We start from the raw sequence: 53,311 nt of genomic DNA, 5'->3' as shown, positions 1-53,311 counted from the left end.
GTTTGTCTCTGTGCCCACAAATGCTACGTTCAGTCTGAGAAAAATTGTTTGTACCTTCAAAAGGCTAAAAAAAGGTGAACTGCTACTATGTTAGAGTTGCCAATATTTCAGTGAGCCACGACCTTTAGCATCTGTTTGGGGTACCAACATTAACAAGTTTATCTCCCTACTTTAAACGCTCCAGCGGCTGTTTTGGGGGGCATTCCTAAACTGAGGTATATACTTCTAAATCCATGGATTTCAATAGACTTTGAAGGGGGTCACTCTGCTAGGATTGCGCCAAAATCCAGGAGATAAGAGTGAATGTGGGCAGGAATTTAGAAAATGCTCAATTTCCCATCCACATGGTATGGAAACGTTCATGTCAAACCAAGTTGGGGAAACATTACATCAAAGTGTGGCAAAATCCACAGAGTGATTGTCAAAACAAAACAAAAAGAGCACCGCGAAACTTCTGTTTGAATGCCAAACTAAACCTCCATATAGAAACAATCTGCAGGTAAGTGTTCAAAACAAAAGAGTGGATCAAGCTAGGTTTTTTTTCTTTATGCAGAAGATTTTTGAGAAAATTCATCTGCATATAGTGACGTTGTACATGCGTTGAAATATACCCCACACGAAATGGTGCCCGCACTTATTGGGCGGATTGTGGGTACCTTTCTAAAAAGCCCTTCTTTGGAAAGTGAGTGCTTTCTTAGTATGAAGAAACGTCAAAGCAGCCATGGCATGGACTTGCTACAAAAAACGGATTCCATTCCCCTTGCTCTCACGCTTGTAAATGTTATACATTGCCAGCTTGTGCAGGCTTCAACTCATCTCGATTTTTAACTGAGAATGGCTGTGTTTTGTTCAGGTTGCTGTCCAGCACAGTACATCATTGTACAACACTGTATGGTCACTGATGTACAATATCAGTTTCCTGTCACCTGAAACAAGGGTTATCACTACCTTGGTTTGTCTGGTGGGGGCTTTGTCCCTGCAACACCTGTTTGACAGTCAGAATTCAAACAAATGCCCCTCACAGTATCTCTCCATTGAGGAAAGCCTTGCTTAATGAATTTTGACCCATTAGGAAGTTGTTAAATGTACAATGTTTGTCAGGATAAAACTTTAAAGGAAGCAATCCAGGTGAATAGAAATTAAAGTTTATGCCCTTAGTTGTAGTAAACGATATTTGCCAATTTTTTAACCTGTTTCTGTTCTTTTGCTTTTGTGTAACTTTATATATCATGCTGTAAAAGGTTTCATTTCTTTTTAAATGTGTTTGTTTATTTGACTTCATTTATACCACACTGTTCTCTCCAGAGGGGATCCACAATGGCTTCCCTCCCTTTTGACCACAACAACCCTGTGAGGTAGGTCAGGCTGAGACTGTGTGACTGTTCCAAGGTCAACTAGCATATTTTCATGAGCAGATTGGAAATTAAAACCTGGGTCTCCTGGATCCTAGTCTGCCGCTGTAACTACTACACTACACTGCTGCTCCAACTGGTTTCTACATATTGAATTGCTTTGGCCTTTCCTGTTTCACTCCACCTCCTGAACTAATTCTGCCAAGATCTCTTTGAAGCTAATGTTGCCAATGAAGAGACTTACATCTGACATAATTGTTCCCTGTGTCCACCAAGGTAGTAACCGTTCACCCAAGGTTCTACCAATGTGTTTTTGATGACGATTTGAGACTGCAAAAAACAACAGGGAGGCTATTTGGCCAGAAGGTGTGGCGCTATGATCTACAATAGGCTGGATGAATCACCAAGAGAACTTTTCCTTTCCTTTCCTTTATAACAGAAGGCTGGAAAGGAAAGGGGCGTGTCTAGTTTCAACTCTAGAGGCATCACTAAAGTACCCCCAATGGATGCCCACTCAGCCTTTTCCTGTAGACGTGCCAACTGTTCACCTGGCCTCTTTAGCTGTCCTTTTGACAGTGGCTCCATGCACAGAAGTTAGTTGTTGATAATGCTTGTTTCCAATACTATGAAAAGCTTCATTTTGCTGATTTCTACCCATTAAGCTGTGGTTTAAGACAGCAGAGTGGGCCAATTTTCTTTTTAATGTTAGCGGGCAAAGTTCCAAAGATTTCCTGCAAAATTCCAAGGCAGGGGATTGTACAGCCTCCCTTGTAAGCCTGTGCCATTGCTATACAGCTATTCTAGTTAGAAAGGGTTTCTGTTCAACCATGTTTTCTTATAATTTTCAGACCAGTGGCTTATTCCCTTTGCCATAATTGCCGCCTAGCTGGATATCTGAAATATAAAAGGACAGCTTTGTGACTGTTCCAGCTTGAATAAAACTCAAACTATATATTCATCCTTGCTACCCCTTCAGTTGGCATTGGGCAACGCCTGGATGCTTCCCAAATATTAAAAAATCAATTTATGGCACATTTGAAACTGTCACAGAGTACAGACTCTTTCACTCTTGTGCTCGTTTCTATCACCAGTTGTCAATATGTCAAAACTGCTGCAGCTCATGAGTGTTGGTTCTCAGAATGGTGCATGTGCACAGGCAATTACTGTTATATTTACTTTTTCTGTAGGTCCAATCCGGAGCAAATAGACTCTATCCGAGATGGAGTGCGCAGATACCTTCAGCTCCCCTGTGAGCAGACTGTGCTGATACTCCATGCAAAAGTTGCTCAGAAATCATACGGCAATGAAAAAAGGTAGGAAATCACCCTGAGCTTACTATTTGAGCCAGAGAACCACAGAGTCCTCTGCAGTGCAGAGAGTGCATGTGTATGTGCAGACGCCGAGGGTGATCAATTGAGACCCTGATGCTGTGTCATCCTTCTCCTCTCAAGTCGGGTGATAACCTTACCGCACATTCCACAAAGAAGGGTACACCTGCCCATTAATCTCCAATTCTGATATATGTATTTGTATTTGAAGAAGAGTTGGGTTTTATGCCCTGGTTTTACACCCTCAAAGCGGCTTACAATTGCCACCATGTCACCATGTTAGTCTGATACAGTGAAAATAAAGGAGAGTTTGGTGGCACCATAAAGACCAGCAAAATATTATCCCTTCATAAGCTTCAAGGACTAGAACCCACTTCAGAGGCCATGAGCAAATCTGCACATTCATTTTATATAGGTGGTTATAAGAAAATATCAGGGTGAAGGAATCACAAAATGCAGCATATATAGGATAAAATATAATGATGTACAATTCAGACCTAATTGGGAAAAATGCACGAGATATGCTCAGCTAAATAACACCAGTCATCAGCGGGGAGACTCGATTTTGTTATAGCTTAATCCTCTCCTCACTCTGGGTCTGCTACAGCCTAGAACCCTCCTTTCCTTTTCCTTTTCTTGGATGCTTTAGGATGCTTAGGGCTGATCCTGTGTTGAGCAGGGGGTTGGACTAGATGGCCTGTATGGCCCCTTCCAACTCTATGATTCTATGATTCTTCCAGTTCTTCCCAGGCAGAAGAAGCTCTTTAAAGGTCTAAAATGGAAGTGATGCAGAGCTTGTTTGTTTGTTTATTGTATAGCCTGCTTTATTCTCCAATGGGAACCCAGAGCTGCTTACATCATTCACTTCTCCATTTTTATTCCCATGGCACCCTTGTGAAGTAAGTTAGGCTGAGAGGTTGTGACTGACTCAGCAGCCCCTAGCCGACTTCCATGGCAGAATGTCCCAGAAGCTAATCTAACCACTGCACCACCCTCACTGGCAGTCTTCAAGCAAAGGTTGGATACACACTTTTCTTGGCTGCTGTAGGATGCTTAGGGCTGATCCTGCATTGAGCAGGGGGTTGGACTAGACGGCCTGTATGGCCCCTTCCAACTCTATGATTCTATGACTCTCCAGCTTTGTCCTTTTGAAAAAGGAATTTAGCTTCATGTTGGAATTTAGCCTTATGTTGACTGCAGATGGAGTATCCAAATAGACACTCCACCAATAGCCAGCGCACAGTTAGTCCCTTGCACAGGATGAGATGAGGTTTTCCTTTGACTCGTCTCACAGTCAGTTCTATCGGAATAAAAATCCTGAATTCTGGTTCATTCCAAAGTGAGAGGCGGTGTAAATCCTGTTAAGGTAAGGTAAGGTATCCCCTGTGCAAGCACCGAGTCATGTCTGACCCTTGGGGTGACGCCCTCTAGCGTTTTCATGGCAGACTCAATACGGGGTGGTTTGCCAGTGCCTTCCCCAGTCATTACCGTTTACCCCCCAGCAAGCTGGGTACTCATTTTACCGACCTCGGAAGGATGGAAGGCTGAGTCAACTTTGAGCCGGCTGCTGGGATCGAACTCCCAGCCTCATGGGCAGAGCTTTCAGACTGCATGTCTGCTGCCTTACCACTCTGTGCCACAAGAGGCTCATTAAATCCTGTTAGGAAATCACAATTCAGCAATTTTATGTTGGAGTCCCCCTTTTCTTCTTCTCCTTTTGAAGAACTGTGACAAGAATTGTGTCAGAAGCTGAGCATCCTGGTCGCCTGAAATAGTCATTCAACTGCTGAAATGGCCTCTGGTCAAGGAAGCACAGGGTTAGTGATCTTAGTGCTAGTCAATCCCCCCCCCCACACACACACACAAAGCCCTTGGCCAACTTCACATAACCATCTATTTCCAAAGTGGACATGATATGAAGCATCTTGGGCTAATGCTTCTGTGACACAAAGTGTTCCAGAAAATGGAAACGCTGTGGATTTGGCAGGACAAAAAGAACTAGCTCTACACATTCCAGTTCAAACTTCAATAAGTCTCTGTGCTACTTCTTTTTCCTTGTGTATACGGAATCCAGGACCGTATATCATAATAAATGTGCTGAAAAATACTATTATTGCATGGGGCTATCACACCACCCATTCTAGTGTTTTGATTACTAACATTTTATGTGGTGTCAATGCGCCATGAATCTCAGCCATTCACGTGAGTTTAAAGATGGCGGAAACCCAAACAAAACACAGGAAAACATGTTTCCAAACCTCTGGGCCTCCGCTTATTTGTGTTGGTCTACAGATCTGGCTGTGAATGTCAACTCTGTGCTCAACCTGTTGGAACTTCCACATTCCTGGCTAGAAAAGTCACCATGACAAGTTCTTCCTCTGCTCCAGCAGGAAAGAAATGCAAGCTTATTTCCCTATATAATCGCCACCATCTTGCATTGGTCTGCTCAGCTTACAGAGCCTCTGATAGATGTGGCTGTTCCGTGCAGACTTCTGGAGCCGATGGGGAGGGGGTATCAAAGAAGTGGCAAGACTTAATCATGGGTGGTGGCAGTTGCAAGAAGAAACCCTGTAGGAGTTGCTTCAATGAAGTCTTTAGGAGAGCCAGCTTGGTGTAGTGGTTAGGAGTGCAGATTTCTAATCTGGAGAGCCAGGTTTGATTTCACACTCCCCCACATGCAGCCAGCTGGATGACCTTGGGCTCGCCACAGCACTGATAAAGCTGTTCTGATTGAGTAGTGATATCAGGGCTCTCTCAGCCTCATCTCCCTCACAGGGTGTCTGTTGTGGGGAGAGGAAAGGGAAGGTGATTGTAAGCCACTTTGAGACTCCTTCGGGTAGGGAAAAGCAGCATATAAGAACCAACTCTTCTTCTTCTTCTTCTTCTTCTTCTTCTTCTTCTTCTTCTTCTTCTTCTTCTTCTTCCTCTGTCTCTTTCGATACTGACATTCCTGTTTTCTGCCCCTTTACACTGACTAGTGAGGGGGCTGAGGGATGTGCTAGGAGGCCAAAGACTTAGGATATGATTCCACAACAAAGACTTTATGGACTGAGAGGCCAGGTGACAGACAGTACTAGTAGGGAGTGCTGGTTTTAAACTGAGTTTGAAGTTTCTCCTCACATTAGTTTGTTAGTCTCAGGTAAATTTATTGCTTGCTTCAGATGTGATAACAAACTGTAGTTCACTGTGTTACCTTCTCAAGTCTGCAAAGTGGGAAATAATTTGTCACTGGATACACTATGAAACTCATTGGATCAATTGAGTTGCAAGTGAGAAATCAAGCCCTGCAGTGTATACCTTCTCTTTTAAAGATTAGAACAGCACGGCCTTCATTGTCATAGCCCCTGTGCTCTGAAGTGCTCAGCCTAGTGAAGTGAGTCAATGCTCTTCTTTAGCCCTCCACAAGAGAAGGACAACTTTTAAAATTTCAGCTTCCATTCAGCTGATTTCTTTGATGTGGTCATTAGTTCCTTTGTTGCATTGCTGTATGATTTTACTGCTGTTTATCTACTGTCTCAGCTCAAAAATATTTATATTTTTGCATCAGCCTGGAAAAATGGCTGAGAAATGTTTTAAGCGAATAGACAAATAATGGTTAAGCAGTGATTTGAACATTTAGTCACAGCCCAGGGCTTCATCAAAAAGGTTATAACAATATCTGAAAATCTTGTGAGAGTCCGAGTATCATAGGGAACACATACCTGCTGTGGGACTCCATGGTCCTGGCCCCCTCTCTCTCTGACACATACACACTTCCCCCCTCCTCTCTTCTGCTTACCTCTAGTTCCTGGCCTCTCCCCCTCAATCCCTCCCTCCCCAGCACATGCAGTTTCCCCACCTGCTCCCTTCTTGCCTCTCCCACCTACCTCTCCTTCATGGTCCCTCCCCCTCCATCACCAGTGGCACACCAGAGATCCTAAGCCCACCCTGGTGTGGCGGCTACACGTCTCCCTGCTTCCCAAGCCTGCACCACTCTGCAGAGGGTGGGACCAGCCTGGGACACTTCCCAGGTACCACTGCCAGCAGAGCTCCAAGGCCCACCCTAAGGCAGGGCAACGGAAGTCACATCCGTTATCATTTCCATTTGAGGGAATGCTATAGTAGATGTGTTCCACATCAATAATTTTCATGCTTGAAATCAGAGGTTGTGATCTAGAGGGGGGCTATAAGGGGAATGGGGTAAGAGAGTTGCTAGCATGGTTCCATATATGTATATACAAAGCCTTCTGTGATCAACTTCATGAAATAGATTCCTGCAGTGGAACAGATTCTGTGAGTACACTTTTCTTTTTCCTGTTAATGATTTTTGCACCAGCCTTTGAATCTTTTATAAAATAGCATGCATAGATTTTGCATTAGAATGCTCCAGAGGAATAACAGAGAAACTTCCTTAGCTTAATATTTGCTTGGCAGACAAAATTATTTTATTTCTTATCAGGTTTTTCTGCCCACCACCTTGTGTTTATCTCACTGGACCAGGCTGGAAACTAAAGCAGGAAGAACTGAAAGGTAGGGCCGGTTGAATGCTGAAGTAATATAATGGATGGCCTGAATCCGGCATTTCTCAAACTTGTGGCTTTTCATTTGGAGGAAGAGGCATTTAATTAGGAGAAAGTATTGTTAACCTGGAGTAAAGTTGCCAAGAGACCCTGAGAATTTGTGCTATCTCCTTTTTGTTTCCAGCTCAAGATCGGACAGCACCCAGTTTCAAAATATGTGGGTACATGGGGCTAGACAGTGCGGGCAGCAGCCATGTGGAAACTCAGAAATTAAACTTTGAGGAACAGGCAGATTCCAAGGTAAGCTACATACTGTGCCTCTACTCATCATGGACATCAGTGGACCATGGGTATCAACAATGTACCTATCTCATAATGCATTTTTATGGTGGCTCTCAGTGCTCATCAGTTTGTTTGTGCCTACCAGAAACGATTGTATCCATTGTGTTAAAAACTACTGTTGTTGTTTTTTTTGGCTGTTTCTTGAAATTTTCTTTTCTTTTGTGGTATTAAATCCCATTGATTCCAATTAAAGTGTTAATCCAACTTGCTTGGTGGTCTCCCATCCACATACTGACCAGGGTCATTCATGCTTAGCTTACAAGATACGATGAGATCAGTCCAGCCTGGCCATCCAGGTCAGGGTAGAAGTTTCACATTGCATTGCTTGGTTGAAATGGCTGTTCTTGCAACTGGCACAGAAGCAAATCAAACTGAACGTAGCTCTGAGCTCAACCAGCAAAGAAACATACCGAACATTGTTTGAGTGGCAGTTCTGTTATAACTACTGAGACAAGGGGGAAAGACACAATGGGAATTGTTGGTGCCAAGCCACATTCCCCAATCCAACTGGTGAAGTTGTGCTCACAAGCTTACGTTGTGCTTGAAGTTGAAGGAGCAGACCCAAAAACACACTCCCCACATGTGTACGTTAGCAGGGGATCTGATGTAACCAGCCAATATACAGAATCACAGAATCATAGGGCCTTTTTGCACGGGGATCTTTGTTGCAAATTGTTTGCGGAATGAAAAATCGCCATTTAAAATAGTGGAATTCGTCGTTATGCATACCTGCCTTTGTAGTGGAATCAGTTGCGTTTTTTAGCGTTTCCCACAGGCTTCCGATCTCGGCAGAAATCGCTAGAAAGGAAGCGCTATTGCCAAGCTCGTCCCGCCCCTGGCTGTCAAGCAGCCAATGGGCAGCCGTTAGCATGCTCCCAAACAGCCCCTTTCCCTTTAAGGAAGGTTTTTTTAAAAAAAAAAAACCAGACCCATTGTAACGAATCTGGGTAGATTCGTTGCAACGGAGAGACCCATCCAGCTGCCTGGGGTGTTTGAGCTGTCGTTTGATCGGTTGATCGTTAACACGCTGCCTCAGAGTGAAAAAAAAAAATCCCCCCCCCCTCTCACGGGCCCGATTTTCGGCTGAATGGAATGTGTGAAATGTGTGTGTGAAATGTGTGTGTGAAATGTGTGTGCTTAGTGACTGAAGGGGAGGGACTGAAGCCGGGAAGCTTCTGTTTGAGCTGTCATTTGATCGTGGCCACGCTGCCTCGGAGTGGAAAAAAAAATCCCCCCCCCCCTCACGGGCGCGATTTTCAGCCGAAACAGTGTGAAAAATAAAGGGAAAATACATCAGCAAACGGGCTTCTGCGGGCTTCTTGTGACTGTAAACAGCTCTGAGGAGGGACTGCAGCCTGGGAAGCCTCACTGGCTAAACGGAGGCTCGCCGGTGCGTTGATCTCCACTCGCTCGGGGAAAAAAAAATGGCGATCACTTCGCCGGAAGTTTGGAGGACAGGCTCAGGAGGAGGGACTTTGAACAAACCGCAACAATCGGAACGCACAGGTCTTTTTCGCTACTGTTGCAGATTGGTTGCAGGAGTGTATCGCTTTCCGGAGGGTGAATCCACTTTTTGGGATTCCCCTAAAAGCGCCACAACGAAGCGCTTTTTGCTGATTGGTTTCAGAAGTGTTGCAGATTGTCTACGACGTCGTGCGTTAAGGCAAATTAGTAGCGTTTTCAATTAGCAACCATTGTGCTATTTTGAAGCCGTGCAAAAAGCCCCATAGAGTTGGAAGGGGCCGTACAGGCCATCTGGTCCAACCCCCTGCTCAACGCAGGATCAGCCCAAAGCATCCTAAAGCATCCAAGGAAAGTGTGTATCCAACCTTTGCTTGAAGACTGCCAGTGAGGGGGAGCTCACCACCTCCTTAGGCAGCCTATTCCACTGCTGAACTACTCTGACTGTGAAAATTTTTTTCCTGATATCTAGCCCATATCGTTGTACTTGTAGTTTAAACCCATTACTGCGTGTCCTCTCCTCTGCAGCCAACGGAAACAGCATCCTGCCCTCCTCCAAGTGACAACCTTTCAAATACTTAAAGAGGGCTATCATGTCCCCTCTCAACCTCCTTTTCTCCAGGCTGAACATTGCCAAGTCCCTCAACCAATACTTAGAGAATGGTAGAGACTGGCAGAGATCGGATAATACAGGCACCTTGCCATTCAGAAGGTCATATAACCCAACCAGAATGATCCTCTTACAGCACTGCATAGTGTAGATGAGGATCCCCTTTTGCTTTCCATTCATGCACTGTGGTCAGGAATAATATACTTATCAGCGGACTTATGGAGGAATCTTGGCAGGTTTACTTAGAAGAAAGTCCCACTGTATTCAGTGGGGTTACTCCTAAGTAAATGCCGATCACAGTATCATTTGTTGGTTGCAAACGGTGTGGGGTCAACATCATCAACAGTGTGATATTGCTGGAATGGCCCAGCAGAGATTTACAGCCATCCCTGCTCTGTGACACAACAGGACCACGGCCCAAACTTTGCCAAGGGACAGCTAAAGACCAGGGTTTGGTGTAGGGCAGGGATAGTCACCCTGTGGTCCTCCAGATGTCCATGGACTACAATTCCCATGAGCCCCTGCCAGCATTTGCTGGCAGGGGCTCATGTGAATTGTAGTCCATGGACATCTGAAGGAGCACAGGGTGACTACCCCTGGTGTAGGGAATGTAAGTCCCTGAGGAAATCAGCAAGTGCCTTGAAGAGGAAGGAAGAGGCAACTCCCATCTAACATTGTAAACTTCCAGTGGCTGGTTGGAAGGAAGATCCCTCATGGCCCAAGGCCACACTGCCCTGAAAGGACTTTGATCTCAGCCTTTCATTGCTTGAATGTCCTTTACATTAGAGTCATGGAAACTTAGAGGAAGCCTGTCCCCAGTCAGGCACTTTGCCCTTGGATGAAGTCTGGTCTAGCGTTAGGCTACAGGCTGGCAAATGTCACACAGACGAAGATGCCGGATGCAATAAAGCAGAGTGTGCGAAAGTTCCATGCGGGAGCCTCCCAGCAGCCGGAGGAGATGGCTGTTCCTTACCCACAGCGGCAGCCAACAGCTGAGTTCATTAGTCCATCTGCAGAGAGAGGAGCCCATAGCTTAGATTTTGGGGCCCCGCAAGAACATCGATAAAAGCCACTTTGGTCATGATCTTTGCCTCTCTATAGCCTGTGAGATGTCCCTGAGTCATTGGGCTGGATCCAGTGATCCACTGATTTAAGGATCGTGGATGTTTCCAGCCTTCCCTTATCCTCAGCAGCCTTTTCTAACCTTGAGGAAGTGTATTCATGGGCTTGCAGGACCACTGTGGACTAATAGCCTTGCAGGTTGGCTGGAAGCAGGTTGCAGCTACTCTCTTCTTCCTCTTCTGTTAGTGGACCTCTGTAAGAAAGGATGTCAGTTTTGCCCCATTTCTCTTCCCCAGTGCAGTCTTCCGACCAGCAGGATATTACTCCACCCAGCTCCTACAACCCCAGGAATAAACTTTCCCGGGTTCAGGAGTGGCTGCTGGGGGAGCAGAGCGTCCGAAAGATCCCCAGCCATCAGCTCCTTCTGCTGATGGACCATTGGACCTATATTGTCTGGTTGGAAAGAAGCCACCTGGTTCCCTGCACCAAACCTGGCAGCAATTGGGTTTTCAATGGGAGAAGTCACACAGATCTTTCCCCATTCCTCAAGAATGGCCAATCACACACAAGGGGTTTGGAGACCAAGATGTATGAGGAAAGGTTGGGGGAGCTTGGTCTGTTTAGCCTGGAGAGGACATGACTGAGATTAAAACGTTGGGTTAAATGACCATAAATAAAAATTGGTTGGACTAGGAACATGACTGAGAGAGGGCCTGATAGCCATCTTCAAGTATTTAAAAGGGGGATTGAGCAGAGTTGTTCTCTCTTGCCCCAGAGGGACAGACCAGAACAAATGGGATGAAATTAATTCAAAAGAAATTCTGTCTAAACATCAGGAAAAAGTTCCTAGCAGTTAGAGCGGTCTCTCAGTGGAACAGGCTTCCTCGGGAGGTGGTGGGTTCTCCATCTGGCAGGGGGTTGGACTAGATGACCCAGGAGGTCCCTTCCAACTCTATGATTCTAACTTCTCAGTGACCCCCTGCCATCCTCTTCAGCCTCCTCCTCACAAATCACCGTTTCCAGTTCTGCACCGTCACCTTGCAGAGCCTCACGGCAGCCAGGACAAGGCAGCATTCCAGGGTCTTCAAAGAAACCCGCCTGTCAGGGCTTTTGTCCATCCACCCTGGGCACTCTCTGCAGCTGGGGGTCTGCCAGGGATTACATGCTTTTAAAGCCATCGGCCCCTGCTGATGAACACTGATGCCGCTTGTTGCTGAGCAGATGTGCCGTCTTTCACGAGCAGATAAGTGGCGAAAGAAAACCCAGAGATCAAGAGCGGCAGAGATAACTTGGCACCTTCTTGTAGAGCAAAAATGTCTGCAGCATTATCTCCAGCCTCAGAAGAATGCGGGGACCAGCGGAGGGCCAGAAATGCTACAGAGAGGACTTTTGTGCTTGCGGCGCTGGCCTCCTTGTGAAAGCAAAGGCTATCGGAACAGAGGGAGCGCCAAGATGACTGGGAGCTGTAAACTTAGGAACTATCTTATGTTGTGCAGCGTAAATTGCACGTGAACTTTGGTTTCCATTTGGATTTCCCTGACCCCGAAGCAAACAAAGCCTTTGCTGTCACCGAATTCTTCATCCCACCTGTAATAACATCTCTAATCGCTTTCCCCTTTGCACGAACCTCAAAGCACTTTGAATGGGGAGCATTATGTGTTTCAGTGGGAGCTGTTCTGCCCCATATTTCATGCTGATTGGCTGTCAGCTGAGCCAATCAGTAGCAGTTCACACTGATCCCCCTGTGCAGGACAGTTTGTTTTCTTTCCTATGAAACGATGCCTTGCAATCTTCATTCCCCGGTAGAAGGAATCGATTTCCTCCCCTTGCTTGTTGTTGCTACCTTGTTCGGGGGCAGGAAGATGTATAACTGGGCCACGGTGTCAAGGCCAAGTGGTTTGCAATCTAACATAGTTAATTAAAGACACAGTTAAAAGAGATCTAGCATCACATGAGGCTGACTTATACTGAACCAGAGCATCCGCCCATCAGGGTCACTGTGGGCTACCCAGACTGGTAGCAGCTCTGCAGAGTCCTGTGGAGAGGTCTTTCACATCATCTCTCTCCTGGTCCTTTAACTGGAGATGCCAGGGGTTGGAGAAGATGCTCCACTAGGGCTACCAAGTCGCCCCTGACAATCAGCAGGGGATGGGGGTGTCAGGTGGCCAGATCCAGACTGGGAAACTCCCAGGGATTTGGAGATCGACCCTAGGGAGAATAGGTATGACAATGGGGGGCAGTGCCCTAGAGCAGGGGTAGTCAACCTGTGGTCCTCCAGATGTTCGTGGACTACAATTCCCATGAGCCCCTGCCAGCAAATGCCAGCAAATGAGTCCACCCTCCAAATCATCCACTTTCTACAGAGGAACTCGTCTCCATAGTCTGGAGGTGAGCTGGAATTCCAAGGGATCCCCACATTCCACCTGGAGGCTGGCATCCCTATCTCCTACTGAGCCATGACCTCTCAGCAAAATCCTCAGCAAAATCAGCAGGATAGTTTGTGCACAAGCACAACCTCCGCGGCGCACCTAAAATTAAACAGCGAGGAACAGCATGGTTTTGTTTCCATGTCTTCCGACTGTAACGCTTCAGTGTCATTTTGTCCTCACAGCGATTTTCCCTTGAATTCAGGAATTCAGCTGTGCCAAAGCTCTGTACATTTCGGACACTGACAAGAGGAAACACTTCCGGCTGGTGCTCAAGTTATTCTTCAGCAATGGCCAGGAGATTGGCACTTTCCACAGCAAGCTGATCAAAGTGATCTCCAAGCCCTCCCAGAAGAAACAGTCCTTGAAAAACACAGAGTGTGAGTGTTGCTGGGGTGGGGAGGCCAGGTGAACAGGGGTTGTTAAACCTTCTAAGCCACAGAGAAGATGGGAAGAGTGGCAGAATAAAAGAGGACTTCAATGGCAAAGACTAAGAGTTTATTCCCACATAAGCTTTTATGAGTCATAGAATCATAGAGTTGGAAGGGACCTCATGGGTCACCTAGTCCAACCCCCTGCACTATGCAGGACACTCACATCCCAATTGCTCATCCACTGTGACCTGCCACCCCCTTGAGCCTTCACAGAATCAGCCTCTCCGTCAGATGGCTATCTAGCCTTTGTTTAAAAATGTCCAAAGATGGAGAGTCAGAGCTCACTTCAACAGATGTCTGAGGCATATATCCATTAGGCCAGTTTATATACCAACCAGAAGGGAGGGTTGAAAAGAGAGGGTTCAAAACTAGGACCAGTCCAAGGAGTAATCAATTACCCGGGGAAGGCATAAGACTCCCCAACTACCATTTGCAGTGGCCTCCCCCACAGGGTTTTCAAGGCAAGAGACATTCCGAGTGGATTGCCATTTCCTGTCTCTGCATAGAGACCCTGGACTTCCTGGTGGTCTCCCATCCAATTACTAAGCAGGGCCAGTCCTGTGTGGCTTCCCAGATCTGGTGAGACCTAGCTAGCTGGGGACATGCAGGTCAGGCCCCAACTACTGGCAAAAATAAAGCCTCCAGCAGGAGGAAATGAAGCAAGCAGATACAACCGGAAGTTACTGAGATAGAGGCAAACTAATTAATGTCTAGGAAGGGTGGGCTATTCAAGGGTGAGTTAGGAATCCCAGATTCCTATTCGGCCCTGAAGGGTTACAGCAGGGAATTGCTGTGGGGTCAAACGAAGGGCAGAAAACCTGGGGCTGCAGGACGGGGGCTTCTGCCATGACTCCCTTGCATCTAAGAGCAAGACCTCATGTGAGGGTGGGGCTCTGTAAACAGATGCCTAAACATTCGCCTGCAAAACAGCAGCCAAAGACAGCTCATTATGGATTAAGGCTGAAGCATTGAGAAAGGAGGGATGAAACTTTTTTTTTTACTTCCCTGCACCAGTCACTCAATAAGCAATGCTGTCCACAATTCAGGCTGCTTTAGGCCAAGTTCATAAGGCTTCCAGGAGGCCTGGCATCTAGGCCTGATCCAGACTGGCTTAGCTCCAAGTATAAAGCTGATGCCTTCTGGCCATATATTGGGACCCTTCTTGCATCTGGGCAAATCACAATGTGAGCGACACTGTTGGGAGAAGTCACCAGCCTCTCCCCTCTGAAGGATTTGCTCTGCTTCAGCTCTCAAACAGCACTCAAGGGGAACACCTGCATTATGCCACCCTCTTCTCATTTGCCTTCCCTGGATTATCCCCTCTCCCCGCGCCTTTGCTCCAGTTTTGATATGATGTTTCCAAAAACTTTGGTGTCAAAGTGGATTAACCTGCATGTGGATGCAAAGATGTGGAGAGCCAGTTTGGTGTAGTGGTTAGGAGTGCGGACTTGTAATCTGGCATGCCAGGTTCGATTCTGCGCTCCCCCACATGCAACCAGCTGGGTGACCTTGGGCTCGCCACGGCACTGATAAAACTGTTCTGACTGGGCAGTGATATCAGTGCTCTCTCAGCCTCACCCACCCCACAGGGTGTCTGTTGTGGGGGGAGGAATGGGAAGGCGACTGTAAGCCGCTTTGAGCCTCCTTCGGGTAGGGAAAAGCGGCATATAAGAACCAACTCTTCTTCTTCTTCTTCTACATTCTCTACCCACATCTGATGTCTCTGTCTATTCCCACTCCCCCCTGCCATTCCTCTCCAGTGGCAGGAGGGATTTTTGCCGGTATAGCAATGTATCATCAGCTATATATATTTAAAAATGCTCAATGGGGCATCGATGGCACACATGAGGGGAGGCACCCCTGATTCATGCCAGGGGGGGGCTCCATTGCTGCTTCTGCATTTGCAGTGCCAGTAAGTTCACAAAAGGGGATCCCACTTGTGCGGATGCAGCCCAACTAATCTACCCTCTCCACATAACCATTTTGGTTCTGATGTTGCTAGGCCACCATAAGAAGCAACTGTGCAGAAGCAACAGCTTTTGCAATAGTTCAGTAACACGCGGCCAAAATATTATTAACGTGAAGCAGAAGGACTCCGATTTATATTCCTACCAATGTCAGTCTTATTGATGTGGAACATCTACTGACGCACTCCCTCCAACGGAAGTCTATGGACATGACATCCGTAGTCCCGCCCCCAGGGACTTCACCAGTAGGTGGACCACAGCAGCTGCAACAGAGCACTGAGATGCGCTCATTGCTCTGGCATTGTCACCACCGCTGCCAGTCTTCCAAGGCCACTCCTGCCCTCTGTAGAATGGGGGCAGCCTTGGGAGACTGGCAGGGATGGGGCCAGCCCAGTGTGACCCAGCGCTGTGCTTCGCTGTGCTTGCCCCACCCCCATCAGTCTCCCGAGGTTGCCCCTGCTCTCCAGACAGCAGGAGCGGCCTCAGAGGCATAGTGGAGGCGGCTGTGTCATGCGGGTTGGCCCTACCTCTGCCAGCAGACATGCCAGCAGGTAAGGAGAGGGTGGGGGGCAAGAATCCTTGTTGGTTGATTTTTTTCAATTTGCATTACAAACCAGTGGAAAACCCCTGAGGTTCCTCTTGGAGTGGCCTCACTAATGCCTCCTCCTTTTCTGTCGCCCCTCAGTATGTATCTCTTCTGGGTCCAAAGTCTCCCTCTTCAACCGGCTGCGCTCCCAAACAGTCAGCACCCGCTATCTTTCCGTGGAGGGTGGGGCCTTCACCGCCAGCGCCAGGCAGTGGGCAGCATTCACCCTTCATCTGGGTGAGGTTTGTTATATATCTGTTCCTTTCTACTCATTCATGCAGGACATTAAAGAGGCTTCCACTATCCAGGCAGTGACACCACTGAACCGAGGGAACTGTGCCCACGGGTGGGTGGCAGTCTCCAAAAAGAGAGCGTTTAATAACAGGATTCAGAGATGGTCAAATTAATAAAATTAACATTTTTACAAGGCCACCATTATAAGTTAAACATGTCAAATGGGCACCAGAGACTCATGGTGTCATGCAGCGCATTATAAAAATCAAATGCATTACGTTTTCTACAGGGGATGAATATAATATACCGCGATGGGGTAAACTCTGATTAATATTTAATCTGTCACTTCTTGGAAACGGCGTCAATTTGGGATTTATTTTTACTTATTTGGCCTCCTGGAGTTGTTCGTTTGGATACATGTCATCTTGTAATTGCTGTTTTCCTTGCTCATAAATGGGAATGGGTGGCAACACGGATCGAATGTGCCTTGTCATGTCTCCCCACAAAATAAAAACCCAACATGTTTGTGACCCTTGGACATTTCAAAGCACCGTATGCCAAACAAGGCAAGTGATCCAGATGGCTTGTTTTCCCTCAAGGGTCACATCACAGCCAAGCCCACTTCCTGCCCGCTGTGTTCAGCCTTTGCCCCTTTCTGTCTCCGCTGTCTTTAGCAGATGGGCATGGTGCCCAGTCCCAGAGCGAGTTCCCCCTCCGAGAAGGCTACGTTCGCTATGGAGCGACAGTCCATCTCATTTGCACAGCCACGGGTGTGGCGCTGCCCCCTTTGGTGAGTAAGGCATCAAAAGCTGCAAGCCTAAAAATGGATCGTACAGTTGTCTAGTTGGGTTGCTTATTCATATAAAACAAATATGGATATGCTGCCCTTTTTCCTGAGCCTCTCAGTATTCCATGTGGGTCCCTACGCTGTAGATTCTCAGTGTTTGTCTCCCCAGATTATTCGCAAGGTTGCCAAGCAATCTGTGCTGATGGATGTGGACGAGCCCATCTCCCAGCTGCACAAGTGTGCCTTCCAGCTTCACGGCAGTGATGGGATGTACCTGTGCCTCTCCACAGAGAAAGTGATCCAGTTCCAGGTAACAGGTTGTCCAGAGAAGAATCAGCCAACCAATGTCACTGAGCATCATCTTCCGTACTGGTGCCCAGGGGGAGTTTAAGACTGGTAAGAGGCCCCATTGGGTGGGCCTAGAGCAGGGGTCCTCAGCATTTCTGAGGCTGGGGGCACCTTAGGAATTCTGACACAGAGTGCTGGGAGCGGCCAAACCACTGGCACAAAAGGGCTCCCCAAAGGGCAGAGCCAGGCACCAAATGGCTGCAGCAGCTTAACTCCAATCACACACTGAAGATCTTTGTGTTGTGATGGCAGATGCAGCCAAAGCTATGTCTTTAAAGACCTCCACAGCAAATCAGCAGTCTTGAAGGGGAAAGCCCACCTGGCCCTGCTCACAGAATCATAGAGTTGGAAGGAGGTTCCAGGGTCATCTAGTCCAATCCCCTGAGGATTCCAGAAATTCACAACTACTTGCCCACCCACAGTGACCCCAATTCTATGCCCAGATGATGCCCCCCCCCAGAAAACCCAGATTCCCTAGCCAGTCTGGCCTGGAGGAAATTTGCCTCCTGATCCCAAAGTGGCAATTGGCATTTCCCTGGGCATTCCCTTCTCACCTCTCTTGGAGGGCACCAGGAAAGTTGTTGAGAGGAGCCATGGTGCCCACAAGCACTAGGTTGGGGACCTCTGACCCAGATGAGTGCCGGCAGGGGCGGGGCAAGAAGCACACTGGCGACCCTGAACAGCTTCTGCAACCCTAAGGAAGAGCTGGCTAGTTCAGCCAACATCAGACTCCTCACCTGTCCGACTTTCAGGACAGCATCTGGCCGTGGCTTCTTCTTGGTGTCATGGTTAACAGCGGCAGCCTCAAATCTGGAGAGATGGGTTTGATTCCCTGCTCCTCCACATGCAGCCAGCTGGGTGACCTTGGGCCAGTCACAGTCCTGCTAGAGCTATTCTCAGAGCAGTTCTATCAGAGCTCTCTCAGCCCCCATCTCCCTTACAAGGTGTCTGTTGTGGGAGAGGAAGGGAAGGCTCTATCCCCCGAATCTCCAAGAATTTCTGAACCTGGAGCTGGCAGCCCTAGCAGGATAGCCCTCATTCATAAAATCTGAAACCCAGTTCATAATTTGCCTAGACAGGAGCTGTTGCTGCTTCCCGCCCCCAACATTCCCCATGCTACTTGGGTTACATGAGAATTTAGAAAAACAAAGCACACCATGCAGACTGGCAGATCCTATGGAAGTTTCCAATCAGGGCCGCACCTCTTTGGGTTGCCAGCAGGACTGATGTGGAAACTGTCCCAGTTACCCACCCAGCGACCCTGACTATTTCTAGGAATCAGCCACCAGACTGTTCGGGCAGCAAAGGCCAGGGCTTAGCTCAAGTCCTCCACTTTTAACGCCCAGCCGTCTTGCTTGCAATTCAGGCCTCTCCCTGCCCCAGAGAAGCCAAACGTGAGTTGCTGAACGACAGCTCCTGCTGGACCATCATTGGGACAGAGACTGTGGAATACACTTTCAGTGACGGCCTGAGCTGCCTTCAGGGCCCTGTCAGCCCCACCCCTCTCATCACTGCTCTAGAGGTATGTCCCAAAAAAGAAAAAAGTGCCCATCCTCTTTCTGGTTGCTTTGTGAGAAACTTGAGCAAAAATGTTGGCCAACCCAGTTTCATTGTAAGCAAAAAACAAAGAACGGGAAGCTGAAATTCCACTTGGCATTCCTTATTCTCCTTCTGCCCCTAAGTTCTCAAGGCCATGACACATCACCCTGCCATAGACTGACTCAAACATTGGTCTACCATGGTTAGTATTGTCTTCTCTGACTGGCAGTGACTCTCCAGGGTTCTAGACAGAGAAGTCTTTCACATCACCTGTTTTACCTGCTACTTTTCCCTGGAGATACCAGGGATCGAATCTGGAACCTTCTGGATGCAAAGAAATCAGCTATCATTGAACTACAGTAGCCCCCCCCCCCCTGTACATGGGAATGGGTTGGATCCCTATGCCTTCACTCACAGAATTTGGGCATTTTAGTTTTGGGAGAATGTAAGTCTTTGCTAAAGCAAAACAGCCATTTTTTCCAGGGGGAACCAAACTCTATAATCCTGGTGATCAATTGCAATTCCAGGGTCTTTCCAGGCCTCACCTGGAGGCTGGCATCCTTATCCATTAGAACAATGGAATCCTACTTAGAATTGTAGTATGGATAAATGTCCAGTTCTGAGACCAAACTCCTTGCCTTTTCCATCACTCTAGAGCAGTGGGAACATTGCAGATTTCTACATTCCTTATGGAACCAATCAAACTCAGCACGGCCTTCATGAAACTGGCCTCAACTCTCCAAAGTCTCATTTGTTGGCTTTTCTAGACCTTTTTCTGAACCTTAAGATGGAACTGCCAGGGACTGAACCTGGAACTGTCAGTTTCAAAGCACTTTATGAGGGAAAGGTCCTTCTCAGGCCAGACTTAACTATCAGAAGGCCAAGAAGCTCTCCAGGAAAAGATGTCCCTATGCTTGTTTTAATGTCAGGAGATACAAGGCTAGGAGAGGGAAGAGGGAGTCGGGTCTGTGTTTTACTACTTGCACATGGTATTGTATGTAACCCTCCCCCTTGTGGTTCACTCCACTTCTCACAGCTGACGGGCGGAGGGGACGTGGCCATGCTAGAAGTGCAAGGCGAATACTTCCATGAAAACCTGAAGGTTTGGTTTGGAGATGTGGAAGCAGAAACTATGTACAGGTAAAGCACAGAGACAGTCTGCGGTGAACACAAGGGGGACTTCACAGCTGAAGTTCTTTTGCCATGCCATCACTTCTTGCATGATAACAGCTGGATGGCAGGAGAAATGAATGTGTAATGCTGTCAGGTGTTGTACCACATAAGAAAGGGAGCGGGAACAGGTGAGGCTGGTGATAAACTGCATCACCTGATGGGAAGCAGTAGGGTAGAGCAGGGGTAGTCGACCTGTGTTCCTCCAGATGTCCATGAACTACAATTCCCATGAGCCCCTGCCAGCATTTGCAGGCAGGGGCTCATGGGAATTGTAGTCCATGGACATCTGGAGGACCACAGGTTGACCATCCCTGGAGTATCTATTATTTATTGTATGGCAAGTGTGTAGTTTCACCAGGAGTTCTGAGAATTGTCAGGCAAGAGACATTAGAAGGTGGCTTGCCATTGCCTGCTTCATGACCCTTCGTGTTCCTTGGAGGTCTCCCATCCAAATACTAGCCAGGGTTGACGCTGCTTAGCTTCTGAAATCTGATGAGACTGGGCCAGCCTGGCCTATCCAGGTCAGGTAGAGTAGGGAAGCCACATTGGAGGCAAGTAGAAACACCGAATTGTGTTTTCTATGTGAATGCTGGTGTGGCAGATACCAGCTCAGTGTCATACCTGTTTAGCCTGGTGTAGTGGTTAAGAACAGCGGCTTCTAATCTGGAGAGCCGGGTTTGATTCCCTGCTCCTCCACAAGCAGCCAGCTGGGTGAGCCTCAGCAATCCTGTCAGAGCTCTCTCAGCCCCTTGTACGTCACAGAGTGTCTTTTGTGGGGAGAGGAAAGGAAGGCAATTGGAAGCCGCTTTGAGACCACTTCTGGTAGAGAAAAGCGTCATGTAAAAACCAGCTCTTCTTCGTCTACATGTGAACACTTGAAGCTGCCTTGTACAGGGTGAAGGTATTACTGTATCGTGGTCATTGTTGTCTGTTTTGACCAGTAGCTGCTCTCCAAGATGTCAAGCAGAGCTCCTTCTGATTAACTACTGCATCATCTTTTTGAGTTTAGGAGCCAGGAATTGAACTTGGGACATTCTGCCTGTAGAGCAGATGTTATACCACTGAGTACAGCCCCATCTCTACCTTGGAAATAAAGTCTCCAAAGGTGGTTTTACCTCATACTGTTGTTTTATATCTCGCTGAAGAGCCCAGATCAACATGCCAGGGAGGGTCCCATTTTGTCCCTCCCAACCGTCCTGAGGACTAGATTGAGCAATCCTGACTGGTCTAACTTATATTTATCCATTTAAAACATTTCTAAGCTGTCCCCAAGGCAGTGAACATCAAAACATTAAAACATTTCAGCATTAAAACAGCATTTAAGATACTATATTTTGAAATTAACCAATTAAATCAAACGTATGAACAGAAAGACGCCTAACACAACCGAGGAGGAAGGCCAATAACAGTCTGATCTAATTAAAACTCAGACATTTAACATTTTTGTCTGTTGTGCTTTCTCCCTGCAGAAATCCCAAATCCCTGGTCTGTGTGGTGCCTGACATTTCTGCATTTAGCCATGACTGGAGGTGGTTGAGATACCCCATCACTGTGCCCCTGTTGCTCCTAAGGAACGATGGCCTGATCTATTCAAGTCCTTTCAGCTTCACATACACACCAGAGCAGAATTTCTTCTCTGGACAAGCCATCTTGCAGGAGGTGACTCCAGATTCCGACAGCTTGCTCAGCACCATCCATCAGGAGTTCACCAAGTCCAACTTCCACCTCTTCATGCAAAACTAGAGCCAGAACTGGCCGTGATTTCCCTCCTCGGGGGATATTTAAAGCAGAGGTTGGATGATTATTTGTCAGGAGAGCTTTAGGTCACCCTGCAAGGTGCAGAGGGTTGGCTAAGGTGGTCGTTAGGATTCTGTGCTCTGGAGAAATGCCGAAAATTATAGTGGGCACAGGATTAAATCATTGGGCATCATTCCTTTTTGGGCATCATTCCTTCCCCCCCCCCCTAATAAAAAAAACGCCACATTTTCATGGCTGTGAAAATTTGGTTAAAAGGGGTGGTAGTCACATTAGCTGAAATCTCAGAAGTGAGAGAGGTACCTTAATGCAGGGGTGGTCAACCTGTGGTCCTCCAGATGTTCATGGACTGCAATTCCCATGAGCCCCTGCCAGCAAACGCTGGCAGGGGCTCATGGGAATTGTAGTCCATGAACATCTGGAGGACCACAGGTTGATTACCCCTGCCTTAATATACAGGGAGAGGGTTTCAGGGCCCTCCTGTGATTAGGCAAGTCGGGCTGTATTGTGTAAAATAACAAAACACACTGCAGGATATATGATGTATGATACAATAAATTGTGCCACTTTCTTCTGTTTGTACCAGGAGGCAGGATTCATCAAGGGCCAGATCATAAATCTCTGCTGTATGACAACATGCGAATCAGTCATTTTATTAAAGGGATCCCCACATTGAAGCGTTTCATTTGCTAAGTTCACAAACCCTTTTCGATCGTCCAGATTGGATGGTTATCTCATTTCATGGGTGCTGGTTTCATTTCTTTTTTACACACACAAACCAAATGCCCAAAATAAAACAAAACCATGTGATAACCTCAGGTCCTATATGAGAGATGATACCATCATGTCATGGTGATGTTCCAGCCAAAAAAAATTACACAAAACACCTCTACAAAGATCTATAAACCAGTAAGAGAAAAAGAATGGATAGATTGTTTTTTAAGGAGAAAAAGGAGAGCAGGGGGAGGGGAATGCATCTGTCTAAATTGGCTCAGACATTACATATTTTTGCATATTGACATATTTTTCATTGATTCTGTTTCTGGAAAATGGTTATTAATTTGAGATAGTATTTTGCTCACATGAAGAAGAAATTCCATGATATTTAGGCCATCTCTCCAAACCTTTGGAGGCTCACAGGTCATTCTGTGTATCTCTATGGAAATTTATGGAAGAAAAAGACACTATTCCTTTGGCTGAGGTCTTTTTTCTGGGGAGGAAGAGGGGTACGTTCCAGTCCTTTGATCCCTCTAGAGCAGGGGTAGTCAAACTGCGGCCCTCCAGATGTCCATGGACTACAATTCCCAGGAGCCCCCTGCCAGCGTTCGCTGGCAGGGGGCTCCTGGGAATTGTAGTCCATGGACATCTGGAGGGCCGCAGTTTGACTACCCCTGCTCTAGGGCTTAGCCCTGGACAGACATTTAACCGAGAACACAACTCGACCCATGGAGGGGCATCCAGAGCAGCCTTCGCTATGCCATCACATGTGCTGTGTCCTCCTATTTGCACAGGGACCTTTCCGTGCAGTGCTGCTGAATGAACGTAACTTCTCCACATGGGTTCTATTCCCTCAATTTGTGCAGGTTTGATTTCCTGCTCCTCCACAAGCAGCCGGCTGAGTGAGTCTGGGCCAGTCATAGTGCTATTAAAGCTGTTCTCATAGAGCAGTAGGCAATTGTAAGCCACTTTGAGATGCCTTTGGCCAGTGATAAGTGGGGCATAAAAAGACCAACTCTTCCTGTTCGTTATAGGGAGCTTATGGTTTGGATCCAGATCAGCATTTCCCCTGGCACAAGGATTTCTACCCACAGAACGTGATCCCCCCCCTCGCCCGGCAGCAACCCGAAACGCTCCCTGGAATCTGTCCTTGCATCTGCCAAAATGCTGCTCCAGATCCTAACCTGTGGGCTTTCATACACATGAGACTTTTGGGGAAATGGGGCAATAAAATGTTTGGAGGGTGGAGCTGGGACCAGTGAGTAAGAATCCTTCTCTGTGCATTCACTTATATGTTTGTTTGAACACCTGCGCCAAGCAATTGTTGAGCACTCCAACTTTTGACAGACTACTTGAGCTTCTAAAGTAATGGGAGGTCAGTGGAGTTCATAGGTGGTTGTCCTAGCAAGCTCAAACAAATTCATGTCAAACAAGCTTCATTTCAAGCGTCCTAGGCACATCCAGATCTATCTAGAAAGTAGACATTTGTCGTAGGGCATTAGACAATTTGGGCCTCAGGCAAAAAGTCCATTATGTATTTAATTCTTTTTCTCCAAAATGTTTATGTTGCCCATTGTTCTTGCTTCTCATTTTTTGACCATGCCTTGGGCAGCCACAGCCTCCATGGCCTTCCGCATGGCCTCTTCATAGGCTTTGTTAGTGTTGGGTTGTCATTCAGCTCATACACAATGGGAATCCCAGTTGGGAGGTTGAGCTCCATGACAGCTGCATCAGACATCCCTTCCAGGTGCTTGACACTCCCCTGAAGGCTGTTGCTGTTAGCACCAATAAGTATCTTCTTGCCAACTTTGATCTAGGACACAATCGCATCCTTCCAGAAGGTCAGAGCATGGGCAATGGTGTCTTTGATGCTCTCACAAGAGGGCATCTCCCCAGCCTTCAGATCTGCATAGCTCCTTTCCTTGCTAATAACTTAATAATAAGGATGCTTCTCCTCCATCAGAATGGGGTGGGGGGAGGTCACAGGACCTCCTACCTTGCCCTTGGAGGTAGTCCCTTTACCCTCCTGCTTGTTCAGGTCAATTTTTACATGCACAGACATGCTTTCTTGTTTTAATTAGCAGCTGTGCAGCAAATATTAAAGTGTCTTAGGGTTTATCTGTGTCCCGCAAATGTACAGTTATCCACTGTCCATAGGCTGCGGGCTTTGAAGATTTATTTAGAACCTTCAGACGAAAGCAGCATCAAAAGGCTGATAGTCTATTTTGAAGCATGTTGTTTTAGCATTAAAGGCTGATTTGGAAGCGCCTGTTGCCAAAACCACACTGGCTTTTCACCTGTGTTGAACTCCTGAAGGCCTACAGAGGAGCCCAGTGGTGGGAGACCGCAGTGTCGCAAGCTCAGCATCCTCAAAGTGCCAGGCGAGCGCTGCCAACAAGCACGGCTTTCTCTGACTTCCCTAATCATGACGACGGTGCTGGAAGACTCTCTTGTTCGTTCGTGTGTTTTGTGGGCATGGGAAGTTCTGCAGCCGGAGCGTTCCAGGTGACAGTGGGGGCCTTTTTGATGTCTGCGAGTGCAGAGCAATCCTTCCACGCTGATTTAGGGAAGGATGGGTGTTTCCACAGGGTCCAAGAGTCTGATCAATTGCTCAAGAGGCTTTTTTTTAAGGTGACCTGGTTAACACCTGGAGCTCCCTTTCAACTCTAAAGAAACCCCCCAGTCCTGTTCCAGACAACGCCACCCCCAACTACAACTCTGTTCAATATCAAAATAGCACTTCCCGCCTGAACCATGCAAATGAAATAAAATTGGAGGAGGGGGCGGGGATAGAATCATAGAATCATAGAGTTGGAAGGGGCCATACAGGTCATCTAGTCCAACCCCCTGCTCAACGCAGGATTAGCCCTAAGCATCCTAAAGCATCCAAGAAAAGTGTGTATCCAACCTTTGCTTGAAGACTGCCAGTGAGGGGGAGCTCACCACCTCCTTAGGCAGCCTATTCCACTGCTGAACTACTCTGACTGTGAAAAACTTTTTCCTGATATCTAGCCTATATCGTTGTACTTGAAGTTTAAACCCATTACTGCGTGTCCTCTCCTCTGCAGCCAGCAGAAACAGCATCCTGCCCTCCTCCAAGTGACAACCTTTCAAATACTTAAAGAGGGCTATCATGTCCCCTCTCAACCTCCTTTTCTCCAGGCTGAACATTCCCAAGTCCCTCAACCTATCTTCATAGGGCTTGGTCCCTTGGCCCCAGATCATCTTTGTCGCTCTCCTCTGTACCCTTTCAATTTTATCGATGTCCTTCTTGAAGTGAGGCCTCCAGAACTGCACACAGTACTCCAGGTGTGGTCTGACCAGTGCCATATACAATGGGACTATGACATCTTGTGATTTTGATGTGATGCCTCTGTTGATACAGCCCAAAATGGCATTTGCCTTTTTTACCGCTGCATCACACTGCCTGCTCATGTTTAGTTTACAATCCACAAGTACCCCAAGGTCTCGTTCACACACAGTGCTACCTAGAAGCGTATCCCCCACGATGAGATTACATTGTGTCTGTCTTATATTTGCAGCCTATTAAAATGTACTCGATTTATTACCATGTTTCAATTCAAGCCCTCTGGTACCTTAACATAGGGGTAGTCAACCTGTGGTCCTCCAGATGTCCATGGACTACAATTCCCAGGAGCCCCTGCCAGCAAATGTTGGCAGGGGCTCTTGGGAATTGTAGTCCATGGACATCTGGAGGACCACAGGTTGACTACCCCTGCTTTAACAGAATAAAAGGCCAGTGCAGTGCTGCGGTTAAGAGTGTTGGACTAGTATCTGGTAGATCTGGGTTCAGACCCTCAGTTCTGCTGTGGAAGCTTGCTGGGTGACATTGTCTCAGCCTAACCTACCTCAGAGGGTTGTTTTAGGGCTAAAATAGACAAGAATGATGCAAGCCTCTTTGGGTCTCCATTGAGAAAGGGGGGGTATAAAAGCATGAATGGATTAAGTAGATAAATAACTTCTGATGCAAAAAAGGAGCTTCCAAAGCTCCTCTGGGCTCCTTGGGGCCTTTAATAATGCCTCAAATTGGGGAATGATTGCTGGGGTGGGTCTGTGCTGCAACCCCAACCTTCAAGGACAAGAACTGCAATGTGAATTGGACAAGGTTCGAGTCCATTGACCCCTTTAAGACCAGCAAAGTTTTATGGAAGGTGTGGACTTTTCTGTGCATGCACACTTCCACAGATACATCAAAATGGAAATCAGGAGCCCACATGTACAAGGAGAGAGTAAAAATTTTGGAAGGTGGATGCCTGTGGGCTCCAAAGTGGAGAGTGGCTGGGAGCCAAAAAGTTCGAGTCTTACTAGACAAATTGATTCTGCCAGGCGGGAGTATTAGAGGTCATTACAATGGCACACTGAAGTCTGGAGAGAGTTGCTGGTCCCTTGAACTGGCCCCTGGCTGGTCTAGAGAGTAGTCAAAGAACCAAGGCTGAATGGGTGACCATATCCTGGGGAAACAAGAGGTTTTAAGATCAGAATGTCTGCTGACTCGATCCTCCCATGCAATAAGTGTTTTAGTTTAGGGGTTCCGAAAGTGGGCAGAATGCCCCTCTCAGGGCAGTGGAAGGATCCAAGGGAGCAACAGGGGGTGGTGAGGAATAGGGGGGCAGTTGGGCAGGGCAACAGTCTGAGTCTTCCTGCTGCAAGCGGCATTTTCCTTGTGAGAGGTGTTCCAAGGTGGCCTGCCATTGCCTGCCTCTGGGGAGTAGCCACCCTGGACTTCCTTGTGGCCTCCCATCCCAGTGCTGATTAGGGCCAGCCCTGATTAGCTTCCTGAAGGAAATGACAGCTTCAGAAGGTGGGCTGCATTATTTATTATTATTTTTTTTAAATGCATATACCACCATCCCAATACGGCTCAGGGCGGTGGAATCATATTCCTGCTGAACTTTCCCTCCTCAAACGCTGTCTTTTGCAGCTCCACCCCAGATCTCCAGGAATTTCTTAATGCAGGGTTGGCAACCCTTCCTCAAAAGTCTCCATCTTTGGGAGGCTAGAAAAGCCTTCTCCTGCCTGCCCCTGGCCATGGGATTTTCCACTGCTTATTTCTCTCTCTCCCTCCCCCCATCTGTCTTTCTCTCCACTGTGGACTCAAAGCGGCTTTTACGAATGACTTTTACAAGGAACTTCTATATATTTTTTCCAGGCTAAAACACAGCGCAAAACCAAAACCAAAAAAGGAACACAACCCAACCTTTACAGGTAGGAACACAGACGTTGAGCTGTACAAGAAAATAATGTAAAAATGGTAATTATTTTTTATAGTGCACAATTAAAAACAGAATAAAAACTACATAAAAACTATACACAACTAACTGCACATAAGACCAAACGCGTTTCGACCCTACTGGGTCTTCCTCAGTGGTCAGAATTGGAACAATACACTCTATATAAAATGTCTAAACTCATTATAAAGTGTAGCTGAGTGGTTGAATGGGATCCTGGAAAGTAATGAAAAATATCAGAATGAGCATGATTTAAAAGGAGAGTCTAATATATAAATCTTTCAAACATGAGTGGTGATTTACTGTAAATTATGTAGAAAAACAGCTGCTACAACCAAAAAAGAAGTGTAGGCTATATAGTAGGTTTTGAATTTACAGTAGGCCGAACACCAGGGCAGAGTCTGCACTTACTTTGTTTATTCCATTGTCAATCCTGTTGAATTCAGATCGCTTTGAACTCGGGTATTCCTCTTCCCCCTCCCCCCATTGAAACAGGATAGTGTTCTGCACGTGGTTAGGGTAATTCAGAAGGGGGGGGGGGGGAGCCATGCCTCTTTCTTTCTTTTCTTGAAGGGCGGGGGAGAGGAGCCAAGCAGGGAGCCTCTTTCTTTTCTTGCAGGGGAGGGGGAGAGGATCGAAGAAGGCAAGAAATCCAAGACCGGACAGAAGTTGAGAGAAATTAGGGGCTTCTCCTTTAAAGCAGTTTTGGCGAATCAGAGGTTCTCTACCACAGAGGAGAGCCCAGATTCAAAACAGCCTGCTTTCTCAATCCGAATCTATTGAGCATTAAAAGCACTCTAAGATATCGCACAATAAAGGTAGGGTCACTCCAGATCAATCCTTCTTGCTGCAGAAGGAAAATTTAAATTACCCAAAATCAAAATGGAAATCGCATTCTGCATAGATGGCAGGGACCGTGTAGGTTACACCCAGGAAAGAGATGTGTGTTCATATGTGTGCAGTGGGAGACACTAGGGCAGAGTCCGCACTTACTTTCTTTATTCCATTGTCAATCCTGTTGAATTCAGATCGCTTTGAACTCGAGTCCTCCTCTCCCCCCCCCATTGAAACAGGAGAGTCTTCTGCATGTGGTTAGGGAGGCTCAGAAGGTGGGGGGTGGCTCTTTCTTTCTTTTCTTGAAGCCTCTTTCTTTCTTTTCTTGAAGGGGGGGGAGAAGCCAAGCAGGGAGCCTCTTTCTTTTCTTGGAGGGGGGGAGGGGGAGAGGATCGAAAAAGGCAGAGGAGGCAGGAAAAACCCAGGAACGACAGAAGTTGAGAGAATTTAGGGGCTTCTCCTTTAAGGCTAGCGTGTCACATGACCAGGTGTAGCCTATCAGAGGTTCTCTACCATGGAGCTTTCTTTATTCAGGATTAAAAGCAGTCTCAGATATCGCACAATAAAGGTAGGGTCACTCTGGATCAATCTTTCTTGCTGCAGAAGGAAAATTAAGATCGCCCCAAATCCAAATGGAAATCACATTCTGTGTAGAGGGCAGGGACTGAATCGATCTGGGGTTGGAATAAAAGCTCCGTGCAGTTTACACCTAGGATTGTGGCCTGGGAGCCAAGAGGGCAGCAGCCCGAAAAAGTTTGGGAACCGCTGCTGTAGCTATTCATTGAAACATCATCTGTGTTGTTGAATGAACTTACCTCCCAGGTAGAACTATTTAGGCAGCATCCTGGGAAATGCCTCCGGGCTGAGTGGAATTTTGCTGGAGCCCCACATCCTGACACAGGGGGGCTCCCTTATGGACGTCTGTATGTTTTGGTGTCAAGCACCGTGTGGCATCTGGACATTTGGGTATCTCACTTAGTAGAACAAAGAGTTTTGTTTCAGTCCAGGGGCGCCAGAAACATTTTGCTCTCTTGCTCTACGTGTGGAAATGACTAAAGCTATCATTGTTCAACCGACACACCAAGAGAAGGCTGTAGAATGCAGTCTAAAAATATCTCCCAGCACCATAAACGAAAAGAGTTATATGTCTCTGTAACTGCATGGTCAGAAGTTCTACATGTTACAACCAGGATAGGATTTGCTCCCTACATTGAGTCCGGTTTGGGTTGGCCATTGGCCATATGGTGAGTGCAACTTATTCACCCGCATAATCTGAGATCTAGCAAAGAGCCTCTTTTATCACCCCAATAATATGTTCAAAAGAGTTCTAAAAAGTTGCCTTGCTTGCATTTATAGCTAAAGCTATAAACGCTTCAAGGGATTGGCTCTGACGCTGTGGTCAGCTAAATCAATATTTGTCAATTGGGAACATAGACTCCATGTGAAAATGATGTTCAGAGAACATTTCAGGACCTAACCACTGGGGGATTGGTGGTGCAACTCAACAGGGAGAAGCCAAGAACATCAAAATACGACTTTGTGTGTACTTTACTCTGGTTTGCCTACCCTTCTTGTCTTGCTTGTTAATTCAATGCTGTAAGAAGGCATGCATCCCAATTATTACGTAGGTTTCTGATGCTGGCAGACAAAAATCTCAGTGGATGACTTTCATGATGCCTCCCAGGAGGAGGACCCACAGATAAGTCCCATCTTCCTATCATACTCTGCAGTACAGATCAAGGCAGGGAATGGCTTACCCATAACATTTTCCATGTGAAAGTACCGGAAGTACTCTACTATATCTTTTTTCAGTGATGAACTCTTCATCCTTAGATTCACGCAAGCAAAACCTTCAGATGAAATCTCATTGGCAGTAATGCTGATGGAGCTGCATGATTCAGGGTGCTTTGGGCTGATCCTGTGTTGAGCAGGGGGTTGGACCAGTTGGCCTGTATGGCCCCTTCCAACTCTATGATTTCATGATTCTATGATTAGGTGGTGAGGTCTACATCAGCAAATCAGTCCTGTTTACTCAGAAGTAAGTCCCGCTTATTTCAATAGGATACCTGGAATGTTTAGGGCAGCAGCCTAGATAGGATTTTATGCATCATCTGTGAAAGGATAACTTGACCTAGCTGAGCAAATGAGCACCTTTTCTGCATAGCCCTCATGCTGACAACGTTCCTACTCAACCAATGGCCTGTGGAAGTGCAAAGTGTTGGATGAGCCATTCCAATGGATTCTTCACAGGTAGAATAGAGGTATCAACCTTCTGTTATGCTGGTCTGACCACATTCTGATAGGCAACCAAACTTTTCAGGAGGTCTGAAAATCCAGATTCTGCTTCATCACATTCCAACCCACTTGGTTCCCTTCTGGTTCTGCTCACAATTGATAATGTTTCATTTCATCTCTGCCTCCCAGATCTACCAGCACATCAACCCTAATGTGCATTGACAAGTTAGCTTTTGTAAGTCATTGCATGCATAAACTCAAAGCACTCCACTAGAAGAGACCATCTGTTCACACAATAGCTGGTTTGAACTATGCCCCATCCCTACAGACAAGTATTAGATAGGCAAGACCTCAATCTTCTAACCTGTATTTCAGGTGAATGCCAGTGCAGTGCAAATACTACTTATGTGTTCCCATGGAGATGGTCAACATGGTACTTCTCCAAAGCAAGGAGTCAGTTCTGGCTTTCTCCCTTTGCTCTTGGCCTCACTTTTACTTCTTCTTCCTGGAGGATTCATTTAGAAGCAGTTGCCTCCATCATAGGAGGATGCTTGGCTTCTAACCATCCAGTCTTTCGTGAGTGGCCCTTGCTCTCAAGGGAGCCACTTTGTGGTGGTGCTTGCTTCCTGCTCCCAAAGGTGCCTATAGATTCAACAAGGCTACGGATTGCTATGTTACTGGCTTCTTTGTAGTCACTCTTCAGCTGTGCATATTCATGGTGCTGTAACTAAAAGAAGCAACACAAGGGATACCTTCTAGTAGCTCATTTGTGTCTGCACAAAAAATGGGCTTGACCTACTGCCCCCCCCCATCCCCTGGCTTCTAGGGGGCTGGAGAGAGTAGTGGGGCAGGTGCAAAGCATACCCATTTAACTTTCCACTTGCTCTCCTGGTGGCCAGAAGGGCAGTGAGAGCGGTAGGCATGGTGTGCACCTGCTTGGCCTTTCCTTCCCCAGCAAACAGGAGGCCGGTGAAAGAGGCAGGGCTGGTGCAGAGCATCATATTTTTAAATACTCTTTCAGGTATGGGGATCCAAGGTACAATGAGTGACCACATAACACTGAAAATGTGCATGTATAAGGTTTTGAACGCATAATATTTACTGATCATATTCAAATACAGAAGGCGAGGACTAACCATTGAGGAAAAAATTGTGGTTTGAAAACAAATTGTGTCTGGACACCGTTCCGGCAGAGTTCTCAGAAATTAATAAAAGAAGGAGAGAAAGAAAGGCCATTGTAAAAAAAAATTCCTTTATTAATTTTGTTGCACGCCTTTTGTATAAGTCTTAATTCTTCTTCGTTTTGGGGCTTCAGCAAATGTCCAGCCCTGTTGCCCCCTGGAGCTGATTTTGAATAGGGCTCTTTCAACAGCAGAGAGATACCTACTATGCATGCTGGTAGAATGGTCGCCCACAAGGTTATAAGCTTCGGTCTGTGCCATTACACTCCATGAGCCATGTGGAAAGTTATGTCCCAAGACTCAGGAATACAGCTGTTCCCATGACACGATCCCTTTCTCCCAGAGCACACCCTCCTTCTGCCTCCGTTGAAAAGGACTGAAATTGAATTTTAAAATGGGGAACATCAAAGGGCATGCCTTGTTTCTCCAAGGCCAAATGGAAGGCATGGACAATTCCGTGCTCCTCCCTTTTGAGGAATTCCCAACCAAAGGATTTGCAATTCTAGGCTTCTGGAAGAAGGCCTCTTGCAATATTTAGCCATATTTGTGATGTTCAGATTAGGGGAAGGCATTTTCCCTCCCAGTTTGACAGTCTAAGCTTTTGTTTACTGCAAAGCTGTTGGGCAGAGTGGCCCAAGAAGCAAAGACCGCAACAGCTTAAAGCTTAATGTATTAAGCAAACTTCAGCAGTAATTCAAATCACATGCTGAAGTAGGAAAATGAGTAGCTCTTTTGGGCTGGAAAGAACCTCCAGTGGGTCACCCAGCCCTCCCAACTGCCTCCTGGCAGGATTGATTTCCTTTTAAACCGGCTTGAAATGTCAGTGGCCTTCATATTTTGGAGATTCCGCCCCCCTGCCAGCCTTTACAAATGGGTTGTAAATATAGTTTGGCTGCTCTCACACACACCCCGCCCGGTTTGACTTTGCCACCCTCTGGATTACGTGCTTGGCTCCTCGACAAAAGGCTTTGGCATTACTAGGGAGAGAAGAGTGCAAACTGTTTATTTGCGCAATCACTGACCAACACAGAAATGGCCTCGTTGACATCTTTGGTCAAGCCAGCAATCCTTCACGCTCAGTAGCAGGACATCAGCAACTCCTCCGTTTCCAGCTCCGGTGCCAAATTCGCCAGGGGGCTTCAAAGAACACGAACAAAGACCTCGTGGCAGCTCTCTAGCCTGAGTGTATCTTCCCGCTTTTGTAGAGGGAGCCGGAACGGCATGTTCTGGGGCCTATCGCAAGGAACAAGCCTTGAACCGCCAACAAGGCTTGGAGAATCCAAAGCAAACGCTGCCGCAGCTTGACTTGTACTGCAAGTTCCCACAGGTTGTCCTGGACTCAGTGGCCTCCTGGATGAGTCAGGTGGTCACCGGAAGAAAACCATTTATTTCAAATAGCTGCATTTCATTTCTAAAAGTCAGAGCAGGTAACTACCTCATTTCAGCTACCTGTATAAGAAATATGGTTTCCATAGAGGAGGGAGGACGAGTGAATCTTCGCATCACAAAGCCCTCACATTTGTCCAGGGGAGACAGGAGGACTTTGAGTCAGATTTGTGATGGGAGTTTGGTGCCTTTTCTGCTTGTGTCTGCAGCAAGGGGGGAGTTGCAGCCTCAGTTCCTCCCCCTCCCCCCTCCTTTGCCAATTTTGCAACCTCAGTCTGCCTTATGGATGCCCACTGTCATGGAGTTCAGGGGATTGTGTTGTCACTCCTGTATGACATTCTAGGAATTTCTGCTGACCTCTATGGGAAAGATTATAGAGACATGGGGAAATTCCTAGAATACTACTATGGGGGTCATTTTTTGGCTATTTATTTTCCTCTCTCGCTCATCGATTTCTTGATGGCTGGGGATTAGAGAGAGGTTAGCCCATGCCAAGCCTGCCTCTGCAGTCAGTATTGGCTCCACTGGGAAAATCACATTCCTTATGTGACTACGTGTAATTTTTGCAACAGAGGCTCCACGAGGCTATTTGAGAACATGAAAACAACGTGGGAGGAAGGCTGAAACAGCTTGTCCCTGCTTGTCACAGATGCAGGAGAAAAGGACCAGCCAAGTCTAGAAGACACAAAACTCCCATCACACATCCGATATGAAATCAGCAGCTCTTTGTAAATACAGAACTGAATACGTTGCCTATGGCAGTAGCTCACCTTGCCAGTCCCAAGGTGGCATAGAACAACTTTAGGGTTTATTTCCCTTATTTGAGTTCAGTTCAGCAGATGCCTACACACAGAGAGGATGGCCACTTTGTCAAATCAGACAGGAAAGGTTATTGAAGAAGAAGAAGATGAAGAGCTGGTTTTTATACCCTGCTTTTGTCTATTAGAAGGAGGCTCAAAGGGGCTTACAGTCGCCTTCCCTTTCCTCTCCCCACAACAGCCACCCTGTGAGGGAGGTGAGGCTGGGAGAGCCCTGATATCACTGCTCGGTCAGAACAGCTTAATCAGTGCTGTGGGGAGCCCAAGGTCACCCAGCTGGCTGCATGTGGAGGAGCGGGGAATCAAATCCGACCCACCAGATTAGAAACCGCCGCTCTTAACCACTACACCAAGCTGGCTCAAGTTATGGCACAATAGCACATCAGGCACAGTAATTTTCAGTGATGTGGTGGTACATGCTCAGAACAACAGCTCTGAGATAGCAGTACAAGAACATCTAAACCCAACCAATACAAACCCACAAGAGCACATTGCTTCTTGAGGAGTTAAACAGGGAGACAAAATGGACAAGGCTCTCGCTCATGCTGACATCCTTGGGAAATCCTTTCCTGGTACTGACTGGGAAACCAGGAGTATCGTCATAGCCTCCACCTCTCCCCCCTCACCTCCGTTGGTGATGGAAAGAACTATCCAGTCAGAGCTGCATTGTGGCTGGCAACCCCCGTAGGGCTTTTGAGGCAAGAGATGTTCGGAGGTGGCTTGCCATGGCCTACCTCTGCAGAGCAACCCTGAACCTTCTGGGCTGCCTCACATCCAAATAGTAACTGAGGCCAACCCTGCTTAGCTTCTCAGATAGGATGTGGTCAGCCATTCAGGCCAGGCCTCACCTCCGTTCTTTCCCCCATCTCTTCTCTCTGTGCCTTTGTTTTAAGTCTAGTGTGGTAGAACCCAAAACTAAAGAGACAATACCCTTTCCTCATCCCTCAGTTAAGCAGGATCAAGGCAACCAAAGGAAATGCTTCTTTGACCACTGGAGGTTTCCCCCTCCTTTGTGAGGGACTTTCGGTCAGTACTGACCTTAGACTGGCCGTGGATCTCCAGTGTCTCAGGGATTGGTCATTCCCATCAGCTTTCACTTGATCCCTTCCGCTGGAGAAGCTGGGGATTGAACCGGGGACCTTCTGCATGCCAAGCAGATGCTCTTTCTCTGAGCCACAGCTTCACATGCAGACTGTGTGTTAACAGAAGTACAACTAATGACATGTTCCTGAGTTACCTTCCAGCCACATTTGGATACTCCTGTGTCCCATTTATTGCAATGGAATAAACATACACCAATGGGGAACTCCACCACAGGTATAAACAGCACTCTAGAAATGTTTATGTTTTGGATGGATTGTGCCCACTGTGTGCATCTCTGAAGATAAAGGTGTGGGCATCGGTTGTGTCTAAGGTCAAATTTAGCTCTCGGCTGTGGCCGACCTGCGGGGAGGACTGCAGAGAGAGTGGGCAAGCTCTGGCGGCTTGAAGAAAGGAAAGGAGTGTCTGTTACTAAATTTCCCTGATAAAAAGGAACCTGCTCCAGCTTAGAGGCGTGAGGATTCGGGCCTCTCCATCTCCCTTTCCCTTATGCTGACAAAAAATATATTAAAGGGGAAGGAAGATTGGTTCTGAGCACAGGTGATGCTGAATGAAACTGTTCATTCACCTTCCAGGGAGTTGGCAACCTGCCTTCACACATCAGCCAGCATCAAAAATCTCCCGTGTGCAAGACAGAGGGAAAGGGCTTTTTCTTTCCCCGAGGAAAGGTGGAGCTGCTGTTTGGGGAGATACACATGGGCCTGGATAAACCCTCGCTCAAGTTCTTACCAGCCCATTCAGCCTTCTTCACAGGGATTTCCAAATTACTATTTATTTGTTTGTTCATTAAGCTATTAACTTTCCACTTTTCCCATGATCAAACGGTAGCCCAAGGCCACCTACCAAGGCAAGTGTGAACCAAGCCCACCAGACGTCTTCAAAAAATCACTGTCAAATTGCTGCTGATTTATGGCCATCCAGTAGGGTTTCCAGGCAAGAGACCGTCAGATGATTTGCCATGGCCTGCCTCTCTCCAAACACCAGCCCCTGAGAAAACCAGCCCAGTGTAAGTTAGTATAATTAATGAGCAGCTCCTGTAAGAGATTTGCTCGGTCCAGTTGGGGAAAGGAAGATAGAAAGATCCAGCAGTGCTCATTAGGGATGGAGGGAGAAAATTCAACCCTATGTCAAGAGACCTTCAGAGGTGGTTTGCCCTTGCCTGCCTCAGTGCAATGACCCTGACATTCTTTGGTGGTCTCTCAAGCTGACCCTGTTTAGGTTCCAAAATCTGACAAGGTTGGGCACAGAGGAATGTTGGGCTAGTTGCATTAGGGCAACACCAGTTCTCTCCTGTAAAGAAAACAAAACCAGGACTGAACAGTTGGTTCAGAGACTCTTCACATCAAGTGATTCATAAGGAAATCTGGGGCATGAGACACAGCCAGCCAACAGCCAGGGTCACCGCCTGTCATATAGTGGCAGAGAACAGCTGCCACCTTCTCAGGTAGGGTCAGGATAAAATCGGTTCCTTTCCTGGGACCAAGTTCCAAGATGTTCCATTTTTATTGTGTGAACTGCTGCTGCCCTCTAGTGGCTCATTGTAGGCAAAGTGGCGGGATCACTCACAATCGGTTTATATATATTTTTTTTAAATTGTGTGAGCCAAGCCTAGAAATAAATGGAAACTTTTAACAAAAAGATGTTATGAGTGGAGACCGATGGTTTATAGACAGGGCTTGTTTCTTATATGAGAGCTCCCATAGACAGATTTCCATCCAGATTTGCAATGTTCTTTTTTTCTTACAACCAGCCCCTGCTCTGGCAGGTATTGTTTGTTTGTTTGTTTTGAGATTTATTTTCCTGTCAGACTTCGGGAACTCAGTGCAGACTACAGAATTATAAAATACATATAAAATTTCGACATACTAGCTTGGCGTAATGGTTAAGAGTGGCAGCTTCTAATCTGGCAAACTGAATTTGGTCTATCAAGGTCAGTTTCGTCCACCCTGACTCACAGCAGTTCTCCAGGGACAGGCAGAGCTCCTCCATATGAAGACAGCTGGTTGACCTTGAGCTAGTCACAGTTCTGTTGGATCTGTTCTCACCGAGCTGTTTTGTCACATTTCTGTCAGCTCCACCATCCTCACAGGATGTCTGTTGTGGGGAGAGGAAGGGAAGGTGATTGTAAACTGTTTTGAGGCACCTTCTGGTAGTGGAAAGTGGGGTATAAAAAACAATCTTCCTCTTCTTCACACCTGGAGTACTGTGTGCAGTTCTGGAGGCTTCACTTCAAGAAGGATGTGGATAAAATTGAAAGGGTACAGAGGAGAGCGACGAGGATGATCTGGGGCCAAGGGACCAAGACTTGGGAATGTTCAGCCTGGAGAAAAGGGGGGACATGATAGCCCTCTTTGAAAGGTTGTCACTTGGAGGAGGGCAGGATGCTGTTTCCGCTGGTTGCAGGTGAAAGGACGTGCAGTAATGCAGTGGTCCCCAAGTAAGAAACTTCCCAGGCCACAAGCAAATCGGCCACAAAAGTGGCCAATTAGCTTGAGGCCCGGCAAGTTTCTTTTTGTGGGGGGGGAGGGAAGCAGGGCCGCATATGCGCAATGTGGCCGCAAACGCGCATGCACGGCAGTTTCGCAAAAGGTTGCGGACCACTGCATTAATGGGTTTAAACTACAAGTACAATGATATAGGCTAGATATCAGGGGGGGAAATTTCACAGAGTAGTTCAGCAGTGGAATAGGCTGCCTAAGGAGGTGGTGAGCTCCCCCTCACTGGCAGTCTTCAAGCAAAGGTTGGATACACACTTTTCTTGGATGCTTTAGGATGCTTTGGGCTGATCCTGCGTTGAGCAGGGGGTTGGACTAGATGGCCTGTATGGCCCCTTCCAACTCTATGATTCTATGATTCTATGATTCTTCTATACAATAAACTGTAAATTAAATTTTATTAGCATGGGGATGCCAGCCTCCAGGTGAGACCTGAAGATTTTCTGGAATTAAAGGTCATTTCCAGGTTACAGAGATCAGTTCCTCTGAAGAAAACAACTCCTTCAGAAAGTGGAGGTCTGTTTGGTACTTAATGCTACAGGCTGGCTTAGAGTTGCCACTTACCTGGCTTTGGTGGGCGATCTCTGCTGGTTGTTCCTTGTACCCTGACCTAACACGCTGGAGCAGTAGTGGGGATGGGGGAAATGACATTGATGGATATTTGACCATCGTTTCCTGTTCTAGAGCAGGAAATGACATCCAGTTGTTCTGGGAATTAAAAACGCCTATGGTTTTCACAATAAAAATCTTGAATTTCCTATAGTGTCACCAAGTCACTTCCTGTTGTTGCTGCTGCTGTTTTATAACTTGCCAGGCATTTTCTCAACCATTTTCTAATGGGCATAACTGAACTGGCATTGCACGCCACTGGGGTCACGTACACACATGTGAAAGCTCCATATGACCACCACCCGCCGATACAAGAGCCTAGCAAATATCACCTGAACGAGCTGTTCATGTGAGTGGAGCGATTTCTCACCTCTGCTGCACACATTTCTCACTCCTGTGTTGACACTGCAGTAAGTTTGGGCAATGGGCTTGCCAGTTCAAAGCCAAAATGGCTTCTTTTTCTGCTTTCTAATAAGACAGCTATAATCACCTTGCCTCAGGAGGCTCCCGCTGATGGTGCCGTTGAAGCCAGCGGACTTAGCAAGATGAGACTCTGGTTGGGAGGGCTGCCCTGTCCGTGGGCCAAAACAAGCAGGATTTGGCTGCTTGGGGGGATGTCAATGATCTGTTTGGACAGAACATTCCAAGAGTGAGGTTTCAAAAAAAGAAGGCATTGCCTATGCTAATGCGCTGTTGGTCAGAATAAAAACCATTAGCCATCAGAACAGGACACAAAATTATAAAGCAGTGGCTCAAGGGACCAAGCTATTTGGAGGCCTGTGCTGGGCTTTGGCTCTGAGAAGAGTTCCTCTGTGGCTCCACAATACTCTCAAGCCATGTAGAATCTGCCCCAACTACACAGGACAAGGAAGAGGCAGGTTTTTAATCCATGGGCTGTGCTGATTGATAATCCACATTTTCCCACACGAAAAGGGGCCCAAGGTCAACGTATAGCTTTCTGTGACAACAAAACACCAGCAGGTTTCAAGTGAGAATCATGTCAGTGCTCCTGAGCATATACCGAGGGCCGTTCTTTGCTCACTCCGTTACCCCAGCTTGCCCTCTAGCGGCTGAAATTAAGGGTTTCTGGGTGACTCTTCGGCACAGCTGGTATGCAAGGGCTCTGTTGGTGCCAACCTCCCAGTGGGGCTTGGAGATCTCCCATGGTTGCAAATGATTTCCAGGCAACAGAGATCTGCTCCCCTGGAGGAAAATGGCTGCTTGGGTAGGTGGGCTCTGTGGGATGGCACCATGCTGAGGTCCCCCTCTTTGCAGGCCCCAGCCTTTCTAGGATCTGCCCCCAAAATCTCCAGTAGGGATGCCATGGAATTCCAGCTCATTTCCAGGCGACAGAAATCGGTTCCCCTGGAGAAATGGCATCTTTGGAGGGTGGGCTCCACTGAAATCTCCCCCCACCTCAAATCCTGCTCACTCCCAGCTGCGCCCCAAAAGCCTCCTGGTATTTCCCAACCCAGAGCTGGCAACCAGTGGCTCTTAGGCTTGAAACTCATCTTTCTTATAAGGCTGTTTAGAGCTTTTGCCCTCTAAGATCTCAGGATTAACTCAGTGCCAGAGGCTTTTAAGAAAAACAATGCTAAGTTACCACCCCAAGCAGCCACACTAAATATGTCGGCAGGGAGGATCCAAGCACAGAGGACCCCTGCTCTGCCAGCCAGGAGACTCTCTGTCGATTCATTCACAACAGTCCTTCCCCAGGCATTGGCTGGCGCCTTGGGTCCATCGTGGACCTCTCTGCTTCGGCAGCCGTGGGCAACCCTGAACAGCTGCCCGTGCCATGAGAACTCTCTTGCATCCCATTCACCAGTCTCTACTCCCTGCCTGTAGGGAGGGTCCAGTGCTGGCCAGAGCAGTGATTTTGCTAGCCAAAGGAGGTTTGGGCACATGATCTGTTTCCACATCCAAAAAATGATCTTATTTTTTGTACCCTCCTCCTCTCCTGGCGCCCGGTGGCTACCGTGCTGCAAACACACAATCCCCCAGGGGAGGCAGTCGGCTCCAGCAATCCCAGGTACACAGTCAAGGTCCAGCTAACCTTGAAAGACTGTTATTTTACTGTCACTCCACCCCACCATCGTTGGGACATGCAGGGCCACAGGAATCAGAAACAGAAAATGGGCTAAATTCTCTGGCACAGCACAGGCTTGGAGGTGGCTGCCTCAAATGGCCCCATCTTCACCCAAGCAACATTAGGAGTTTTCGGGGGGGGGGTGCACAGAATCTCTGGACAAGGCTGCTTCTACACACAGACCACGCTCCCTGTAGCTCCTCTGAATACATCCACACAGAAGCTTTCACAGGGGCTTCTTTGCCCACTGGGGCACCATTCCCCCACCCATCCAAGGGCTTTTCGAAGGAAGGAAGGAAGGAAGGAAGGAAGGAAGGAAGGAAGGAAGGAAGGAAGGAAGGAAGGAAGGAAGGAAGGAAGGAAGGAAGGAAGGAAGGAAGGAAGGAAGGAAGGGAGGGAGGGAGGGAGGGAGGGAGGAATGTATCTTGGGCACCTGTATCTGGGCTCTTCAGCCTACATATACCGAGGTCCAGATTCAGATCAATGCTTGGAAAAATGAGGGGGGGGAAGGCTTTTAAACAAATTGGGGGGGGGGTTATTTTATAAACAGCAAAGCAGACCAAATTAATCTATGCAATATAGAAAAGGTAGCAATAACATTACAGAATGAAAAAGGCAACACAGTAAATAACACACAAAAGCTGCCTACCTGCAGAGGAAATAAACCTATGAAAAGACAAGAAGACATACTAGCTCATCCTGAAAGGGGGGGGGGAGAAGGTGCTTATGGGGATGAAGCAGCTGAGGCAGGGTGGGAAGTGCAGCAGCTGGTCCCTGAAACAGAGAGTTGAGATCAGAGAGATGAGAAGCCAAATGTAAACTCTGGGTAACAGGCTAAATCCAAAACCAGTTTACAAAAGGTGGGGCTGAGGAGTAACTCATTTGCCTGGGATGTGGAGAGGAACAGGTGTTGGGAGAATACAAATAATACAAATGCAACTTTTCAAGACAGTGCACGCCTGAAATGAAATCCTTTGTCTAAATTGCAGACAGAAGTTTTCACCTTTTGCATGGAGAACGTCAAGAGTGTTCGGGAGATTTGGCCCACATTCAGGTGTACACATATACAAAAACGGGATTCACACAATACAGGAAGGAGGGTTCTTGATGGTGAAGGTTTCGGGAGCATCAGATTATAAGAGAAACCGCAAAATTGGATTGCCAGAGGCCTACTAGGCCCCAACTCCCAGTGCCACTCATTAGAGTGGCAGAGAGGGAAATGCTGCTGCATCACTGCTGGCATCATCATGTCAGGGCAATACTCAAGGGTTCCATTTAAATGCTTCGGCTTTACCATACAGTTTCCCTGGAGTCCTAGAGTGTGTGATGATGTCACTTCCAGTGTGATGATGTCACTTCCAGATTTACACCAGAAGTGATGTCATGCTATCAGAGCCACGGCAACTGACATGTCCCCGAGCCTCCTGCTGGCTACCTATGTTTGGTTGACAACCCTACTACATTTTCAGGGAATATGCTTTAGCAACGAAGGGAGCTTTGACTCTGAAAGAGGTACAGGATTCAAATCTAGATGGAAAAGCCTTGGGATTAAGTTGCCAAAGGAATAAGACAGTTTTATTAAAATGAAATTTATGTCTTGACCAGACATTCTGCTTTACAGAACATTAAAAATTAAACATAAAACATTAAAGATTAAAGGTGGATGCCTTAAGGAAGCCATTTATTTACCAGGTGGAGTCAGCTCAGGTAAAGCATCAAAAAGTACATTGGTAGGATTTATCGTGCCCATAAGGTCAAGGAGGCAATGCTATTTTTTAAAATTGTATGTGTCCATGGTGTGCTGTTTTCATACAGGCAGTGTTGATGTATCATTTTTATGGGCTATCCTTGTCATGTGCATAATTAGGAGAGATTTTCTGGGGGTTTTCCCACATTTTATTTTTCTTAGACTATCAACCAAAATATTGGCACATTATATGTTGCGTTGAATGCCAGCCAGGAGAAGCAAGGTAACAATGTTTTAAGCAAATATATAAACTACATTGCAAAATAAATAATGTATTTGTTTTGAGGACAGAATTTCAGCTCCTTCGGAGGCTCTTCTGCATGCCAAACATGAACAGCCCTACCTGTAGCCAGTGTCCTGATATTTGAGAAATTTTGGATTGTCTGTAATGAATCATGAGCACCTGGAACTTTTCGCCGTGTTTCAGTCAGTTTGAGTGGTAACTTAATTTCTTTGCTTCCTGGGCACTGAACAGCACACAGAGCGTCTTTAGCAAAGGGGCTGCCAGGAGTCACCTGCCTGGATGGTAGACAAACACGAATGTACACACATATAGCTATATGTTCAAAACAAATCAATGCAGCGGAATGCATTCAGTGGGAAGGAAGGAAGGAAGGAAGGAAGGAAGGATGGATTTGAAGTTTTATTCTTCTTCCTTTGAGTGCAAGGATGCAAACCTGGTTCAAGAAGCAAATTGCTGACGATCCAGACCAGAAGCTTCTGCATAGCTGAGCTGAGCACAGGGAAAGAGGACGGGGTGACTTGCAACAAAAGGGGATTCCTCCAAGCAGCCTGCCTTCAAAATTTTCATTATAAGCTTCTAACAGAAGGAGTACTGAGAGGCACATAATAGGTAAGCCATATAATAATGACCTTTTGCACATTTCTATGATCCGCATAACTGCCTGCCAACATTACAACATTGCTATACTGTAATGAAAAATATTCACATTGTAACACAATCTATGTTACATTTTTTTTAAATAGCAGATCTCTAAGGGGAAACAATGAGGGGGTCAAGAGGTGGGGTGAGCACACGATACTGACAACTCAAAAGGGTGGCAGGAAACAAAATTTGAAATCTGGAATTCCTCATTAGAAAACTGAACGTTCAGATCCAAAGGGGGTGGGGAGTGGAAATCACAGAAAAAGCGGATTCATAAAATGTGGGGTAACAGGGCACTAAATTCAGATCTTCTCCTGGGGAAGCAAAAAACTGTGCAGAAAGTTTTACAAACTTTGATTATTTAACCCTTGCTGCAGCCACACGTTGTCAGACACAGAACTATCATTGTGCTATAGCAATGATTCACATCTGGAATTGCAAAGGATAGCTATAGGGCAATGGTGGTGCCGTACTTAACCATGTGTGGAAGCAGCCTTTGAGAATACCATCCTTGGTTGTTGTTGCTATTGTCAGCCATTCAGTCGTGTCTGACTCTTGGTGATCCCATGCTACAGCTGTCGCCATGTTCTCCGATCCTGCACTGCCTCCCTCAGCCGTGCAATGTTCTGGCCAGTGTCCACTTTGATCATGTCCAACCACCGCACCCTTTGTTGGCCTGGTTTCCTTTTCCCACTGACCAATCCTAGCTTTCTCCATTGAGCTGGATTGCTTGATATGGCCAAAGTAAGTGAGCCGGACTTTCGTGATTTTGGCTAACCAGTTATATTTCAGACTTTATGGGCTGTAGCATTTCTTTGTTTGTGACTTTTGCTGTCTATGGAACCCACAGAAGCCTCCTCCAACAGTTCAAATGAATCGATTCTTCTCTTGTCTGATTTTTTCATCGTCCAGCTTTCACAGCCATAAGTGGCTATTAGAAATATGATAGATCTAACTAATCTAAATTTGGTAGTAGGGTGTAATTTGCTGTAATATTCTATTAATTCTGGAACCACTGTTGGAATTGCTGTTGATACGTTGTGTTGTGATTGTGAGGTAATCCCATGACACTTCATGTAAACCGCCCTGAGCCTTAAGGGAGGGCAGGAGAGAAATCCAAGAAATTAATTAATTAATTAATTAATTGCTGAGTGACCAAGAGCAAGTCAGTATTTTATTTCCATACTGCAATTGCCACTCACATCAATTTGTGATCCAAGAAAAATGAATTTTTGAACTGATTCAATCTCTTTGCCATCAATTGTTAGTGTGACATGTCTGGGTTTTTTTTTTTGCAGGGGTCATTATTTTTGTCTTTGTTGTGTTTAAGAAAAGGCCAAATCCACAGTTAATTTTCTTGCTCATAATAAAATCCAGGGCTCCTTCCTGCAGGTCCTTGCTCCCCATCCCACCCCAGTCACTTGCTGGGTACCTTCTGGCCTGAGGGGCTCACCATTCGGCACCATATCGAAATAATCATTTGAGAGCTGTACCATAAGATTTTCTTGGCAAATTTCTTTTATAATGTAGGTTGCCAGGTCTTTCCTTAACCCTCCCCATTCACCCGGGCTTGGGACCGGTATCCTAAGCAGAGTTAGGACTGACATCTCGCCCTTGCCTCTTTCCCCTTTGGGGCATGGTGAGAAGGAGGGAAATGTCTGCCAACCTCTGGCTGGGAAATACTGGGAGATTTGGGGGCCAGAGCCTGAAGAAGGCAGGATTTCAGGAAAGGAGGGGCTTCAATAGGGTATAATTGTGTTGAACAGATCGTTGTCACTATAGATTATTTGTAAGCCCAGGAGACCTCCAGTCACTGACTGGACTTTCGCTACTCGAGGAGTGAAGAATAGCTTTCAAAAGTACACCAGAGAGAAAGTTAAACCCCTTTTCCTTCCATACCACAACGGAGATCTGAATCAGGGCCCCAGCCTGCTCCCCCATCCTTTTTTTTCTTCCTAAATGCTGTAATCCATCTTTTGATCTCCTGATGTCTTGCCTACCTTAGCCTTCCAAAAAGCACAAGGACTGTCTGTTTTGTAATATGCTTCCCTTACCCTGAGAATTAATCTAAAAGGTTCTGAGACACTCCCAAGAATGGTGCCTGGTAAATGGAATAAGGGCGGCGGGGGAGGGAGCTGAATACCTGCAGAAACAACACCCAGCGTTGCTGTAAAATAACTATTTGTGTCTTTCGTTGTAGGCGCTCTGAAAGGGGTGTTCTTGCCCAACAGGTTTGCTACATGAGCTCACTGTTGTTTACTGGATATGACACAGTGTCACTCCATCTCTTTGGCACCTGGTCCTGGTGCCACACCCTGCCACGCCTGCCCCCCCCCCTCTCTGCCCTTCCAGGAAGTGCCTGGAAATCCCAGGCCTGTCAGGAGGGAGGCCGGGCCTCCGCCAGCGGGCCTGAAAGGTTCTCTTTGTTCCTCTGGGCAATTATATCCGCAAGAGGGAATAAAAATGTGTTGAAAACGCCTGAGTGGAGGGTAGCCTCTTGGCTCCTTGTGAAGGTTTTTCCCCCACAAAAAACCCCCTCCGTTTAAGCATCAACAGTGGAGACTTTGTTTCTCTTGGCCTTTCTTTTTGGTGCTGGTCTCTCACCTCCACCCTGCCCCAAAGGAGCTAATTTCAAACATTAACCTGGAACAATCAGTCGTGATAAAACCAGCCTTGGCCTCACGGAAGTCAAGAACAGGGCAAAGAACATCTTTAAAACCATGTGGACTGATTCTCGCAGTAGCGTACAAACAATGCACTCCTGAGAATCGGACCCCATGGGGAATTACCGAGGAACACAAAACACATCCCTTTTCTCTTTCTCTTTCCCGAGACAAGCAGAAGAGCTGTCTTCTCGTTATGTGTAAAAAATAATAATATCCCAGAAGGGAGTTTCTATACAGAAGGATCTACATGTGAGGGAGATTTTACTGATTATAATCTCATGTTTATGTGCTTAACTGGAACTACAAGAAGGTAGCAGAATTAGAGCTTATGAAACATAAATTGTTTGTTTGCATCGGTATGCCCTTCTCTTCCCCCCCCCCTCCCCGCAAACTGGGACTTGAACAGCATACAACATTGTTCTCTCCTGATCTATTTTATTGCCACAGCACAGTTGCCAACTCCAGCTTTAGAAATGAGCCTGAGGTGGGTGGAGTTTTGGGGTTGGAGGGAGGTCAGTCCTTGCATCTGCCCTCCAAAGCTGCTGTTTTCTCCAGGGAAGTGGGTCTCTATAGCAGGGGTAGTCAAACTGCGGCCCTCCAGATGTCCATGGACTAGAATTCCCAGGAGCCCCCTGCCAGCAAATGCTGGCAGGGGGCTTCTGGGAATTGTAGTCCATGGACATCTGGAGGGCCGCAGTTTGACTACCCCTGCTCTATAGTCTGGAGGTCAGTTGTGATTCCAGGAGAATTCCAGGCCCCATCAAGAGCTTGGCAACTCCGCAACAGATTGGATCCATGTTATGCAGGTTACTACACCATTTGGGGATTATACTCTTTATCTGTGCTGAAATAATATGCTGGAACAAAGCTGAGGTGAAACAAGTGATTTAATACCGGAACCTTGTCGCATATCAATACAGGAAAAAAAGCAACAACTATGCAGCTCAAATTTAAATAGACAAGTTTGAATGAACTTTTGATTTTTTAAATTGTTGTAAAGTTGTGTTTGCCGGCTTCTCTTATGTTGTTGTTGAAACCAGTTCTTGTGGCTGCCTTCTGTTCATTTGCTCACAACAAAAAAAACCCCAGGAGACACGTTAAGCTGAGAGACAGAGAGGCCGGCTCGTGGCCACCTGGTGAGTTTCCATGGCAGAAGGAGATTCTGAACCTGCATCACCCAGATCCTGCTCTGGAACATACCACTATACCATGCACCTGTGCATGTGGTTGTCATTTATAATGCTATTGTATATTTAATTACTTATACTGCATTTCTTTTATCGTTCCCTTCCTCCAAGGAGCTAACGGCAACATAATCACCCCTCCCATCCTCCATTTTATCCTCATAAAACTGTGTGGGTTAAGTTTAATTTAAGACAGAGGATCATAAATCCAAGATCACCCTGTAGGGTTTTTATTTTTGGCAAAGTGGGGTTTTGAACCAGGTCTCCCTAATCCTAAACCCTAATCCTAGGCTCTAACCCAGACTTTCTCAACCAGGGTTTTGTGAAACCTTGTGGTTTCTTGACAGCCCTGGAAGGGTTTCTCAAAGAGGTGGGAGTTAATCCAATTTTATATATTTTTAAATTTGTTAAACATTGATCGGGTGATGTGGTCAGGTTGACCTATCCCCCTTTCTAAAATGGCCAATAATGGGCCTAGAGGGGAAGGGGTCACAGGTGGGCATGTACACAACTATGCTTCTCAGCCATATTCTGCACAATAGCACTTCTGGGAAGTCTTGAAGCCTGCAGAATGTTGGTCTTAAAGGTGCCACTGGCCTTTTAGCCAACTTGGTGTAGTGGTTAGGTGTGCGGACTTCTAATCTGGCGAGTCAGGTTCGATTCCCCACTCCCACACATGCAGCCGGCTGCGTGACCTTGGGCTCACCACAGCGCTGATAAAGCTGTTCTGACCAAACAGTGATATCAGGGCTCTCTTAGTCTCACCCACCTCACAGCGTGTCTGTTGTGGGGAGAGGAAAGGGAAGGCGATTGCAAGCTGCTTTGAGACTCCTTCGGGTAGAGAAAAGTGGCATATAAAAACCAACTCTTCTTCAAACCTTAGTTCTATAAAAGCAGAGTAGCAGGGTGTACTGCCACACCAATACTATGCACTTTAAAAGTGAGTCAGAAGTGAATCCACCTGTTAGGTAAGGTCTTGATCCACAGGGTGTTACTGCACTACACCTTTATCAGGCCTGGGGCAGTTTAACAGACTTGGCATGGCCATGAAATAGAAGAAGAGTTGGTCTTCTTATGCCAACAACAGCTCACTGGCTTGGCATGGTGGCCTGCCAAGGGCATGACAACTTCCCCATTCTTCCATGATAAGCAGAAATAAGCAGCTCCCAATCAGCCTACAAGAAGGAGGCCTGATCTAGAAGAATCCTGCATGACAATGGTCTGACCACTGGAATTCTTATCTGAGGCTTCACAAAGATTGTTTGCTGTGCCTTGCCAAACAGCTCCTAGGCATCTGTTAGAACTTGCAAAAATTGACATGTGACTGTATCCTTACATGCTTTTTTGCTATCTGCTCCTTTAAAGAAGGAGAACAGGTAAAATACAGCCCTGAAAAACAGGGAGAAAACACAAGTGAAATGCAGAAACAAGGGGATCTTAGCAAATATACTTAAAATCCTCAATGTGTTCTGAATGCTGTGGAAATTTAGTAATTTCAAACAATTTCAAACTCCTTTACTGATGTGGACCTGGGCCTATTCTGCACATAATAGATAATGCACTTTCAATGCACTTTAGAAGTTTATTTTCCTGTTCTGCACAGGAAAACCCACCTGCCAAAGCACATTGAAAGTGCATTATCCCATGTATGCGGAATGGGCCCTGGTGGCTAGTTACACACTAGGACCATTTTCTGAAAACAAGTTGTGGCTTTTCCAGCGTTGTGTGTTTGGTGGAATTACAATGAAAGAACCATACCATGGTAGGTAACGCACTGTGGAAATAATTTACTTCCTAATTTGCTGTCCACATAGGACCTCTTCGGTTGGCATCCTGAATCTGCTCACCTCTGTTTTATTTGGGTTTGTGGAGGTAGACCTTCCTAATTTACTTTTCTGGTTTGAGCAGGGTGTAGGAATATCTTCTAACAGAAGAAACCAATATTGTAATAGCACCAAAATCATATTTTTAAATAGGCCAGCTGTAACAAGCAGTACTGTGCTTTTCAGTCGTGCTGTCAAATCACACATGTCAAAACATAAGCCATCTTCAAAACTGGTAAACTAGCACACAAGCCAGTCGCACACTATGCTTGCATTCCACAGTCACATAGACACACAAACAAAGCACAACAAATCAGATTCCAGGAATCTGATTTTTAATTTCTTTTTTGTGTGTGTATTTTTAAACTGATGCATTTTATTGTGAACTGCCTTAAAAGTGATAAAAAGTGTTGACCCCCTGCATGGATCACACACCTTGCATTCCGCCAGGCAGGCCCTGTGCAAATGTCCTGGTGTGCGCATGGACACGAGGCACGTGGAGGAAGCGAGGCCACCCTTGGCAGCCACTTCTCCCTTTTCTCCCCATGAAAACTAAATGACATTGAACATCTGCACAGGACTCGCGTGTGACGAAGAAAAGCTTTTATAATTATGCTGCATTGTAGGACAGATTGTGTTTGTGCAGCTCTGAAAGTATACATTTCAATGAATCTGGCTCCGCAAAAAATGCCCCTTTTGTTAGCCAAATTGTCTTCCCGATAAACACGCTCTTCTGGTAAACAACCAGCAGGTTTGTTCCTGTCATTAATGGACTTTCTTTCAAACACTTCCCTTTAATCTACCTTTGCAGGCTGCAGATAGGGAACGTGTAACTGCAATCTCTTGACACCTATTTATTGGCGGCACATTCCTCCCTGCGAATGAATGCCCCGTCTTTGTGCCGTTCCGTTGGGTTTGTTGATTTTTCTCGGCCACGACAAAATAGTGTTACTTTGTGTATTTCCTCTTTCCGTAAACCCGAGCCGGGTATTACTGCCGTTGTGAAGGGCCAGGGGGTTTATCTCGTGTACATTTGAGCTTTGCCTTGGAAGGCCACTGATTAGATCTCTTGCTTTTCACAGAATCTTGGCCCCACCATTTACAATATTTTCTTTATACCCAGGGAAATATATAATATAGCCCAGGGAAATAATTCATATGTCTGATGAGACTGGTTTTAGTCCGCAAAAGTGTGTGCTGCAATAAATGGCTGGAATCCTAATTAGAGTTTCCAAGTCCGATCGCTTCGGATTGCCCTGAAAGGCGCCGTGAGGCTCATCTTAGCCAGCTTGGTGCAGTGGTTAAAACTAAAGCAGTTGGTTCCAATCTGGAGAGTTGGGTTTGATTTCCCACATGCAGCCAGCTGGGTGACCTTGGGCTAGTCACAGTACTGATCGTTCTATTCTAAACTACACAAGTATTTTCTCTCAGAGCTCTCTCAGCTCCCATTATCTTACAGAGTGTCTGTTGTAGGGAGAGAAAGGGAAAGCAATTTTAAGCTGCTTTGAGTCTCCTTTAGGCAGTGAAAAGTGGGGTATAAAAACCAACTCTTCTTAATTTTGCTCTGATTTTTTTTTTTTTTTTTTTGTCACTAGGAAGATATGCACTTAGGCAGTGATCTGGCTCCTAGATTTATTTATGCACTACCAAAAACAACAAAAACAAAAAACAATTGTGCAAAAAAAAAACCAAGGGAAAAAAAACAAATGGGCTCTAGAAAAATGTTGTTAGTAAGGGCTGCCCAGAGCCCCTCGCCCAGGTGGGATGTAACTGTGGCACTCTTCCCCCTGCCACAGCCCTCAGGCTATAAAGGTCAGCTCCCCAGCTCCCCAGGAGAAAAAGGCTGTTTTGGAAGGGGGGCTCTGTGGCATTGCACCCCACTAAGGTTTAATGGGGGCCAACCCCAAGATGGGTCCCAGAAATCCCCTGAAATTATAGCTCATCTTGACTTGAGGCAATAGAAATCAGTTCCCCTGGACAAAATGGCTGCTTTGTAGGGTGGACTCTGGGGCACTGTACCCTTTTGAGGATCCGCTCCCAAATCTCCTGGAATCTCCCACTCAGGGGTTGGTAACCCCAGCCTGCCTAGCTCCAGGGCCTTTGACAGCCACACAGTTGGGGCCCCAGCCTCCTCACACCACCCAGCATCCTGCATGGCTGAAGCTGAGCCTGACCCCCTTCCCTTTCATTCCCCCCCCCATTGTTGGAGATCTGTCCTCTTGCCTCCCCATCACCCTTTTCCAGCCTCACCCCATCCCCACAGTCAGTGCAGCTCTTGCTTGTTTCTCCCCCGCCCATCATCAGTGCTCTGACTTCTTGCCTTCCCCTAACCTGCAGTGGGCAACCCTAATGGGGCAACTGCTAGTCCAAGACCTGGCCCTACAAGGAGAGGGCTGGATGTCCTCGAATCCGGGATGTTGGGGGCACTGCCTGGAGTAAGGGTAGGCCCTTCAACGAAGGCCTCAGGATTCAGGAGCTTTGTGAGAAGCTTAGGGTCTAGAGGTGACCCCATAGTCTTGGGTACCCCCTGAGCTTCCTCAGAATGGCCTCTAGCTCCCTCAGTTGTCATCTGACAAATTTACTTCCAAGTATGGCCCAGGGGGTGGGGCGAGATGATAGGTGGCTGCTCAAGGGAGGAGATTTCAGTCATGGCCCCGATCTGGTGGAATAAGCTCCTGGGAGGGCTGAGGGCCCTGACAGAACTATCACAGTTCCACAGGGCCTGTAAGATGGAGCTCTTCTGCCAGATCTTCGGTTGAGGCCAAGGTTAATAACATCAAGGCCCCTCCTCAGGCTACGTACCAACACCTTGTGCACCTCACCCCAGGGTAGACTGCTGCAAGGGTCGGGGGGGGGGGAATTATACTGCCAATCTTGTTTTACTAGGGGTGGTTAGAGGGCCTGAGGTTTGTGGGTTTTATGAATTTTATGGGGTTTTATTTACTGTAACCCACCAACAGTCTTTGGAGTGTAGGAGGCTAGAAATATGACAATAAATAAATAAGTGGTGGTACCAAGGTGGTGGAAGACCTGAGAGGTCTTTTCTTCACCTCCCTCCCTCCTGGCTTTCGTGTTCATGGTTAAAACAATCCTTTTCCAACAGATGTTTGGCACTCATTCATGTTCACTTTCTTGCTCTGCTGGATGTTCTTGTTTTCCTTTGTTTGCCTCTGCTGGTCTTTGAGGTCCACTAATTAAAGGTTATGATATATCGTGGTTCCGTGTTGTTGTTGTTGATGATATAATGTTTGATTAAAATTATGTTCCTGGTTCCCTTAGGCCAGAAAACAAGATCCGCATTTGAAAACTCAGTGAAAATTAATACTTAGCTTTGTTGTCATGATTAATGGAAGCCGGCACTAACAGGGACCAAGTTTGGATCTAGATTAAGGTGACCAGATTTTAACATTGGTAAAGCGGGACACCTTTGACCGGGGGGGGGGGTTCTTGATTAAAAATTTGGTCTATATGGAGCAACAAAAAGTTTCCTAGAACGCATAGAATGCAAAAATAGTATTGTAATATATATTTTTAAATTTCAACATAAGTACAATTTGCCAGTTACCCCCAGATGTCCCTCCAAAAGAGGGACAATCTGGTCATCTTAATCTAGATGCCCCTTTGGAGAACAGCCTGATCCAACTCTATGTTGGTCCGGGCATTGGAACTCTTTTGGACACTGTGAACTATATTCCCAAAAAGCTTAGAAGATGCTTAGAAGAGAAGATGTTTAGAAGAGACGATACTTAGGAGAGAAGATGATGAAGAAGAGTTGGTTTTTATACCCTGCTTTTCACTAGCCAAAGGAGTCTGAAAGCAGCTGACAATTGCCTTTCCTTCCTCTCTCCACAGCAGACACCCTGTGAGGTCGGTGGGGCTGAGAGAGCACTAAGAGAACTGTGACTGGCCCAAGGTCACCCAGCTGGCTGCATGTGGAGGAGTGGGGAATCAAGCCCAGTTTGCCGGATTAGAAGTCGCCACTCTTAACCACTACACCAAGCCGGCTCTTAGCATCATTCTACATTCTCACATGAGAAACAACCCTACGTGAAAGGAAGCTCCCATGAAAGGAAACTGAGATGAGATTCAGCTTGCTTCCTCGCAGATTGTTGGTTGTGGGAGGGATGGGGGCTGTTTATAGAAATGCTACAGACTGGTGGGTCTCCACAGCAGAAGGCCCAGTGTTTGGAACATACATAACTGGAATGTTTTCATGATATCTGTGTGTGTGTCATTGCCTTATGTCTCCAGGAGAAGAAGAAGAAGAAAACAGAAGATAGGTTAATGCAAGCAAGTAACGTGTTTTTATACTTTTCTTTAAACCCCAGTTTAAAGAAACCCCAACCTTTTGTGCTACTCTGAATCCTTGTAAATAAATTCCACTGAAGAAG

General features: G+C 46.7%; 1 protein-coding gene and 1 long non-coding RNA gene across 2 annotated transcripts in view; both read left to right on the top strand.

Moving 5' to 3' along the window:
• The first annotated feature begins 1,317 nt into the window (after positions 1 to 1,317).
• RBPJL (recombination signal binding protein for immunoglobulin kappa J region like) lies at positions 1,318 to 22,096 on the top strand. Its single transcript, XM_077336228.1, has 11 exons — positions 1,318 to 1,355; positions 2,540 to 2,665; positions 7,119 to 7,189; positions 7,364 to 7,479; positions 13,286 to 13,460; positions 16,167 to 16,304; positions 16,976 to 17,091; positions 17,258 to 17,398; positions 18,803 to 18,958; positions 20,012 to 20,115; positions 21,618 to 22,096. Exons 1-11 carry the CDS (start codon positions 1,318 to 1,320, stop codon positions 21,889 to 21,891), a joined length of 1,455 nt encoding a protein of 484 aa, XP_077192343.1. The 3' UTR covers positions 21,892 to 22,096.
• Positions 22,097 to 43,073: 20,977 nt separating this feature from the next.
• The window catches only part of LOC143836874 (uncharacterized), a 22,271-nt gene continuing 12,033 nt past the window's right edge, over positions 43,074 to 53,311 (top strand). The window contains exon 1 of the long non-coding RNA XR_013230806.1: positions 43,074 to 43,214. This is a non-coding gene — a long non-coding RNA (uncharacterized LOC143836874). The remainder of the gene's footprint in view (positions 43,215 to 53,311) is intronic.

The sequence above is a fragment of the Paroedura picta genome, chromosome 4 (assembly GCF_049243985.1).
Source record: "Paroedura picta isolate Pp20150507F chromosome 4, Ppicta_v3.0, whole genome shotgun sequence".
Classification (NCBI taxonomy): Eukaryota; Metazoa; Chordata; class Lepidosauria; order Squamata; family Gekkonidae; genus Paroedura; species Paroedura picta.
Note: the sequence above shows the minus strand (reverse complement) of the source record. Positions and strands in the feature narration are given on the sequence as shown.

Bases quoted from the DNA above. Each gene is read 5' to 3' on its own strand.
- RBPJL (XM_077336228.1), top strand. From the start codon at position 1,318: ATGGCTTCCCTCCCTTTTGACCACAACAACCCTGTGAG. The intron at 1,356-2,539 runs GTAGGTCAGGCT...CTTTTTCTGTAG, and splicing joins GACCACAACAACCCTGTGAG to GTCCAATCCGGAGCAAATAG. The intron at 7,480-13,285 runs GTAAGCTACATA...CCTTGAATTCAG, and splicing joins AGGAACAGGCAGATTCCAAG to GAATTCAGCTGTGCCAAAGC.